The sequence below is a fragment of the Silene latifolia genome, chromosome 9 (genome assembly GCF_048544455.1).
Source record: "Silene latifolia isolate original U9 population chromosome 9, ASM4854445v1, whole genome shotgun sequence".
NCBI classification, from domain to species: Eukaryota; Viridiplantae; Streptophyta; class Magnoliopsida; order Caryophyllales; family Caryophyllaceae; genus Silene; species Silene latifolia.
Genome location: NC_133534.1, coordinates 78,079,471 through 78,151,559, shown reverse-complemented (window position 1 = coordinate 78,151,559; position 72,089 = coordinate 78,079,471). Strand labels below are relative to the sequence as shown.

Sequence of the window (72,089 nt, the reverse complement as noted above, 5' to 3'; positions counted from 1 at the left end):
GCCGCAAGAACAGCAATCTCGGCGTCTCGAACCTCGAGCTCCCTCAACAAGCGAGCTGTCTCCTCCCGAGACTGGGTCAACTCTCGCTCCAGCTCGCGGTCCTCCTGTAAACAACAAAATTGGCTCATGTCAATCATTCCAAGCAATTACAAGAAAAATTGGAAAATCAAAATTCAAAAATAAAACAGGCACAAGGTTCATACCTGACGGCCTCGACCACCGACAAGTGCCTCGACGGCAGTAGCTCGCAGCCGGTTGGCCACCCTCCATAACGCCACGAACCGAGACGGCGCAACCTGCATTTTCATAAAAAGAAGTTCTCAATAATTGGACAAACTCAATCAAATGTGTTCTTACACAAAATTAGAGGTTTACCCTCCGAATCAGATGCTGCCAGTCGTCCGGGCCAGCATCTGTCACAGCCACGTCAAAGTCACGCAGCTCGGAGATCGTCGTCCTCCTGGTCGCGTCAGTATACTCGAGGGTCTCGGGGTACTCTGGGGGCTCGATGCCCGCCGCCTCAACCTCCTGCAAAACCAAATATTTCTCATTAATCGATGATCTTTCACCATAAGTTCTCAAAAAATCAAGTAAAGAAGAAGAGTTGAGATACTCACCACTACCGGCCAGTACGCCAACCTCCCGTAGAGGAACGCCGAGTAGTCCTCGCCAGGAAGAAGGAGGGCGTCACCACTAGCGCCAGCCAAGTCCGCCTCCCTCTCGGCCTCAGAAGGCTCCCTGAACATCGTCCTAGGAGGGTCGATGGGAACCGTCAACACGTCCCGAGAGCACTGACGAGTCAAGCGCTCGCCCAAGTACCATACAGGACCCATCGACGTCCTCAACAGCAGCCGGCTCGAGCTCCTAGGTCGAAGGACCTCAGCCACAAAAGGAGGTGTGTCAGCGTACTCCGCCCAAGGCCTGGGCACCCACTGGGACAAGATAAACAAAGGAATCATTCTTATGATCAAAGCAATATAGAAGCAAATGAATATAAGTGAGATGCTTACGCTGTCTAGCTGAAGAGCGTTCACGTCCCGCCGGTAGACACCGTGAGAATAACGCTTGCTCTTCGTCCTGCACATCACCCAATCCCTCACCACGGGATAGGCTCTCTCCAGCGGCTCCGTCCTCTTGGGCGCGAGGCCCGGGAAGTAGGGGTACACCCACGCCTGTAAAGCAAGATAGTCAACAACGATCTTTCGTGATTGGATAAGGAAAGGAATTGATTTTGGTCTAAATGAAGGCTCATACCTCCAGCAGTAGTCCAGGTCCGACAGCGCCAGGAGAAGTCCCCTTCTCCATCAACTCCGGACGAACCATGGCCCTCATGAAGCGGATGAGGACCGCAAAACCAGCAGTGACCCAGTCCCAATGCCCTAGGGAACTCAGGTCAGAAAGGAAGGGAAGAAGCCGTCGTGACCTCTCTCCCTTATCTCCGAGGTAAATCGAAGACAGAAACCACCAGAGCCACAAACGAACCCTCTGCTCAGCGGTACAGGGAGGAGGAGCCGTCTCCCTCCCGTCAATCGTCACCAGTGTCGGGATCTTTCCCGCAAAGTAGTCTTGAACGTAAGAGCTGGGCACCAAATCCGGCACTGTGACAGCCCTCGGCGACAAGTTCCAGCCGATCAACCTCCTAGCCTCGGCCGAGTCCACCCTCATGGCAGTCTCTGGCCACTCCATAGCCACAGACCCGCACGACAGACCAGAAATCATGCCGTAGTCCTCCAGAGTAACTCCCACCTCACCAAAAGGCATGTGAAAGGTGGAAGTCGTATCCCAGAATCGGTCTTAGAAGGCGCGGACCAGGCTAAGGTTAGCCTGCAGCTTCCTCTTCGCGATATCCATCCAGGCCTGCACCAAAGCACCGAACGCTCCGCGCTCGATCATGGCGCGTTCCTCCGCCGACAGTCGCTCGTAGTACTCCATCGCTGTCGTGTAGCCCGAGAACGACCTGATGTTCCCGGCCTCCTATTATTTTGAAACAAAAGCTATCTTTAGTTTTGGAATAAAAATTGGAAGAGATATGAACAAATGAATGAAAGAAGATGGGTGATGAGTAGTGAATTCCTATTTACCAAGCTCTTCACCGTCCTGTAGGACAGGTGACCCTCTGCGGCCCACAGCAAGTGCCTACTCTCCCAAGTCTCAGCCCACGCGGGTGCCCCTCTCAGCTGACGACCTCCCCGTCCAACGTTGGCCCGTCTCGGGGCCTCCTCCTCCTCAACAGCCTCCTCCTCATGGATCTCGTCCCCAGCAGCCATCACCGCAGCGGTGAAGGCCTGCTCTAAAGCCTCCTCGATAACAGCAGTATCTATCTCCATGGGAACCCTCCCAGAAGTAGAAGCCTCATCACCTGCAACATTAAAGCAAATTTAGGCCGCGTCACGTGACGACGAGCCTTGGTTAAGGGATTTTCGAGCCTTTGGAAGCCCTGAAACCGCTCTTTTCTCGCCATCTTTGGCCATATTCTCACAAACCCGATCACTCATGTGGTAATTTGGGTCAAGTCAAGCCTAATTTGAAGCCTAGTCTTGGGTTCAAGTCGAAATTTCGGCAGCATTTCGTTATAACAGCGATTATGCCCTAGAAAAGTGTCCTGAAAAAGCTGTCACAAACCAAAATTCCGAGATGGTAGGAAGTTTACCCATCAACCAAGGATCCCAAATATAAAGTTTCATCGCAAATGGACAATCCTAAGGCTATTTTCGAAACGATTTACGATTTAGCTGTGAAACCGTCTCAAATTCGCTCAAAGGCTCGAAACTCAACGAAAATTCGAAACAAATACATGGTTATGTTCCTTATACTACCAATTACTCGTTTCTAGTACCAAATTCACAAGGCAAATGCATTTGGGGGAAAAGCCTCAAATTTTCGATCAATTGGGTCATAAACCCTAATTTTTTCGTTCCAAAATTGAACAAATACAGAAGATTAATGCAAGAATGAGACACATACCTCGATTAGTCATAATTAATGCAAGCTTTTGGATCAAACCTTGGCGGAAATGGTTAAAATTTGAGAGAGAAAGAGAGGATTTATGTTTCGAAACAAATGAACACAACCCCTCTGTTTATCGCGTTTTTACGCAGAAAATACGCCTTGGGGAATAGACGCAGCAGGCGCTGCGCCTCTTCCAAGAGACGCAGCTCTTGCTGCGCCTCTTCCTGGTGTTCCCTCCTTACGAGTTTTCAAAAATTCGTTATGAGTTCGTTATTTGTGGGCCCATCTTTGGTGCGCCTCTTCCCCGATGCTATTTTATCCTTTTGGTCCGTTTGACGGTTATCTTTCGTTCCGGCCCGCGTTTCTAAGCCAATAGCAGACTATTGCATATTATTTATTGCTTCCAAGACCCTTTCTTGTCGCAACGAGCATTTATTCCTTCACAGGTGTTTCGACACGCCTTCATTATATTTCCCCAACGAGAGTAAGCGGATATACTTTCCCTCTCGAGACATGGAGATTAATTCCCGATTATGTTCCCCAACGAGAGTAAGCAGATATACTTTCCCTCTCGAGACATGGAGATTAATTCCCGATTATGTTCCCCAACGAGAGTAAGCGGATAGACTTTCCCTCTCGAGACATGAAGATCAACATCAACCCCTATTTCTTCCGAAGTTTGTTCGAAGCTGAACACGAACGGATTTCTCCCGGCAGTTCCCGCCTGTGTGCTGCTACTCCCGATATTTCTTGTTTCCCCTCGAGGTACGACGAAGGTGTCGTTCTCCGTAAGTTCCCAAACCGATGGAGTTCCCGTACTCGAGCCTTAGTTGAACCTATATTCGGGCCTCGTTCCCACCGATGTTTTCTTTTAGGGCCCCATACCCTAGCACAATCCTTATATATCTTTTAGGTCTTAACCTTAGCAACCATGCACCTCCGGAAGAATCTCGAGAAGAAGTCTCAGGTATGGTCTCTTCTTATGGCTGGCGAGCTTCCTTACGTAGTCTAATGGACTTTAAACGACCCTCCCCGATAGTCGACAGATTCTAAAATGTTCCCGACGACAGGTCCTTGGTTCAGACCCCTTGAGCCGCCTCGCGTCGCCATAGTCGTCAGGTTGTAATCTTCGATTGACCTGATGGTTATACTTTGACTTTCGCCTTGTCCAAGCCACAGTCAAAGTGGGGGCTCTGTAGATACCTCATTTCTGCACCTCCCGCAAACCTCCCGGTGATGATTGGGCCGCATGTTTGGTACGCGGAACGATTTATGATAATTCGTAAGTTTATCATCAAGTGATAGCTCAAATACTTGTGTCTACCTCATGGTTGTCATCTAGGTGTCATTACGGTCGTTTTGGCAGTAATTAGAGTACATTTGGAGTCTGGGTCAAAAACCGTCTTCATTTCCTAAAACCGTCAAATCCCGAGTCAAAGGAATGTGCTTGTCTACCTAAGGTTAAGATGTCATAAAATGTTGAGATTATATCTCAATTTGAGTCTTATGTCACTTCATTAGGCTAAACCTTAAGTTTACATTACAAAATGTCCATTTCATTTAGCTAAAATGACAACCCGACCTTTAGGCCCATTTTACGAGGTCATAACCACTTTTTTAGGTCACGCCTATTTCACAGAAAGTTCTAGATCTCTTTCTTAGCTTTCCAACGCCACCGAAATCACCTTAATCCGAGTCTTGTAGAGAACGTTATGCCTAAAATACGACAGGCTGTCAAACGCGGTTTCTTGCGCAGGAGGAACCCGCTGAGGAAAGGACGCAGCAAGTGCTGCGCCTCTTCCAAGGGACGCAGCACCTGCTGCGCCTCTTCCTCAAGACTTTCTTTTTGTCCAAGTTTCCGTGTTTAACCTAAGTCGGTTGTTTGCGGATCTTTCTCTCCTTTCCTAAACCCTAATTCCGTGATTAGTATAAATAGGAGCCTTCGCTCCTCATATTTCTCACGCGAGTGTCCGCCCTTCTCTTCTCCCTTTGCATTCTAGACCTTCGTTCTTACTTTTTGGCGTCTACGTGCTTGAACATTCGACCACGTAAGCTCGGATCCTTCTGAGTACCAGCCTCGTTTGCATGACCGACCAATTTGACCAACTCCACAATCAATCAACATAATTAATCTAATCGTTTTCCTCTTACGAGGGCACTTTCATATTTGCATTATAGTTCGAGTCGAGCATCGCTAATCGATATCTTAGTCCTTCTCGTTTCGTCAAACATGTAAGTTTGAGGGTGTAAATCTCTCTTTTATTATTGTTATTTACCTTTTTGTATCATCATTAATGTAAGGTTTACGTCGAAAATACCTCTTAAAACCGATTTCTAAAACCGTGCTTTAAAACCTCTTTTTTACGGACTTCCAGAAGACAGACTGTCGAGAAAGGACGCAGCAACTGCTGCGCCTCTTCGAAGGAGCGCAGTTCCTGCTGCGCCTCTTCGTGAGGCTACCACAGTTCCTGCTTCCTTTCTTCTTCCTTCGTCCTCTGTAATTCGTTCGTCTTTTATTTGCTTCGTTTGTTTTTTGCTCATTCTTTGACGCAATCACCATAATAATTTCATATGTATATTATTGTTCATCATTAACAAGTTTAATTCATCATTAAATCCGACTTAAATCCCTTATAATCCAATATTTGCGGGTTTTCGTCATTAAATTCAAATCCGGGTTGTAGAAATTCGATTCGTTCGTATTGAGTTTCTGGAATTCGATCTCTGATATATTTTCATCCGTTTATTGTCATATGCATCGCATGCTCGTTGTTAATTTGTCATCAATTCGTCATGTTTAGCCTATTTCATTCACTCATGTCACTAATCAATCATTCTTTTATGTAATTAACTCCGTCTTTAATTCCGTCACATCCATGTTTTATTGCTTTTATGACCATTAATCACATGTAATTAACCTGATAATCACTTCCATCCGAGTAAATATCGTAATAAATCCTTAAATTCACCAATTAACATTAACGATTTGCAGTTCCGGCTTCACAGCCAGAACTCACCCTTGGAACAGACGCAGCTGAAGGAAAAGTAGATCTATATACTTACATATTCATATATGTGGTAATTTAATTTTGTCATAAAATTAAAGAGTGATCTTATGCATGCAAACTAATAAACAATATAAAGAAGAAACCATCATCTTACATTGTGATTTTCGGATATATGGGCACAAGTGAGTTCTCCTACTCACTTGTTCTTGAGCTCTCCAAATGGAAGAACAAGGATTCAAATGTAGAATCCCTCCCAAAAGCATATACCCAAGGAATACTCATAATAACTAATATTATTTAGATCTAGTAACAATATTAGTTTGCTATAAAATGATACAAAATAAATTGTATTTTGAGCTCTTGAATCACTCGGTCAAGAGGGAGTATATGTGAGATTTTATTTCTCTAGAAAAATCACATAATGTAGAGATTTTTATTGCATTTTGTTACACTAGAAAATTACATTGTGAAAGGAATGAATAATAATGTAGAGAGGAAAAATTTCTCTCTTTCTTTTGATATGGCCAAAAAAGAAGAGAGAGGGAGCCTTGGGTAGGTAGCCCAATACCTTTTATTTTTGCTCTTCTCAAAAGCATAGGTGTGCATGGCTACTCCTTTAGGTATAATTATTGTGTTTTCCACTCAAGATAAAAATACAATGTATATCATATACTCCCTCCATTATTTCGGCATATACAACATAAAATGGATAGTCCATTTTATTTTGTCATTTGTCAATTGTAACATATGTGACATGTTACTTGACATATGAAATTGTAATGTATTTTTAACATATTAAAAATCAACATACTCATAAAATATGTCATTTACAAAATCGACTAGTAATTCGTAATTACTCGTACCAAAAGTTTCCAAATTATAAATTACAACATTCTGTATTTATAATAATTTATTCATTTCGTTTCAATTGTTTCTGTAAACAATAATTTCATCTAAGTAATAAAACAATTCGATTACTTAGACCGTGTCTTATTTAATCATATTTACAATAAGATACGTAAATTATACTCACAAAATTATCCGTCAATTTTAAGCAATTTAATTAACTCGTATCGGTATACGATTAATTAAATAATCAATTAAGAGTATTTCCCTATAGGTATGACCTAAGGGGATCAACTGATCACCACCGTCGCACGACACTAATGTCAAACTCTAGTCAGCCAATCATTACCGATATGTGTGGACCAGTTGACTGTAAAATATTACATCCCACATGTATTCTTAAAATGAGATTTAATAATGATATTTAAATCATGTGATCGTACTATTGTTGAGGACACATTTCCCAACAGCAGCAATTGCTGCGCCTCTTCCAAAGGGCGCAGTCCTGCTGCGCCTGTTCCAGGTTGAATTATGTCTCTGAACTCCCGTTGTTGCTTGGCCTAGTTTAATTAGCTTACGTATAATGGACTATTAATCGTATTATCACCTTCTGATTTGTTCGCTAATTCGTTCTTTTATTCGTTTTCTCAAATCATCCGTTTTGAAGGTATTTTTGACATAAATCGCCTAACCCAATGTAATTATTGTAATTTTCTTTATTGTAATTTTCCTTTATTGCATTTATCTTATTTTTTGTATCATTTGTATGTTTTCACATGTAATTGAACATTAACTCATACTTTGACCTAATTGTATGATTAAACTACGTGTTTACCGACGTAGTATTAATTCTCACATGCTAGGATTAAAACTTGGATATTGCATTGCATGCATATAATCGACAATATATCAAGTATAGACAATTTCCCTAATCATTAGTAGAGGCCGCTATCGAGGCGGGCGGGATTAGGTGTTCGATCAAAAGAGCTTCCTAATACGTACCCTCACCCTTACTCCAGATCTCTGTGAACATCCGTGTTCATTGGCATCCACGAGAGTCATTCTAGACATAGAATGCTAAGGGTAACGATTGCTTAGTGTTCATGTCTCTACTTTGTGTTCTTGACATGGCACGAGGTATTCGAACGGTTCCAATTTCCCATAAAAATTGGTGGCGACTCCAACAAAAATGCAAACGCTTGTTCTCTTCCTCCCAAGCGCCCCCGTGGGCCCCCCGCTGTCCACACCCTCACAGTAACCCACGACCACCCAGAAATGACACACAACCCTTCTAATACACAAACACCCAAACAACCACCTCACTCGACAGCCACCGTACCAACCACCACCTGCAACCACCTAGACACCACCACTAGGACCGCCTCCCGCCGACAATACCAACCACCTAAGTCCCAGGTCAAGTTGACAAACACACAAGGTACAAACTCCGTCTTACTTGCCCACGACATCCCCCTTTTAGACGCTCAATCCGCCACCCACGGTGGACAACAGTGGTCAAGTTCGGTCTTACTAGAGTCATGACGGTCAAGGCAATTACTAAGGTCATTGGCACCGTTCGCGGTGGTCCATACGGTGTAGAATTGATAATTTAATAGATTAAGACGATATAAACATAAATTACGACGATCTTTACCTTTTATCGTTAATTGCTCCTTCCGTCTCTTAAATCTCCTTCTTCTATCTTTGTGAATTATTTTTCAGATATCATAGTATTTATAGTCTAGGATTAGAGAGTATATGAGGCCAATTAGAAAATTATTGCCTTATTCTAATTATTATAGAAATTACCATAAATGATTATACTTATTATTATTATTATTATTATTATTATTATACTTATTATTATTATTATTATTATTATTATTATTATTATTATTATTATTATTATTATTATTATTATTATTATTATTATTATTATTATTATTATTATTAAATCCCGCTTTAAATTTCGACCAATACTCATATTATGCCTAATATAATCAACCCACTTATCTAAATCACATGGCACAAGGCCTTATTACTAGCTAGGCCCAATTCCCGACTTGCTTACTTAATTATTATGTAATTAACATCTTATTTTCAATTATTATTAGAAATGCCATTAATTAATTATTTTAATTACATAAATTATTCTCATAAATTATTACTAAATTACGTGGTATTATACGCACTATTGTGGAGGACACCTACTCCAACAGAGAAGACTTACCCCCGTATCACATCGGAATTCTTAAGCTCTCTTAGGATAGACAAACATAGGCAATCGGGGAAGGTTGAGTTTTTACACTTCCGTCTTATGAATAAGGATTACTCCATACCCTCCCCACGTTTTCTGGATATTTTGGGCTTGATTCGGCACCTTCTCAGAAGGCGCCGGAAAATTTTGATCATGGTTTTGTGTGGAAGGCCATTTCCGGCGTTGGTGATGTTAAAGGGGTGAAGAGAGCGGCGAACACTTGTCACATTGCCGTAATTCGAATATGGCATCGGTTCATGGGTTGGACCGCCTTTGGGAGGGAGGAATGCCACAACTTTAGGACGGAGGAGTTGGAAATCCTATGCTCCTACCTTTTCCAAAGACTATCGCCTTTCCAAATTTGCGTTGCACATCACATGACGCTTCACCTTCACAAGTTAAGCAATTCTCCGGGGCAAATGGTACCGGTTTGTGTGGGTGGCATCATAACCCACCTTGCCAAGGGCGTTATTAGGAACTTAAACCTCAACTCTATGAACTATATTATCGGGGAAACACACCTCTCCAAGGACTACATTCAACATTCCCTAAATTGGATTAAGAGGAACTCCGTTGACCGATAAGAGTATTGGCAAATTCAAGTTTAGGGCAAAGACAAGAACTCGGTACCACTCCCCAATGCACCTAAAATGAATATAGTTCTGAATTTCGAGCATTATCTATTGGAACTTGAAGTGGAGGAGGAGAATATTGAACCTCCGCCAACCTAAACCCAACCAATCACTACTACAAATCCAGGCAACTACAACGCCCCTTTAACAACGATTATTCACGAAAATCACAATAGACGTTGTAGAATGTATGGCGCGAATTTTACTAAAATCAATTACAACGGGTATGGTTATAAAAACCGTTGTTATTCGTTTTAACAACGGGTCACACATGAACAACCGTTGTTAATAATTTGGCGCAAAATTGGCGCAAAGTTAGTGAAAAGTAATCACAACGGTTATTTTTGAAACCCGTTGTTAAAACTTATTTAACAACGGGTGTTTTCTACAACCGTTGTTAAAACATATTTCACAACGGTTGTTGTTTAATAACCGTTGTCAATACCTTCCATACTATAAACCACACAAACACAAGTCTGCTGCAGACACAAAACACAAACCTTAATACACAAACACAAACCCAAAGAAAGAGACCAAACACAAACACAAAACACACACTTTCTCATCGTCTCTTTCTCTCTTTCTCATCGTCGCTTTATCTTCTCGCCGTCCTTTGTTGATTTCATCGTCTCTTTACGTACGTTCGTAATTATCAGGTTTGTTTCATCGTCATTATTTTATTGTTCTAATTATTTCATTTCAATGTATGTGTTTTTATCGACCATTAGGTTCCGTTCAAAGATCTGCTAATTATTTCATTTCCATGTATGTGTTTCTAATTATTTCATTTCCATCTTCTTTGGCGTCCTTGAGACGGATCGAGCATGTTTTAGCAAAGTTAGGGTTTGGAGAATATATTGAGATAATGGAAATGCATGTTAGTTGAGATAATGCAATGTATTTATACTAATGTGTGGGTTGAGTTGTTTTTTAATTAATATATATGTTAGGAAGTTGTGCCATATATGTTAGGAAGTTGTGCCATAATCAGATCTTGATGATGACTGATAGATCTATGGAGTTGAAAAAATGGAAGCAAATCAAACAAGCATAACTCAACACTTTCAAAATGATCATTTCATTTAATTTTAAACCAAATACATTACAGCAATTATCGGAAATCAAAAGATGTATAATAAGCCGGAACAACCCCGGTTAAGCGTAAAAAGCGCTTCTCAACCCGCCACCAATCACGCCCACTGGTATACCGCTAACTTCCGGGTCATTGGCTTCATATTTTGCAATAACAGATTGAATATATGCAAGGACACGACTTGCATGTGGAGATAAGGTTGGAAGAGTACAACTCAACATATCTCTGGCTGCAGCCAAGTTGCGAGTAACAGGCCGACGAGGGTATGAAGATGATGATGATGATGATGATGAGGCTTTGTTGACAAGCCGGACTGCTTCACGCCTCTTAATCCAATAATTCCGTTGATGTTCAAGGGATGCTTTGATTAATGGGTGTTGATCGGCGGGAAGCCCGGCGAGAACCTTCCCATCATCTTCAATCGTTTGTGTAAGCCATTCTTCGTTGTTGATAAAATTAGGGTTCATTGCCATGTTTTTTCAATTAATGAATGTTAGTAAAGGATGCTTTAATATGTTGGTAAAGGATGCTTTAATATTTATAGCTAGTAATATTTAATTTAATTTTTTTTTATTTTTTAAGAACAAACAACAACGGTTATTTACAAACAACCCGTTGTCTTTAGTTATAACAACGGTTTTGTATATTAAAACCCGTTGTTATAACTTTCCCCCCAAAATTGAGTCACACTTTCCACAACGGGTTTTTATATTTAAAACCGTTGTTAATAGTTTTAACAACGGTTTCCGTAAGACAACTAACCGTTGTTAAAACCTTCTACAACGGACGCTTTAACAACGTCCGCTTTTTTATATAACAACGGTTTTTGACCGTTGTTATAGCCTGTATCTGTAGTAGTGAATTGTCTATGGGCATGACCGGTCACGGCCCACCAAACGACCATGCATTACAACTTGCCTCCCTCATACTTACCCCAAGGTCCCTTCCAACAACCTCCACCTTGGTTCACCCAACAAGGGGAGGCGTCATCAAGTCAACACCCGCTTAACAATTTCCCTTGCCCGACGCACTCGTAGAGTTCATGAACAATGTCAATTTGAACCTACAAACAGCCGCGAGTGAGCGGCTTGAGATGCAAAAGAAGTTGGACCGGATTTACTATGACCAATCAGTTGGTCAATTCCCCGTATATGACTACTTCATAAGACGGGGATACAAGCATTATATCCATCCGGTATTCACCCCTCCTACTACCTCGCGCCGGATGGGGGATATGCTAGCCAAGATGGATCCTTCATCTAAGGGGACCTAAACCTTCGAAATGATTAAATTAGCAATCACATTTTCCCCACTCCGACCGCATCTCAAGTGGAGGGGAATGATACTCAATGGTATGGAGGTACAACCTCCATTTTTGGTGAGGGTGGTGACTCGATGACGGGAGGTGGATTTATGATGGACGACCAATTTATGCCAATGAGTATGGATGATATAATCCGTGAAGATGAGTTTAGAGGTGGGAATGGCAATGAGGAGTCGGGTTTTGAAACCGACACCGAGGCAACCGAGTGAATGGCTTGCCTTGCTCCATAATCAATCGAAAGCACAACTATGATTTCCCTTAATCCAAATTCTCTCATTCATTTTAGCATAGTTTGCATTTAGTTAATTGTAAAATATGCTCATATATTTGCATTCACTTAGAATTGCATTAGATTTCCATTCTTGTGAAATATGTTAAGATGTAGGTTGCATTCATATAAACTAGATTGCATTGTATTTCAATTCTTGCATTAAGTTAACATCATGCATTGCATCCTTATTTAAAAAACACAAAAAAAAATCGAAAAAATTACAAAAATTACAAAAACATGTATTTTATTTTTGAATTTCCTCCACACATTTGTTTTCATTGGAAATTATGTAAATAAATAAGTGCGGGGAGAAAATTCTATTATTTAAAAATACAAAAACATGTTATTTATTTTCAAAATATTTAAAAACTCCAAAAATATGTTATTTTATTGCAAAAAAATTGTGTCATACCCACACTTAATTCATCTCGGAATGTTGTAAATAGCAAGTATGGGGAGGAGGCTAAAAAAACAAGTTATTTCACTTTAAGAAAAGTAACAAAAACAACTATAGCATGTTATTTAATTTCAAGAAAAATTCAAAAATACAAAAATATGTCTTTCATTGTTCCTAAAAATTGAAATTTTTCAAAAAATCCCAAAATATATGCATTGTATATATATGTTTTGTCGAATAAGTGGCACAGGCACATGGAACATCTGAAGCAAAAGCAGACTTAGAAGACCGCTTGGTATATCTGTTCTTATCTCTTTCTCATTTTCTATTCTTTTCTTCTATATTGTTGTATATATGGAGGAGGATGAGATTTTGCTGCTGAGGATGTTCCCTCGGGGAACTGTTGGTTTTGTGTTGATGTGCTGCAAGGATTTAGACATTCGTTGCATTTTTCCATTCTTGTTGTTTCCGTTTCTCGCATGCATTTGTTTCACATGTATATATGTGTTGTGTTTCCTTCTTGTTGCATTGAGTTTGTATATAAGTTTTTTTAACAAAAGTGGTCTAGGGAGAGAGCATGATACCCATATTATGAGATACGTCCTATTTGTGCCTTCCCCCTCCCCGTGGCTTGCACTCGTGTCCACCTAGTTAGTACATGGGAAAAAGGGCATGTCTGAAGAGTCTTAACCGCCCTGTGAGACCGAAAGGACTATAGGCTAGACCTAGGCTTCGACCTAGCTACATACATGTGAGGTTTAGAGCCTTCTACGGATTGGCACATTTATATCCGACCCCCATTTAGGATTTTGAATAGGTCTCCTCGCGAGACGTGTCATGTGTCATACACATAAACGTGTCGTTCGTGTTGGAATATGTGTCCTCCGACAATAATGCGATCACAACTGTCGATCATGATGATCACATGTTTAAGTCTCATTTTAAGAATACATGTGGGAAGTAATATTTTACAGTCAACTGGTCCACACATATCGGTAATGATTGGCTGACTAGAGTTTGACATTACTGTCGTGCGACAGTGGTGATCAGTTGATCCCCTTAGGTCATACCTAAAGGGTAACACTCTTAATTGAATATTTAATTGATGGTATGACAAAAGGAGTTAATTAAATTACTTAAAAATTGACGGACGATTTTGGAAGTAATATTTACGTGTCTCATTGTAATTTGATTAAATAAGATGCGGTCTAAGTGATCGAATAGTTTTATTACTTAGATGAAATTGTTGTTTACGGAAACAATTGAAACAGAATGAATAGATTATTATAAATACAGAATGTTGTAATTTATGACTCGGGAACCCATTACAGTACAAGTAATTATGAATTACTAGGTTAACTTTATAAGTGACATATTTTATTAATATGTTGATTTTTAATTGTTAAAAATACATTTTATATACATAATGTCATGGAACATGTTACATGTGACAAATTGACAAAATAATGTGTAAAATGGATTTTCCGTTTTACACAATATGTACCGAAATTATGGGTGGGTTGGGGTTTATATTATGTTTTATTATTTATAATATAAACATAATCATTAACCTAAATGCTAGCCATGCATACCTAGTTGATTTTTTGAAGAGCATCTTGGTCATGCATTGACAATTACCACCCCCCCTAGTTTTCCTAGTGAAAAAGGCCAAGGGTTTTTCTCTATAATCTTCCTAACATACACTACAATAGTATAGTGTATTCATTCATTCTATTACACATCTAAAACTTATAGAATTTTAGAGAGAAAATTACTCCCTCTTCCCTCTTCTCTTGACCGAAAAAACAAGAGACCAAAAACAATATTTTGGGTCAATTTTTATTAAGATTAATATTGTTCTAGTATTAATAATATTAGTCTTTAAGAGGTTATCTTGGGTATACATCTTTGGGAGAGATTCTAAGCTTGAATCTTTGTTCTTCCATAAAAGGAAAGCTCAAGAACAAGTAAGAAGGAGATCTTACTTGTGCCCAAAATCCGAAACTTTCATAGTAAGAATGACAATTTCTTTTCTATACTTATTTATGTTTGCATGCATAAGATCACAATTTATTTTATGACTAAATAGATTATCACATATATGAATATGTTGAGTATAATGAGATATAGATTTCTAACAAGCGGTATCATGAGCCTTAGGTTGTTTGCATGCAAATCGGTTATTGTTTTTCCGAGTTATATGATTAACAAACAAAACTTATAAATTTGTGTTTATTATGATATATCACGAAATTAATTATGCATGTTAAAGTTTATGATCCTAAAATGTTTTAAGGATTTTTGGGTTTATTTATGGATTTTATTCTTCATTTTATATAATAATGGCATTAAAATGTGATTTTTATGATAAAAATGTCATTTTTGGACTAAAAATAGCTAAACTTCGATTTTTTCATTGGTTTTTGGATATATTTTCAAATATATTATCTACTTATGGCCTGTAAATTTTCATAATAATATGAGTTGTTATGCTCGAAATATGGATTTTTCAAGATAAAATCGCATTTAAATGAAAAAAATAGGTTGATATGAGTTATATTTCGAATCTGGTCATAGAAATTTAGTATGTTGTCACATGCAATTTTACAAGATGTGTTTAAAATAATTGACTATAATGAAGTCTTTATGCATGATTTATGAATTTTTGATGAAAAATCACATAAATAGTGACTTTAATTAGTAAAAATTGCTAAAACATACTTCATGACCAAAGAAAAACGCAACATGTTGCATTTTATCACAGTTTTCAGATCTAAAAGTGAAAAGTTAATAAAAATCATTTTTCTCATATTTTTATGGTTATAATTGATAAATCCGATAAACCGCACCATTGTTTTTCCTCGATAAATTTTCGAAATTTTTAACCTATGTTTTTGAATATTATGAGTGTCATGCTATTTTTCCATAATGTTCATGAGTATAAATTTCAAATTTTGAAATTATTTGAAATTTTTATAATTTATTTGAAGTTTATGAAAGAATATTATAATTTTGAGTCCATTTATGAACAATTTTAAGAAATATAAGTTAATTATTGTCAATATGTTAGGGGAGACTAATTTTGAGTCTTAAGTTGGTTAGAGTAATTAACGTGTACATAAATTTGAATTTATGTAATTATTGTGATTAAAAAAAAGGTTAAATCACGCAAATCCGTAAAAACCGATTAATATACGATATTGGCTCCTTAAAGGCGATTTAGCATAAAAATTGGGCATGTTCATACATATTATAATGCTGCATTTTATTTATGATTGTCATAATTTTATTTTTATGTAATTTTGAATTATGTAATTTTACTTAGTATGGCCTTAGTTTTAATTGATATTACCCGAAATGTATGGGAATATCGATTCGGTTGTAATTTATTGTGATCTCGTATCACCGTTTTGTAATTTAATAGATTTATTTTATTTTAATTACAAATGTATAATAGAAAATTATGTAATTTGTTATGTAATTTTATTATTCCGGAGTTCCTTGAAGACGGTGCCACTCGAGAAGGCGATCCATTAATAAATTGATGCCTTGAAATGCGTGCCAAGACCGAAGTTCAAGGGACCAAAGGAGTTGGTTTCCGAATTTGTAATAATTTATTAGATTTTCTATTCTAGGAAGGCCATACTAGGATTTTATTTTATGCTTTGCTTTTTATTTTATGTTGCATGCATCGCTAAATCGCCATAACTAAAACATGCATTATCCTTTTTTTATCGAGTTTATCGACCATGTCAATTACAATTATCGTAGTTCACCGATTTAGTTCACTTAAAACGTGATAGATAATAAATTGACATGACCTCTCGCTAAAAATAAACAATTGAGACTTAGCCTTACCAAAAAGTAGAAACCATGAAAACCTATTTCGTGAGGGAGTGCAGTTGGCTTTACCGGGGTACAAACCTTATTACGTAGGGGAAGTGGGTGATAAATGTCTTCCCACCGAATTTATAAAGATGAGGATTGGTTTCGGCTTTACCGATGCCCAAGTTGATGTAAATTTGGATCATGGACACATTTATTCGAAAAGTATTCTCGACGGTTGCCGGATGTGTTTCGGGCTAAAGATAAATTTTAATGTAAATTTATCGACCAAGAGTTCTAAAAGTAGAATCGATAAAAAGTTAATCCACCGAGTTATATTGATAAGGGTTGTTTTCGGCTTTACCGATGCCTAAGTTAATATGAATTTGGGTCTTGGAATCATTTATCAAAGTTGGGTAGAGGTCACTAGATAAATGCTATAAAACTTGTTTAAATTAATTTTTTTACGAGTGTTATTATTATTTTTAAAAAACGACAAATGTTTTATTCCTTCTATTTTCGTTTTGTAGACCACTTTTATTTCTCATAACAATGGCCGCACCAAACACAAACGCCACACCTCTCACTAATGCTTCATGGCTCTGATCCTTCATGGATCGTTGTAAACTTGAAAAGAATGGGTCAAATTTCTCCGATTGGGATGCCCAACTCAAATTAGCCGCCCAAGGTGACGACAAGCTTCGTTACCTCACCGAGGCCTCTCCACCCAAACCTAATGCTAGGTCGAGTGCCGCCACTAGGGAAGCATATGAGGCTTACCACAAAGAGTCCGCCGCAATGAAAAATGTGTTGATTATTGCGATGGAGGCGGATCTCCAAAGGAGAGCCTTTAAAATGGGCACCGCTAATGAAATCTATTCCAAGCTTGTGACAATGTTTTCACAAACTCCGAGGATCGTCCAATATGAGGTGGCCTCGGCATTCTTTGATCTCGATTTTAAGGAGGGCCAAAAGGTTAGCCCTCACGTGCTCAAATTGTTGGAGCTAGTCGAGACTTTGAAGATTCAAAAAGTTGAAATCCCCAAAGAACTCATTGTAGATAGGATTCTACACTCCTTATCCAAAGTCAAAGCGTATGTTCAATTCCGGGTGAATTTTAACATGCAAGACAAGGACGTGTCTCTTGAAGAGTTGCACAAGTTACTTGTGCAAGCCGAAAGAGACATGGGGCTAAATGTTAAACCACCTAAGGATGTGCTTAACATAAGCACCAAGAACAAGGGGAAGTTCAAGAAGAATGGGAAAAAGGGTAAGAGGCAAGCTCTCATGTCCACCAAAGCTAAGACTTTTGAAGCTAGCACTTCCAAGACCAAGAAGGGTCCTCTTGATAAATGTCATTATTGTAATGGTGTTGGACATTGGAAGAGGAATTGTTCCAAATATCTTGGTGACATCAAAGCTGGAAAAGTCACTCCAGTAGGTAAATGACTATCTTTTCTTTTATGTTTCTAATTCAACTATGGTATTTTGATACAAAGTTGTGATAATGTATCCCCTTTTTATTGTAAATAGGGCCTCCTCCAAGCAAAGACAAGGGAAAGGAAAAGCAAGCTTGAGAAATCATCAAGGAGCTAGGAGTAGCTTCCCATAAAGCTTGGCTTTTTATTATTGTCTTATTTTAAGTTATGTTTCGAATTTTTAGAACTATTTTGATTTCCGTGTTCGACATGGAAATGGATTTTGGATCCTTTCTAAACAATGGTTGTATTTTGGATTATGGTGGCTTGGTTTGCAACCCAAGTCACCCTTTTTATCGTATTTCTTTGTTCTAAAAAAATTCGTCTTTATATGCTTGCACATAGAAATATATGATCATCCACTTAAAGTGATCCAATAGACAACTATAATGATGGGATTCATTATATGTTCACAAGCTTAAGGTTTTTGTATAATCAATTATAAAGTGATGTTGAGTTGATGAACTCTCCTAAAGGAATGTAAATTACCAAGTACACTCATCAAATCTAAAACTATTAGTCAATCTATGAGATAGTCCTCCTTATACTTCAAAATCATTATTTGTGTCTCATAAGCTATATTTGAATATCTAATGTATATATTCTAAAGATAGAGTGGGAGAAAATTAAAGACACAAACAATACAAAGATAATTTGTATACTTGAGTAAATGAGATCTACGAAAGGAAGAATGATTTGTATACCTAAATAAAAGAATACACGAATAGATGAGATCTATGGTCTCGAATAGATGAGATCTACATGACAAAGAATAGATGAGATCTACATGACAAAAAAGACCAAGTGAAGTAATCAAAAGAATATGTTCTCAAGATAACTACACGAGGCGACCAAAATAAAGTTTTGGAAGATAATGACTAATGAAAAGTCTTAACAAGAGATTTGGCTAGTTTATGAACAACATTTGACCAAGAGTTTCAATATTAATATTTACTTCAGAGCCTAAATGAAACGAAGTTGCATCCTTGAAAATAAATGAGATTTATGACTAAAAGTTGCAAAAGAAAGATATGCCGATATCTTAAAGAGCTAAGTTAATTGTTAACCACGCTAGTGTCATTACTTAACCTCATTATGAAAATGAAATGGTTAAACCTCCTTCCGGAAAAGGGTATTTTGAGAAGGACGTGTATTAAATGAAATTTACATTTAAATAATGACATTGCTACGCATCATTATAAAATGAATGAGTTGGAGATCAAAATCTCTTTCCATAAGTTTAAGATTGAAATCTTTTCTAAATAGGTATTTTTGAAATGATATGTTGGGAACATATTTGGTTTTATCTTAATAACTTGGCAAAGCAAAATGTATTTCAATTCTTGAAATGTTTCGATTGAGTAGTCAATTTTGAAACATGTGGAATTGAGTGGGAGTTTGAAATTATCATGTGAAGACATGGAGTTTAGTGGGAGCAATCATCTTGTAACATTTACAACTCATTACTCATTGAGAATGACGAGCTGGTACTATATTTCACAAAGAAGTATTTGAGTTTTCAATTCTGGATGAAAATGGACTATGATGAATCCAATCACATCATGAGATGTTGGATAAGTATTGAGATATACACATCAAATCAACGAGAAACATAGTTTATTCATGTCAATGAAAATGGAATTACCATAAGCAGTCATGGTCATTCATTGAACCTAAGAATGGTTGATCACATGATTAAAGATTGCTAATGTTTCCGCCATTAGAATAATCATGCACATGTCCAATAATAAATCATATGCTTAAGAGCATGATGATTCGTTGGTAAGCCATAAAAGAATCGTCATGAATTCTCGAGGAGAACTAATGAGCTATTCTAATGTTTGACAGAACACTCTGTTATGTGGCAAGAAGTTGCACATATTGAAGTTCGAGAAACACGTAAGGATTTATGAAAATCCTAAGCCATTCAAGCTAAAAAGAGAAATAAGAAGTTTCAAAAGATACTTGTTTTAGTAAGAAGTTACTCAAAACTAATATTTTCTAAATATGCTAGGACTTATGAGAAGTGCTAGGCTAATCATCTTGACAATTGTTGCAAGACCCTACAAAACGTATACCTGGTGCGTTACGAGTTGGTAGAACACTTGACCGGTGCAAATTATATCATGCACCAAAATTCGTTGGTTATGTGATAAACAACAAGAAAGTTCTTTCAAGATAAAGAACCTAAACCTAGGTTGGGAACCTATATATATGTACTTGGTAAGGTTCATGCTATGAGAGATAACATGAATATAAAGGAAAATGCAATACAAGAAGTTTGAGCACATGGACACTTGGTATGTTAAACTTCTGTTGCAATCGAATAGTGTCTACACACTTACGTTATACATCACAAGGTTGTAATATGGTATTGACTACCCGAATGTGATGTCGACATTCGTCGTTTGAGTTATTATTAACTCACCTTATACTTTGTTACATCCAAACGGGTTGTAGAGACAATTGAACCCCGTTAAAGTGAACACGGATTAGCATTGTATTCGCCCATAGTCACTTATATGAGGTGAAATCTCGAAGTGATTAGAGTGTGATGCGATTGATGGCAAGTTCAAGTGCCATGGAGTTATGTGTGATGACTAGTCGATCACATAGGTAGACTATTAGGAACACTTTGTCGGGCCTAATGACCGCTTATAGAGTTCTGGAAAATTTATATAGCCTGGTCGTGGCGAGAGCTACTATAATATTCTAATGAGTCAATTCTTTTGACTAAAGACTATTCGCCTAAGATGGTACAGTTACAGATTAACTTTGATTTATGTTACTACGACCTTCGTAAATGGGGTCAAATGGGCATATTTTGGGTTATGATAGCTGTGGCTAGTCGAAGGGAATAAGTGCGATAGGAGTTGTCCACCCCTTGTCAGGGTTATAACAATATCTCAGGGCCACTCGAGGAGTAATGAACTGGAAATGCGTGGCCACGCTCGGAAGGTATCTATGGTAGATAAATCCGGTCAATCAGTTATTCTCCATATCGAGGAAACCACTCTCGATATGATCACTTGCAAGTACGACCCGAAAGACACCTTGCATTGAGTGGGAGATAGTAATAGGACAAGAGAATTGGTGACGCACACTTATCGAGGACAAGTGGGAGATTGTTGGAATATGTTTCCTCCGACAATAATGCGATCACAACTGTCGATCATGATGATCACATGTTTAAGTCTCATTTTAAGAATACATGTGGGAAGTAATATTTTACAGTCAACTGGTCCACACATATCGGTAATGATTGGCTGACTAGAGTTTGACATTACTGTCGTGCGACGGTGGTGATCAGTTGATCCCCTTAGGTCATACCTAAAGGGTAACACTCTTAATTGAATATTTAATTGATCGTATGACGATACGAGTTAATTAAATTACTTAAAAATTGACGGACGATTTTGGAAGTAATATTTACGTGTCTCATTGTAATTTGATTAAATAAGATGCGGTCTAAGTGATCGAATAGTTTTATTACTTAGATGAAATTGTTGTTTACGGAAACAATTGAAACAGAATGAATAGATTATTATAAATACAGAATGTTGTAATTTATGACTCGGGAACCCATTACGGTACAAGTAATTATGAATTACTAGGTTAACTTTATAAGTGATATATTTTATTAATATGTTGATTTTTAATTGTTAAAAATACATTTTATAAACATAATGTCATGGAACATGTTACATGTGACAAATTGACAAAATAATGTGTAAAATGGATTTTCTATTTTACACAATATGTACCGAAATTATGGGTGGGTTGGGGTTTATATTATGTTTTATTATTTATAATAGGAACATAATCATTAACCTAAATGCTAGCCATGCATACCTAGTTGCTTTTGTGAAGAGCATCTTGGTCATGCATTGGCCATTACCACCCCCCCCCCCCCAACCCGGTTTTCTTAGTGAAAAAGGCCAAGGGTTTTTCTCTATAATTTTCCTAACATACACTAAAATAGTATGGTGTATTCATTCATTCTATTACACATATAAAACTTATATAATTTTAGAGAGAAAATTACTCCTTCTTCCCTCTTCTCTTGACCGAAAAAACAAGAGACCAAAAACAATATTTTGGGTCAAGTTTTATTAAGATTAATATTGTTCTAGTATTAATAATATTAATCTTTAAGAGGTTATCTTGGGTATACATCTTTGGGAGAGATTCTAAGCTTTAATCTTTGTTCTTCCATAAAAGGAAAGCTCAAGAACAAGTAAGAAGGAAATCTTACTTGTGCCCAAAATCCGAAACTTTCATAGTAAGAATGACAATTTCTTTTCTATACTTATTTATGTTTGCATGCATAAGATCACAATTTATTTTATGACTAAATAGATTATCACATATATGAATATGTTGAGTATAATGAGATATAGATTTCTAACAGTTCGATCGTTAGACCATGAGGTGTTCATTTTTGTGCACGATTTTGAAACAAACTCGTTGCATGTACTTGTTTTAACCTCACATTGCCAAACTAATCTTTGTTTGGACCCTTTAGATTAGGACCACCTTTTGCTTAACCCCATTGAGCCTTTCCTTTCCGTTTGGAACCTACTATACCAACTACATCCCAAAAACAACCTTACCCGATCAAGAAGTTGTCATGGGTTGAGGTTCGATGTGTCGGGGTATTGAGTCCTAATTTGGTGAATTTGAGCTCCATTCACTTGTGTTGGAGCATTTGTATCTATTTTGGCAAGAAATTGAATAAAGAGGTTTTGAAAAAGAAAAGAAAATAGAAAAGAAGAAAAATATGAAAAGAAAGAAATCTACTTGTTATGCATTTAAATTATGTTTGTTGAGGAAAAAAAGCCGAGCAACACTCCTTATGCATCATTAAAGGAGTAGAAAAAGGCGTTGCAAAATAAAGGGGAAATGATGTTTTTTCAGATTTTTAATTTTTTGTATGATTTAGGCAACTAATATCATGTTATTTTTGATTCATTCACTTCTTGTAATAAGTCGGGATAAAATGGAATTTTGACAATTTCTTGATATGTAACTTCTCATTATCCATAACGGTGCTTGCACCAATCCCGTTTCAAACCGTTCCCCAAGCCCCGTTACAACCCCTTGTTTCAACTTGTGTGCATTCTTCCTTTTTGCATCTCACATGGTCATAGGATAGAATTACACGTTAGATTGCGGGCACGTTTCACGAGTCGTAGTAGGTGAGTGTTTTTGATTACTTTTTGACACATGAAAACACCTGTTCTTCAATGAGTGACGAGTGAAAACCGTGAGGAAGTCGGTCCTCTAGGTCCCCTTAGTCATGGGTCTCTCTTGGTTGAATCTTGAGTCATGTCATGTAATCCTTGGAGGACTAGCCTTGTTTCCCCTTTTCCGCCTTAGAATTTGTATCTTTGGCTTGTGTGGACACATTTGGGTTGCTTGAGCCATCCTTAGGAGGTTGGCACCTCATTGGGATTCTGAGACGGTATCTCCCGACCTAGACCTTTGATTTTGAAAGCAAAACACCCGCTTAGATGAGGAAAGCGGCTTAACTTTTTGTGATGCATCCTATGTGTTATTTCGTGCTTAAATGTTGGATGTATCATTTTTTTCCGCAAGCCCTCACTTGCCTTGCAAGGAAGCACATACCTCATTGTGTTTCGTTGTGAGTTGATGGGACGTAGAAGGCCCGTTAATTGCCTTTCATCGGATATTACTAGCTTAGTTAGGTAGAGGGTGAATAAGGGTCTAAAGTTTTTTGCTCACTTACTCGAGGACGAGTAAGACCTAAGTGTGGGGAATTTTGATATGTAGTTATTTAGTCATATTTCTCCCCTTCTTTTCTATGCGTTTTGATTCGTTATGAGACGGTTTATAAACCTGTTGCTTGCATTTTGTGTCCTAATTCTTCGTTATATGAGTTTGTGTCTCATTTTGTAGGATTTGAGACGGAAATGAGGAAACAGGAGCAAGAAATGTCGTCTTGAAGATAGCAATTGAAAGAAGAGGAGAAAAAGCTTAGAAGGGCTGGGAACCCCTCCCTTTGAGCTAAAGGAAGAAAATGTGAAGAAACTTACAGAAGACTCCCAGCTGGGTAGGCCACCGGCAGCCGGCCCACCATCAGGAGTACCTGATGAAGTGAAAGTTGAAGTTTGAAAGGAAAAATTACAGAGAGTCCTCAATCGGGTAGGCCACCGGCAGCTGGGCCACCGGCTGTGGATATCTGATGACCCAAGATTTGAAGAAAACCTTATAGGAGCCTCCCTGTCGGTCAAGCCACCGGCGGCCGGTCAATCGGCTGGGCCTCCTGGACTGCACTCTTCTCTCCTTTGTAATTTTTGACCTAAATTTTAAAGAAACTATAAATACTCCCTGCGTAATTTCATTTGTACACAATGCCCTAGATCTGAAATATTTCCTATTTTATGTTAAGCTTTCCTTAATCAAACTTTAGTCTTTCCTTAATTAAGTGCTAATTACTCTACAAATTAGTTTAGTTCTTCTTTTGTTGGGTTCTTTGCATGTTAGTATTGGGCTGTAATTGAAGATCTTGAAGGATTTCTTCCATATTCCATCCAAGTTTCAATCTTTCATCTTGTTTGGTCTAATCGTTTTCATTATTTCATATTGTTTTGAATTGTTTACATTTCTATTTCATTTTAACTGTATGTTGTTTGAAGTAGTTTATGTTTATAGCTATGTTGATGTTGCTTTCTTCACTTGATTTTATGTCAACTGTTAGCATGTTTGAGTAGTCCCCTGTAAGACTTAGGGGGATCTTGGATAAGGGTAAGTTGGTGAATATGGGTTGTTAACATATGGCTTGTGGATAAATGTTTGATCTTTGTACATATGTATTTAAAGTATTTGATAATATGTTTGTACGAAAGTTCAAACCTTTTGTTGATATATGCTTAACATCCACTTGATTGAGAATGAAAAGGGGATGTTTGATGTGTGTGTATGAAGAATTGGAAGCAAGGTGAAAACTTTGTGAAAGATTTTGGGATTACTAAGGAATTAGTTGTCAAACCAAGCCAAACCACCACCCATAACTTGTTAAACCTTTAATCTCTTCTACCCTACTTAAGTGAACCCGAAAGTCTTAGCCTTTATAAATTTTCTTAAACTCATCTCATTTATTGCCTTGCTTTATTTCTTGTTATTAGTTTACAATCTAGTAATTAGTTAAACAAACCCTTTCAATTATTTAGGCTAAACTTTGATTTGAACAAGCTAAGTATAATTCCCCGCCATCTTTGCGAACGATCCCTAATTATACTACTTTAATTAGGAGTTTTTACAAATTGTTTTTTGTGTGAGCATGACGACAAAACTCACTATCAAAATGGCACTCGGTTGAGCACCAATGACACTCGACCGAGTACACACTACTCGACCGAGTGTCCCCTAAACTCGGTCGAGTGTCACCAAGTTAGAAGTCTGATTCAAAACACCCGACAACGCACTAGGTCAAGTACAGCCTACTCGACCGAGTATCATGTACTCATAAATGAGTACAATTACACCGTGGGATTGTGAAAGTTAGTATTTAGCATAATAGAGAGCTAAATATTTGAGCGGGAATTTGTTAAATGTGACGGTGCCACGTGTATAGTGGTTTTTGTTTTATAGTTGTATATAGAATATAGATAGATGATATGATATATGATATGATGTGAGAGTTTTGTCCTCATCAATTACTGGGATTGTCTCGTTAAGCTCTCGAGCCCGGAAGAGTTGAGCTAATGTTAGCTAAGCTTATCTCCCTAAGCTCTCGAGCCAAACCCGATCCAAGAGCGCACAAGGTAAACTCGAGTTACTCTTAACTCTTAAATTGTTACGTCTACTTATCACCGGGCTCGCCTGGAATGAACGAAACAATTAGTGGTAATACATTACCCACCCTACCCTCTGGGTTGCTTGGATTGAGGGTAAAAGGGGAGAAATGAATATGGGAGTGATATGTAAGGGGCATTTTTCATGTTTGGTATTAGAGTAATTATTCACCTCCCAAATCTATTACCCTCATGAAGATGTAATACATTACCCACCCTCCCACTTTGGTAATGATTATTGGAGTAAAACTTATCCTCGGTAATCATTACTCTTATATGCCAAACCTATTATCAAGGAACTCATTGCCCAAGTAATTTAACTTCCCTAGTAGTTATCACCCAATTAGAATTTACCCCCTGATTATTCCATGGATTGCAGGCAAGAGAGAAATAATTACCGGGGAATATAGTCCTGGAAGTAATATGTCCCTTATTTGTAAGTTTGGAATGTTCAGAGACTTATTACTGGGGTAATCTATTTTCGGGTTTGGTAAAAGTGTAATTAGTGCATTAGGTATAAAATGAATTCATATTTTTTCAATATAAAGAGTAATGCATTACTCCAGTAATAGTTGCCCATAAGGGAGGGTGGGTAATACATTATCCCTGTATAGGAGTAATGATTGCCTAGATAAATAATCACCCTGATACCAAACTCACTAACATAACCCAAAATTATTACTCCCTTATTTTTTTCACCCTTTCCCCTCAATCCAAGCATTAAAGCCGAGACATGAAACCCCGAAACTCGAAATTCCAGAATATAACGCCAGTGGGCTTGCGATAATATGATCCTTTATGTCCCTATTTATTTAAATTATGTGCTGAAGTTTTGTCGAGTTCAATAAGAAGGGCTGCGGAAATTAGCGCTATAAATGGGATCCGAATTGCTTCTAATGCTCCTGTTGTTTTGCATTTGCTTTTTGCGGACGACAGTATATTTTGTATTCGGGCTAATATGAATGAAGTACATAAGGTAAAGGAAATATTTCATGATTATGAGCTTGCGTCGGGCCAACTAGTTAATTATGATAAAAGTACAGCTTCGTTTAGTCGTGGAGTTCAAGAAGAGGTTAGAAGGGTGGTGGTTGTTTGTCTTAGAGTCCGTATGGTGGCGGACCATGACAAATATTTGGGCCTCCCTACGGTTATAGGGCATTCGAAGAAGGCGTTAACGGGAATCATCAGAGACAAATTAAGCAAGAAGCTTTAGGGATGGAGAGGTATGCTTCTTTCAAAAGCGGGTCAGGAAGTTTTGATAAAGGTTGTTGCCCAATCAATTCCGACTTATGCTATGAGTATATTCAAATTCCCTAACAACTTTTGTGACGATATGTAACACCCCCATCTACCAAGGAGCCTTAACAAGACCTTCCCTAGCAGATAAGGACGTTACCATCTCAGTTGCCCGAGGAACAGTAGTAATCAAATGTCGATAAAAGAACAGTTATATTAAATTACAAGTGATATTAACAAAATAAAAGATACAACTCGTGACTACTATCAACTATGTGAATCTATCTCTGCCATGACTCATGGTGGACTCGTCCCTCCAAGCACCCAGCTATGATCCTGACATCAACCTGCTAAGACCGACTGCTCACCATAGTGGATCACGGCAGACACAACACAAAAGACAACACAACAACACCACACAAGGTTAGTAACTGAAGGAACACACAAAAGCAGACACGATAAGACATAAAAACACATACACACTACCACCTCCAACCACCCACATACCTCTGACTGCCCGAAGGTCCAGTCCTGCCAGATTACCAATCGCAACCAGTAATCCACACCGCTAGTGGGGGACCGCAGTCGTTCCCACCTAAGCCCCGCTCATCTCATTCGAGCGATAACCCATGTTCCTTAATGTGCACATCCCATTTTGTGGCGGGTTCCACAGTCGGCGAATCAAGGGCGTGAAGCCACTCCCGCAAGTGACTCCACTCAGCCGAGGGCGCACCTCGCGAACCAGAGAAAAACAAACAACAATGACCAATCACAACCAATTCTTACTACCAACAATGATACCAAAACCAATTAAACAATACAATCGACACACTAAACAATCAACAGTACTGAGTAGGAAAACCTACCATTAGCAACCGCAGCAATTCCACACACGACCACAAGACAACAAGCAACCACCATAACCACTTATAACAAACAGTATAACAATTTATTACTGCTACCACATTGACAAATGAAACCAAGAAAGACGATGATGATGACAACATACCTATTTATAGCATTCCGGCGACAAGACCGCTACCCGACTCATGCTTCCCATCCCCATGGTGTCTCCACCCTCAAAGGCTCCAAAAGGGTGACTCAAGGTGAAAGAGAAATGATATGACAGCATCTAGGTTTAAGAGAAAGGGAAGATAAATGATTTGGGTTTCACGACATTACGATTTATAATTCCCCGCTGAACTCCCGTTACTCGATCGAGTAAACAATTACTCGATCGAGTGACCTCTACTCGATCGAGTGAGTAAGCTACTCGATCGAGTAGCCTCCGCTAAATCGAGTAACACGAACTCAAAGGCTCGTCTGGATAAGTGTCTAAGGTCAGTCAACGACGGTCATCGGGTCTCTAAAAGGACGGGTATTACAGACTCCCCCCTTAAAAAGAACTTTGTCCTCGAAGTTCAACTCATCCTCCCCCACGGTATAAGGCAGAAAGGAACTAAGGCAACCTACAACCATCCATTTCGACAAGGACAAGTACAACCGTTCATAAATACCACCCCGATATGAATGCTCATCAACCATCATCATCATCTACCTTAGCACACATCATCCATTACGGCTTCCTATCAAGTCGTCAAACATACATTATACCCGAGAACAACCAATATAACCGTTACTTCCACTTATTTCTATCATCACACAAGTATAAACTAACACAACTATCCGTTTACTCCTCCATCAATTATTTCTCAACAACAATTAGTTATTAATCAGCAAAATGCAGTAACTTATCAATCACTTATATCACAAACAAATTAGCATTCCCTTGTCAATTAATTCTACAGCATTTGTATTACTCCCATAAACCATTTATATCACTCAACAACGCAGCAACAATTCAATTACTTAACAACTTTGCGAACAATACTCGAAAACAAAATACCACAACATGATGAATTTGACCAACAATTGCTAACAATTATTCAACACTCACTAACAATTACTCAAAACAACTACTCCAAATACTACAAGATTTGTCATTATTTGTCATTTTCCCATGCGACATTACTCTTCCCCTCTTAAAAGGAACTTCGTCCCCGAAGTTCACCTTCAAAACGAACTATAACTATTACATGAGACGTTAACTTTTATTCCATATTGACATTACGAACAAATTATACTATGCGTTAAGACTCACAACGAACATGGTACTTCATTGACATTACATAGATATGACTTGTGCATATTAAACCATATGAAAAACGGACAACACAATTGCTTAAGTGAACTATTCCGTCATCCAACTATTATACGTAAACACCAAGGAACGCCTTTAGTGAAATAACCAAAACATGTAACAAGAGCTATAATCACCATTTAACATGTTAAATCCAGCAATTCAATTTAGCATCCAATAGTGTGAAGGTGCAGCAACCATACTTATATTGTATAAACCATACTTGGAACATGACGATGCTATTACCAAGAATGATAAGGGAACATATTACCAACGAGGTACACATGCACGAAGATTAAAAACAATTAGAATAAATCAGTCGGTATACAGGGGAACTCGATCGAGCTAAGGAGCTACTCGATCACGTTGACGCTACTCGATCGAGTTCATCAACTACTCGATCGAGTACGTCGAGTCCAGTAGGCATTTCTAACTCACGTCTGCAGTTACTCAATCGAGTGAGGGGCACTCGATCGAGTAGCCACAGGTCAAATTCCCCACAGAAAAATGTTGTCGTGACAAGAAAACATAATCAACGTCGGAGTTTCATCTCCGACACCATCCACCAGCATAAAACGTCCAAAACCTAACAAAATACGGCCTTATGGCCAAATACAAACCAAGGTATCTCAAAAGTACCAACCAAACAAGTATCAACTAACTACAAATCCATGGAAACGAATATAAAACAACAAGGACAACATCACTCCAAAGTCGGCTCCTCCAACTTCTCATCTCCACCTCCTCCTCCGGATGTGCCAGCTCCAGCTGTACACTCCCCTGTGGTAGCTCATGTACCCGCGTCTGCTCCCACTCGCCATGGTGCCAAATAACTGAAGGGGTAACTCCTAGGCTCTCCCCATGTAGTCGGATCCACGCCAATGGAATGGAAGACCCCGCTGTCATACCCGACACCCCTCGACCACACTTGTTGGGCCTCATCAGTACCAATGCCCTGTACATACGCCATCTCGTGCAGGTTCCAGAGCGTCAAAGTGGCAGATACCCTCTTTGTGACCTCACTCACCTGCATCTCAGGACTAAAGAACGAAGGGTAGCTGGGATACTGGTACTGTGGGGGCACGGGCTGCTCTGGCTGGGTCTCAGCAACTCTCTCTCTCTCACCTGTCTCGAACCCTTCCCTACTCTAGGTTGCCGATCCTCAGGTCTAGCCTGATCCCCCTTAGTCGGCTCTTGCATCACCTCCAAAATAGTATCATCAATGAGGTAATACTGTCGAGTAGTAGTCTCCTCATCATCATCGGAGTCCGATGCCACCACCGCCGCCGTCAAAGGCTCGGTCACAGGAAGGTGCTCAGGATCAGGTATCCTCATCCAACTTATACCCCATACTCTCCAAGCCAACCCACCACCCTCCAAAGTTCTCAACCATTTCTGGTCGAGGAAGTAGTCTCGGTCCAAGGTAGGCACAGATGGAGCCATAAGTGTAAGGGCCAAGGAGGCCTCAAAGGTGTCAACCGCTCAGCTAACCATGTGGCAATGGCACCACAACTCAAGTACCGGGTCGCAGAGGTGGTCATCAAAGCTAGGCTAGCACAGACTATGGACGGGGCACTGTAAGAAACTCTCGGGCTCGGGTGGGGTTGACATAGGCAAATAGCAACATCACCTCATGTGAGTTCAACTTACTCACATCCTTCCTATTATAGAGAAGGCAAGTCAAGGCACGAAGAAAGATCTTCAAAGTGATATGATGAACGTCATTTATCAACATGTTACTCGAAGTGGGGGCATTCTTGCCGGTAAAATATGGCATGTAACTACTAGCTCCACACTCAGTCGGGATATCCCTAAGGGATCCCTTCTCCGGTCGAGCAAGGCCAAGGTGTGAAGTAAACTGATCTATAGACAAGAGGAAAGTGGTGTTCATAAGACGAAACTGCACACTCTTAGCTGCCGCATCATAGGTAAAAGAGCTCATGAACTCCAAGGTCAAGAAAGAGTAAGAGTGCTTCCTAAGACGATACAAACCCGTCAAACCCAAGGTTTCAAAGATATGTCTCACATCCATCTCTACCTTAAGGTCCTCGAGGATGGTGGTGTCGATACATCTAGTTGGCTTCATGCGGCGTTTCTATAACTCAACAAAAGCATCTCTTTGCTTAAAGTCAGCAAAGATAACGGTAGGGTACTCGGGCACGGGTGGAACAGTGGGTCCCTGACTCCCCTCCCCAACTTCGGGCTCAGAAGCCCTTCCCCTCTAACTCTGACGGGTGGCAGCTGCAGGTCTCGGCATCTGTTTCAACATATATTTAGGCACACAAACGGACACTTACTTGAACAAAAGAGCTTTTCAAAGTATACTCATGGATAAAAGGACACCAATTCAAAATAGTTTTTCACAAAACAACCAACAATCCCCAAAACATATTACTCCCTCATCTCATAAAAGACGGTCTTATGGCTTCCAAAATACAAAATTGCAGCAATAATTAGCAAATTGGGGTATTAATCCCCTCAAAATAGCTTCACAAAAAGGTAATTATCATAAGGATTTGGGGCGAATTTCAGTTTGGGGCACTTCTAAGATGGAGTTTTAAGGCAAAATTTTAGGTAAAACTAGTCAAAATCAACACCAAATATGATATCCACAACATACATTACTCAATTTTCCATTTTTCATACTCAAAAGACAAACGAAAATTCAATTTGTAACCCAAACCCTAGAAATTTCGGTCCATATATACCCCATATTGGTTCGATTTTTCTACTTCTAGCATCAATAATCAACAAACTAGAGTAATTTTACCAAAATTACAACAATTATAACCAAAAATCCATGAGTATAAATCGAATTTTTCAGAAAATCTAACACTTTTATATGTTTCTAATCAATTTAAAACAGAGAAAAAGGGTAGCATCCTTACCTTGAATGATTTGCAAATGAGTAGAACGAATTAATCAAGGATAAAACAAGGAGATTAAGCACACACTTCACTAAGGTTGTTGAGAGAAAAGAGGATTTGAGAGAAAAGAAGAATGAAATTGGGAAAGTATAAGAATCCCGATAAAACACGGGTATAGCAGCACTTACTCGATCGACTAAGTTGGGTACTCGATCGAGTGGCCTCTACTCGATCGAGTTGGAGCTACTCGATCGAGTTTCCGCTGGCAGTCCCAACGTTTTCGATCTAATAACCCCACAACTAGATCGAGTAAGGTCTACTTGATCGTGTAGGCACTCGTACTTGGTTGAGTAAGGTTAGGAACGAGGTCAAAAGTTACGAGTTCGGTCAACGGTTCCTGCAAAACAACAACTCGTATCGATTCCAACGTATATTTGGATCTCATCACTGACTATTTTATCTAATTACGATACATTAACACTAACTCAAATGTAACACAACTATTTCATCCGAACATTACACATATTTTCCCATCCTATATCAAACCTTATGCAAGACAATTCAACTATGATATCAATTTGTACATATATACAATTAACATATTATTCTACGTTTACTTACGCATATGTAAATTCAGTCATTCGACATGTGATTACACTACACCAAGCATCCATTTAGCAATATAGTTACCACTTACTACTCAAGTTTGCTCAAAGTTTCAAACATGTCATAACAATTCATCAACCAAATATCTAACATAACTATGCCATGTCACAAGAGTACGCAACAACATTCATCCATTGCATTCCACATTATTACTTGACAATTTACACTAACTAGAACGCATATAAAGATCCACAACTCGTTATCACCATCACATTAACAAGTTCTCATATGCCACTATTAGCACATTCACCATCTTTATCACATTCACACAAACACACACACACACACACACACACACACACACACACACACACACACACACACACACACACACACACACACACACACACACACACACATACACACACACACTTCCAACGATTCTCAACCCTTCACGATTCATCATTACTATATGCACGCACTAGACGTTACCATAGACTCCATCACAGCTATATCTAACCTATTTACCAAACACACCTACGCACACAATTCCCGACTCGATATCCCCATACTCGATGGCTGGCTTAAGCATATTGGGGGCATGATTTTGAAATGAGGGTGCCTTCTCTCCCAAAATCAAGCATCATCCGGGGCTCCCAATACACATACACCAGGTTCATTTTATTGGACTCACTACGTTCATTAAGCTCATTAGTTACAGGTTCCAAAATCGTCGCTCTGATACCACTTTGTAACACCCCCATCTACCAAGGAGCCTTAACAAGACCTTCCCTAGCATATAAGGACGTTACCATCTCGGTTGCCCGAGGAACAGTAGTAATCAAATGTCGATAAAAGAACAGTTATATTAGATTACAAGTGATATTAACAAAATAAAAGATACAACTCGTGACTACTATCAACTATGTGAATCTATCTCTGCCATGACTCATGGTGGACTCGTCCCTCCAAGCACCCAGCTATGATCCTGACATCAATCTGCTAAGACCGACTGCTCACCATAGTGGATCACGGCAGACACAACACAACACCACACAAGGTCAGTAACTGAAGGAACACACAAAAGCAGACACAATAAGAGATAACAACACACACACCACCACCACCTCCAACCACCCACACACCTTTAACTGCCCGAAGGTCCAGTCCTGCCAGATTACCAATCGCAACCAGTAATCCACACCGCCAGTAGGGGACCGCAGCCGTTCCCACCTAAGCCCCGCTCATCTCATCCGAGCGATAACCCATGTTCCTAATGTGCATATCCCCTTCTATGGCGGGTTCTACTGAGGGTGAATCAAGGGGGTGAAGCCACTCCCGTAAGTGACTCCACTCAGCCGAGGGCGCACCTCGCGAACCAGAGACAAACAAACAACAATGACCAATCACAACCAATTCATACTACCAACAATGATACCAAAACCAATTAAACAATACAATCGACACACTAAGCAACCAACAGTACTGAGTAGGAAAACCTACCTTTAGCAACCGCAGCAATTCCGCACAAGACAACAAGCAACTACCATAACCACCTATAATAATTAGTTTAACCATCTATTACTACTACCACATTCACACACGAAACCAAGGAAGACGATGATGATGACAACATACCTATTCATAGCATTTCGGCGACAAGACCGCTACCCGACTCATGCTTCCCATCCCCATAGTGTCTCCACCCTCAAAGGCTCCAAAAGGGTGACTCAAGGTGAAAGAGAAATGATATGACGGCATCTAGGTTTAGGAGAAAGGGAAGAGAAATGATTTGGGTTTAACGACATTACGATTTATAATTCCCCGCTGAACTCCCGTTACTCTATCGAGTAAACAACTTACTCGATCGAGTGACCTCTACTCGATCGAGTGACTAAGCTACTCGATCGAGTAGCCTCCACTATATCGAGTAACACGAACTCAAAGGTTCACAACGTCCCAAGGTTAACTCGTAAGGTTTCTGAAGGTCTGGATAGGTGTCTAAGGTCAGTCAACAACGGTTAACGGGTCTCTAAAAGGACGGGTATTACATGATATCGCGCTATGGTTTCTCACTTTTGGTGGGGGCCGAAGGATGGAAAGAGGAAGATATCGTGGGTGGCTTAGCAGCGCTTGTGTGCACCAAAATGCAAGGGTGGGCTAGGTTTTTGTGAAATGCATAAATTTAATTCGGCGCTTCTAAGCAAATAGTATTGGAGATTATTAACAGACCGTCAATCTCTTATGGTACGAGTTATTGGAGGGAAATGTTTCTGCAGTGTAAATTATGGACCTTTGGTAGAAATAAGACAATCCTGACAAAGCCACAACACGGACAAACTTAAGATGCAATATACTTCAAAGCTTTAGTAAAAATAGCAAATGACCTTAACAAATCATGAAAATTGTAGACAATTTAGTTAATATAATGAAATGAAACTGAACCAAAAATCACGATTTTTCAAACACCCTAAGTATTTTTGAGAATTTTCACAACAGACTAGTGCAGAGAGAAATGCAAACAATTATTCAGAAATAATTGTGTGACTGTTTTTATGATATTTTCTTAAACGAAAGGGATATAATTATCAAACTAATAACACAGCAAGTACAGGAGATTAGTTTAACCATTTAAGCCAAAAATTTGACACAATCACAGCAAGCACAAAAAGCATCAAACTTAAGACAACAATGAGGTTCAGACAACCCACAGCAAGCACAGGATTGAAAAAAACTCACCCACAGGTACTTAATCAACACCAGAAATGTTATTAAGCCTGACTTAACTCTAGGACTCAGCAAGAATTAAGATTTTCAAAGACTTGAGAGAAATCTCAGGTTTTTTTGTTCATTAATCAAAGTCTCAATATTACAAACTGCTGGAAGGTCCTAATATAGGCCTTTTTTCAAGTTCAGTACAATAAATCCTAAGAAATCTCATCCAAGGGCCAGAATTTGTTGCTTACATAATATATAAAAACAAGTGATCTATTTTACAATGGATGCATAAGGTGAAAGTAAATTAGCTAGGATAAAACAGGCTGGGGATAAAAGGTTGCAGCTGAATGACAATGACATGTTCTTTCTGATGGCTTCTCTTGGCTGCTTCTGGGTTGGTTGTCTTTGGTCAGAATAAGGTCTTATCCTACTTAGCTAGTATCTTCATTTTGGCAAGACATGACAAAAGAATTCACAGCTCTAATTCTCAAATGTTTAGCTAGAAATGGCAAGTTATTTTTTCCACTTTTTCCTGAATTGTCTTCTTTTGCAACTTGGTTTTCTTAGCCTGTTTTTGTGAGATTTTAGTAGAAAATAATCCTGGCTCCTTAGGATTTAATTATGCTTAGTTAAACGTAGGACCATCTGGCCCTGGTGGCCATTGGTGGCTGGACTTAGAACTCTCATAATTTAACTTAAAAGAGGACCTTACACTGGCTGAATTAAGAGCATGGCTTCGACTGTTTGAGCTTATGCTGTTTGGACCTTGAACCTGGTTGCCCTGGCTTTGAGCTCCTGCTTCAACCTCCCCTAGTTGAAAAGGGCTTGCCCTCAAGCCTAGTGTCTCCTCCTCCTCAGAATCATAGTAGGGATTTAAATCCCCCATATTAAAGGTACCATGGACACCATACTCTCCTGGCAGATCAATCTTGTATGCATTGCATTGGGACCAATTTTTTCAACAACTTCAAAGGGGTCATCAGCTCTAGGCATCAATTTGTTCCTTCTTAGCAGAGAACCTCTCTTTTCTCAGATTAACCCAGACTAAATCACCTGGCATGAAATCCTTTTTTTCTTCTTGGGACCTTAGACTGTTGCTTGTACCTATCATTAGCTTTCTGAATTTCTTTCCTGACTGACTCATGGAGCTTTAGAATTTGTTCTGCTCTTGTTTTGGCCTCAAAGTTCACCTCCTCTCTGGGTATATTGGACAGTTCTAAGGGAATCAGAGGGTTTACACCATAAACCACCTCAATGGACTGTGACCTGTTGTAACAGATGGAGCCCTGTTGAAAGAAAACTCAGCCTAAGCCAGCTTCAGATCCCAGTATCTCATAGAATTACTCACTATACACCTCATAATCCTTCCCAAAGTTTTGTTTGTAACCTCAGTTTGGCCATCTATCTGTGGGTGGTGAGCTGTGCTGAACAAGAACTTCGTTTTGAGCAGACTACATAGAGTTTTCCAGAAGTAGCTCATAAACTTGGTGTCTCTGTCGGATACAATGGTCTTAGGAATCCCATGGAGCCTCACAATTTCCTTTAAATAAAGTTCCGCTACACTGGCTGCATCTTCAGTCTTCTTGCAAGCTATGAAATGAGCCATTTTCCTGAACCTGTCCGCCACAACCATTATAGAGTCCTTTCCCCTTGTTGTCCTTGGAAGAGCCACTATGAAGTCCATCCTTACATCTTCCCAAGGTCTTTCTGGAATTGGTAGAGGAGTATAAGGTCCTGCTTGGAATGAGCTCTTGGCTCTTTGACATACTAAACACCTTCTCAGAACCACCTGGACATCACCCATCATCCTTGGCCAATAAAACTGGTCTTGTAGAATGTCTAAGGTTTTCTGGACCCCAAAGTGTCCTCCCAACCCTCCTGAATGTATTTCCTTTATCAGCAGATCCCTGTAGGACCCTCTAGACACACACAACTTGTTCCCATGGAACAGGAAGCCCTCCTGCAGCAAATACTTGTTTCCCTGAGTTGGACCTCCCTCAGAAAGGTTAATACATTCCTCAGAAAAGACAGGATCTTCCCTGTATAGCTCATTCATAAACTCAAACCCTAACACTCTTTGCTCAATGACTGTCAGCAGAGAATGTCTTCTTGATAGTGCATCAACAATAACATTAAGTTTTCCTTCCTTATACTTGCTTGAAAATGTGAATGACTGCAAGAATTCAACCCATTTGGCATGCCTATGACTCAACTTGTGCTGACTGTTGATAAATCTCAAAGCTTCATGATCTGAATGTAATCAACACAAATGGCTTTGGTTTCAGATGATGGCTCCAGTGCATGACTGATCTAATAATTGCATAGAATTCTTTGTCATATGTAGAGTACTTCAGTTTAGCACCATTCAATTTTTCACTGAAATATGCCACACGTCTCTGGCACTGGATTAGGACTGCTCCATTCCCCACTGCACTGGCATCACACTCAACTTCAAATAATTGATCAAAATTTAGTAGCTTCAGGATTGGGGTTTCACACATAATTTTCTTTATCTTTTCAAAGGATTGCTAAGCAACCTCAGTCCACTGAAACTCTCCCTTCTGCACTCAGTGATGGGTGCAACAACTACACTGAAATTCCTGATGAATCTTCTATAAAAAGAAGTCAATCCATGGAACCCTCTCACCTCAGTCATTGTTTTAGGAGTTGGCCATGATTGTATTGCTGCTACCTTCTTCTGATCAACAGAGATACCCCTCCTAAATACAATGTATCCTAGGAAGGCCACTTCCTTAACCATAAAAGTGCACTTCTCTAGCTTGTCAAAGAGTTTCTGTTGTTTGAGGATTCTGAACACAACTTCTAGATGCTTGGGATGTTCAGAAGAGCTGCTGCTGTATATTAGTATGTCATCAAAGTAGACTACAGCAAATTTGCCCAAGCATGGTCTCAGCACCTATGTCATCAACCTCATGAATGTACTAGGGGAATTAAAGAGCCCAAATGGCATAACCAGCCACTCATAGAGACCATATTTAGTCTTGAGTGCAGGTTTCCATTCATCTCCTTCCCTGATTCTAACTTGATGGTAACCCTGTCTAAGATCTATCTTTGAAAAGACAGTGGCTCCACTGAGTTCATCCAGCATATCATCCAATCTTGGGATTGGAAATCTATACTTGATAGTGATATTATTGATTGCTCTACTGTCAGTAGACATCCTCCAAGTCTCATCCTTCTTTGGTACCAGCAAGGCAGGCACTGCACATGGACTCAGTGACTCCCTCACAAAGCCCTTGGTCATCAGTTCTTCAATTTGGTGTTGCAGTTCTTTGGTTGCAGTGGGATCACATCCGTAAGCTGGTTTATTTTGAAGCACAGAACCAGGTACTAGGTCAATGTGATGCTCAATCCCTCTCAATGGGGGTAACCCACTAGGCAACTCAGCTGGAAAAACTTCCTTGTACTCTTGAATTAATGGTTTAACCACTGCAGGCATGTCATTGCTCTCTTCTTTCTGAATTTCCTTTAACAGTAGAACCAAGATAGGTTTTTCTTGCTTGATCTCTTTTATCATAGCTGCTTCTGATAGAAACAGCACACCATTCAGTTCTTCAGGCATGTTAGGACTTCCATAGCTTCTTTGGTTTGGTGGCAAGGGAGTCAAGGTGATTTTCTTGCCATTGTGCTTGAAACTGTAAGTATTATCCATGCCCTGATGAGTAGTGTTTCTGTCAAATTCCCATGGTCTTCATAATAAGAGATGGCAGGCATCTATGGGTACTACATCACATAGCACCTCATCTTTGTACACTTTTCCAATGGAGAATGACACAACACGTTGCTTGTCAACCTTCACCTCTGATCCTTTGTTCAACCATCTCAGCTTGTATGGATTTCGATGGTGTTGGGTAGGTAAGCTCAGCTTGCTAATCAGAGTAGTGGAGGCAACATTGGTGCAGCTTCCCCCATCAATTATCATATTACAAACCCTTCCCTGGACAGTGCACCTGCTCCTGAAGATTAGGGACCGTTGGTCAGCTTCCAAGGGAGCCTGTTGGGAGTGCATAACTCTTCACAAGACCAAGCTGTGTCATGTGTTAGGAGGAGCAACAAATTGTCCCTGGTTTGACCCCTCTTCTGTCTCCACCTCTTCTAAGACTAGAGTTTCATCCTCCTCATACTCAATAAGACCCTCTCTTTCCCATTCTTCAATTTCCATCAGGGTATGAGTCCTGTTGAAAGGACAGTCCTTTATAAAGTGACCACATCCTTGGCACTGGAAACACCATATCTTGTCTCTTGACACAGCAGGATTAACTTTTGAGTTTATAGGTGCCTTCCCCTTATCTGTGGTGCTCTGAGTGATAGGCTTGGGTGTCTCTCCAATCCTCACACCTGTGTAGGGTTTGAAAGGTGTTCTAGGAGGCAACTTAGACACCACAGGCTTCAACTTTCCCAATTTCTCAACCCTCAAAGCCAAGTTGACAACGTCATAAAATGACCAAACTTGTTGTATTCTAAATTTTTAATCCTGCTAGCTATTTTAGGTTCTAGACCTTCCACAAACCTAGCAATCTCTTGCTCGGGTTTCTCAGTAATCTCACATTGTAAGGTTAACTGCTCAAAGTTCCTAAGGTAAGACTCAACAGTTTGTTGGTCTTGTTTCAGCTGGGTCAGTTTAATGAACATGTCTTGGGTGTAGTCTGTGGCTATGAATTTTTCTTTCAGTTTCTTTTTCAATTTAGCCCAAAGCCTGATTGGTTCCTTCCCATTCCTGATCCTCTGATGTTTCATCCTCTCATACCACATAGAAGCATACCCTTTAAATTTGAGAATGGCAACCTTAAAGGATTTCTTATCATTGTATTCTTTAAATTCAAAAATTCTTTCAATAGATCTAAGCCAATCTAATAAATCTTCAGGGTTTAAACAACCATGGAATTCAGGAATATCTACCTTTACATCTTTGTCTCTAGCATTGTAGATTCCTTCCTCCATTCCTGAGTTATCTGACTCAAAGTTGGCTTCCTCATATGGATCAGGTTGTGGTTGTCTCCTTCCTGCTCCCATTGCAAGCTCTCTCCCCCTTCCTCTTCCTCTGAAAGGTGGTGGTTGTCTTCTTGGGTCAGGATTTGGAAACCTTTCCATGACAGTATGGATAACATTGAGTAAAGTGTCCACATTTCCTGCCAGATTTTCTATTCTTGTTTCAATACCAGCAAGCCTCTCTTCACTCATTGGGTTGTTTTTTGTGTTTTTGTTGTAGTTGGGGTAAATGGACTAACTTTCTCTCACTCAGGACTAACACAAGATGGAATTGTATTATAACCTAGCTCTGGTTATCAATTTGCAGTGTAAATTATAGACCTTTGGCAGAAATGGGACAATCCTGACAAAGCCATAACACAGACAAACTTAAGATGCAATATACATCAGAGCTTTAGTAAAAATAGCAAATGACCTTAACAAATCATGAAAATTGGAGACAATTTAGTTAAGATAATGAACTGAAACTGAACCAAAAATCAGGATTTTTCAAACGCCCTGAGTATTTTTGATAATTTTTTCACAACAGACTGGTGGAGACAGAAATGCAAACAATTATTCAGGAATAATTGTGTGACTGTTTTTATGATATTTTTTGAAATAAAAGGATATAATTATCAAACTAATAACCACAGCAAGCACAGGAGATTAGTTTAACAATTTAAGACAAAAAATTGACACCATCACAGCAAGCACAGAAAGCATCAAACTTAAGACAACAATGAGGTTCAGACAACACATAGCAAGCACAGGATTGAAAGAAAGTCACCCACAGGTAGTTAATCAACACTAGAAATGTTATTAAGCCTGACTTAACTCTAGGACTAAGCAAGAATTAAGATTTGCAAATACTTGGGAGAAATCTCATGTTTTTTTGTTCATTAATCAAAGTCTAAATACGGTCTATACCGCTGGAAGGTCCTTATATAGGCCTTTGTTCAAGTTCACTACAATAAACCCTAAGAAATATCATCCAAGGGCCAGGATTTGTTGCTTATAAGTGATCTATTTTACAACGGATGTATAAGGTGAAAGTAAATTAGCTAGGATAAAACAGGCTGGGTACAAAAGGTTGCAGCTGAATGACAGTGAAAGGTTCTTTCTAATGGCTTCTCTTGGCTGCTTCTGGGGTTGGTTGTCTTTGGTCAGAACAAGGTCTTATCCTGCTTAGGTAGTATCTTCATTTTGGCAAGACATGGCAAAAGAATCCACAGCTCCAATTCCCAAATGTTTGTTGGAGTATGTGTCCTCGACAATAATGCGATCACATGTTTAAATCTCATATTAAGAATATATAAGGGAATGTAACATTTTATTGTCAACTGATCCACATTAATCGGTAATGATTGGCTGACTAGAGTTTGACATTACTGTCGTGTGATGGTGGTGATCAGTTGATCCCTTAAGGTCATACCTCTAGGGAAACATTCTTAATAGATAATTAATTAATTGTATACTGATACAAGTTAATTAATTCCTTAAATTCAACAAGTGATTTTGTAAGTTAGATTACGTATCTTATTATAATTCGATTAAATTAGATTCGGTCTAAGTAATTTAAATTGTTTTATTACTTAGATTTATTTATTGTTTATGAAACAATTATAATAAAGAATGAATTGTTTATTATAAATACAAGTAGTTGTGATTTATAATTCTATAACCCATTTTAAGAAATTGTAATTGTGAATTACTAGTTAATTTTTGTATGTGATTAATTTTGTTTATGTAATGATTTTTAATAAGTTAAAAATACATTATTTAAACTACATGTCTAGTAACATGTCCAATTGTCACACAATATAAATTAAACATTGACAAACTTAAAATGGACCCTTCTCCATACTCTTTAAAAATCCTAAGGCGTGGTTACTGTTCCCAGAACAGTAACTTTGTGTTTTTTGGACCATTTTGCCCCTGACTCTTCTATCTTTTGATTTCATGTTGCTTTCCCTCATTTCTTCGACATTTTCTCCCTCTTTCTCTTTCATGCGATTTCATCCAGCGTTTTTTCGATTTCCTTCCTTTTACTGATTTTCCATACAACAATTCTTGCATAGGGTATCAAATCTAAGCAATTTGGATGTATCATTTTCCAGGTTTAATTTCCATTTTTTTCTTCCCATTTTTCCCATTTTGCTCTGCTTACCATTAGTATTTGGGTTTTTTTCGCCGATTTGCTCTATTGTCTCTATTGTCTCTATTTCTCTTATCTCATCTCTCTATCTTTTTGTTCTTCTGACAGTGAAATTTTTCGACTGCTATTTTTGTTCTTCTTTCTTTTCGTATGTGTATCTAATCTAATCTAATTCCACCATAGATTCATCCATTCTTCATCGCTGTTCCAGAACTTCCACCGTTTTCGTCTTCCTGCAGTTTCTGCCTTTTCATTGAGGGATGTTTTTTCATCGATGGCCACACTTCAGGTCAGTCTTTTTTCTTTTTCCATATATTGTTTATTTTTTGGTTTTAAATTGATTTCATGCAATCATTTGGGACTTTTTAAAGGTTTATTAATTAAATTGATTGCATGCATTAATTTGGGCGATTTGAAGTTCTTCTGGGATATTTGCGTGATTCGCTTTAATCATTTCGAATTTGGCATGAGCAGGATTATTGAATGGGAGTTAATAATTTAGGGTGTAATTTTTGGATTAAGATTGATTGCATGCAGTGATTTGGGCATTTTTATAGGTTTAGATTGTTATCTATTGTCGTGAATGAAGTGAGACGGATTCTGTGTGACTTTTTTTTACCGCTTTTCTCTTTTATTTGTTTTGGTTAATCATGAGATGTTTAGCATTTAAGCATTAATATTGTTATCAATGGTCCTAGTTATGAACCATTGATACGTGTCGTTAAGCGTATACAAATTAATAATTTATAATCCTATCTTAACCTCAAAAATAACAACGTAGTAAAGGATAAGTAGGGTCGATCCCAACGGAGAGACTGGAAAAACTAATTAACTATTGAGTACTTTTATTCACTAACTTACATATATACCATTTATTTACATATTTACGGCTATTAACATTATTTACGATTAGGGGGGAGTTTGTTTGTAGTTTTGAACTAAACTTAAAGGACTAAATACTAAAGCTAGACGCGAAGTTAAATACCCCATTAAGCTCATATTCTTATGGTAATTTTAGCTTGTCAACCGATTATTGTTTACGTCAAATCTTAAGTATATTTATAGATTAATTGCGAAATCCAAGATAACAAGAACTCCCTATCTTCTCTTAGATTACAACCGATCTGAACTAAGCCTAGACCGATTCTTAACTAACCGACCGATGTAAGTTTGTCGCGCCTTACTAAAGACCGAATTAGCAGCATTATTGAACCAAGAAAATATCATTAACCCAATTAACCCGTTTAAGTGTAGTCAATACCCGAACGATTAACTGACCAAATTTTACTTCTAGCTTAAACTAAACCCCAATTTGCAGAGATTTACCTAAACTAGCTACTACTCGGATTATGCGACTCGAACTAAGCCAGAATCACACAATTAGCAGAAGTATACAATTCCAATCATAATAAGATAACAAATTATAAACTGAAGATTGTAACTTACGATTAAAACGAGTAAAACTTCGGATACAAATAACTGAAAGATTAACAATAAACAACCAACGGTTTCCAATACTAGAATTAATCAACGAAAATGAACCATAAATTGAATACAAGAGAGGTAGAGAGATCTTAATTACTGCTCGGAACTTGTAGTCGGATCATTGGATGTCGCACCTCAGAAACCGCCTCAAATTCGCCCTTACTCGACCGTGTGCTAAGACTCCGCCTGAGTACGGTCTCCTACTGCTCTCACGACCCAATTAGGTCACAAATCGTCACTCAGTTTCGCTCAATCATCTCTAAAATATTTGGGTATTTCCTTCTGCCTCCTTCTCTTCACGGATGAATTGGGTATTTATACTTGACAAAGTCGGTATCTGGATCAAATTTTGTGAGATATAAGAAGGATTTTATGATTAAAATATGAAAAGAGATCGAATTTGAAATGGAATTTCCATCTCGTTCGTCGTTGGTTGTGTTTCCAGTGGTTTCTTTGTTTCTTGCATCTTTGTTTAATTTCCAAACTCTCGCCCAATTTCTAAAGTCATGGGCTGCCTAACTCCGCGAATTAATTAATTATTACGTATGTGCCTGCTTGTGTGCTTCTTTATTTCCTATGCTCCGTTCTTATTCTGTTCCCTAGGTCCGTTTTACACATACTCGTGTCATACTTTTGATCCATTAAGCGCGTCATTCAGCCCATTCTCTTCCGTCTTGTAATCTGCTATACCAAAACACACTAAATAAGCTCATTTGCATTTAAAATAATAATAACAGTAATTAAATCTCGAAACTAACGAATATATAATAATTTAGCTCAAATAATGCGAAAGAAGACACTAACAATATATGGATATGGGATAAAAACATATATAATTATGGGCTTATCAACCGTTGATAAGTAGTAATAGAGTTCAAGGTACTTAATTGATAATGCTTTTCTAGCTGTCTTTAAGAGATACCAATTTCATGATTGCTTGCAAAGTTCACTGTGATTGATTGCCAAGGTAGCAAACCATGCATGTTCGTCCTTATTTTACAACTTCATGGCTTAAAATGGCTCATTGATATCGAGAAGTCCATGATGGGCTTAACTCTTCTTTTGCTTTTTTTTTGTTCCCCTGTAGAGTGGTTCTTCAGGGATCAAAACCACACAGGAGTTTTATGTGAATGTTCTTCAGGTTAGCTCCCTTCTGATTGTGCTCTCCAATTAACTGTTTTATCTAGGACTTAAATTGTGCTCTCGATACAAAGCACTTGGATCTTGTTTGGTTGGAGAGTTTGAAGGGAATGGGATAAACACAATATCCATAGAGAGCTACAACTGCATCTTTTGGAGCTTGCTGACATTCTTGTGGAGAGACCTTCACAATATGCAAGGAGAGTTGAGGAGACATCGCTCATATTTAAGAATCTACATCACCTACTCAACTAATTGCGGTCAAATTAGGTACTCTATAGATGAGTTTCTTTTCCCATTCTGTGTTTCCTGTTCCTGTACTTGAGTAGTTGTTGACTTGTGCAATGAAATTTTTTCACTTCTAATTGTAGGCCAGAGCCACACTTATTCGCATTATAGAGCTCAAACTACAACTGAGAAAAGAAGCTATTGAGAATATTTAAAGGTGTGTTTTGTGTCTGTGATCATCTAATTCATTATATGCACAATTATTAAGAGAAAATGATGAAACATCCTCTTCTTTCTTATTTTTTTATGCAAAAAGGCCGTGTTTGTTGAGATCCCTTTGCATGGCTAACCACTAAGATATTATGCCTAAATAAAATGTATTAAATGAGCTGCTACTCCAGAAGCATGTATTTTGGAAATTGTTCAGCATTTCAGAATGTTGAGACCATATGGAGGTAATGTATCACATGGCGGGGCTGCCCGAAAGTCCGGTTATATTAGGTGGACTGCAAAATCTAGGAATGTGGAGTTAGACAACAAAATTAGTCCTGTGTTGTTAGCACGATGCATTGCGCACACTATTGTATTTGACCTAGCTTACGTCTAGCCATTAACCAAATGCTTAGATGACTCCCGGTAATTTAGGCAACTGCATGCCCTATTTCAAACAATCATAAGTATTAATCTTTATGCAGGTTCCCGAAATTGCATGGTGTAAGCAAATAGCGAGTATCTCGATGAGCTTACCACCTCCAGCAGAAGCTACAAAATCCTATTTACAGACGATTAAGGCGATTTACGTACTGGTAAGCAGACTCTCTATGTTATTTTTTCATATGATTGCATCAGATTTGACTATGTTCTTTCATGCCGGTGCTAAGGTTCTGTTAGATATATTAATCAATAGAAATGGTTTGGTGGCTGTTATTTCACACATTATTTAATTGATTCTCCCTACGTCCCAATCATTTGTTTACCTTTGGTTAAAATATACGTCACAAAAATATCGGTATTTTAACCAAAGTTAAACAAATGATTGGGACGGAGGGAGTGTAACTTTCTTAAGAAAATATGAAATTAGCTTTTTCCATAGAAAAAACTACCTTTTGATTCCTGCTTTGTTAATCATTCTGTATTAGATGTAAATTTCCGGCTGTGTTTCTTTGGACTGACTGCAGGATGAACTGGAAAACTCCTATAGCAAAAAGCTTCAGCAGAACAAGGATTCACTCAATTGGTGAAGGTATCTCTTTGGACCGAGTGTTTTCCGCATTTTCGTTTATCTGTTCTTTAGTCAATTATGACTGACAATAAAACATAATTTGTGCGAGCAATTTAAATGTTTTGATTTGTTGAAATTCCACTAACCCACCTTTCCTGTCACTCTTCTGAGTTGTTTAATTTTCTTCATTGAAGTTATTTCAAATTTTTACACACTAATATAAATGTTTATAAAAATCGTACTCTCTCTGCTGAGTTTTAAAGAAGACTGAGATTCATAATCTTTGAATATGATGGTTACGGCTTTACACTTACCATCAGTCATTCACTTTCTCGGTTCGTAGCGAGGGCTGATTTGATCTCTTGTGTTTGTTTTGGCAAATTTTATCAATTATGCCAAATTTTCTCATGCTGAAAGTTAGAATGCTGGTCATTTTTGAACTCCCGCCAGTTCCCTGTGAACTGTTCAGTAGCATCGAGCAATTAATTATTGCTATATATTTGCTTAAGAAATGATTAAGAGTATAATTAACTTGGTTTCGGTCAAATTCAGAGTGAGTGTAAGAGGGAAAGGGATAGTGGAGAGTGGAGTGGCGTAGGGTAGAAGCGGGAGAGATCAATTGTTGGTTGGGGGTGGGGGAGGAGCGTTTTTATGAGGTGTGAATAAAACAGACATGGTGTAACTGAATCAGTTGTAAAAATGTAAGTATAAATACTGTCATTAGCTAATTTATCCATAACCGGATCTCCCTCCTCCGTTCTCCCTAATCTCCCTGAATTCTCCCTAAGATCTCCCTGGCAACTTTCAGATGTCCATGTAAATCAATGGAAACCTGACTGGGCAATTTGTTCTTCTCAGCGCCAACAATTGTCTTCTTCCTTATATACAATTCAATGTCATGGCGCAAATTTTATTTCAATATACTTCCCATGGCTGTCAACAAAACTACAGATACAGACTTAAAAAGGACTTGAGAAGGTTATACTTTTTTTCCTGATTGGCTAGATACCTAAATTAGACATTACTTCTTACAAAGATATTCACTTTTCGGATAACCCAGAAATTCTTCCTTTATTTGCCCCCTTTCTCATCTCAGATTAACCATTTAACCCTCCCCCAAATCTGTCACCAAATTTTCACTATTAATCTGTTATCACTATTTAAATTTCTGGGTTTTGTGGATGTAATATTATACCCTGCTGAATCCTGAATTTGCAAGTTGTAGTCGTTTGATTCTGGTGCTGCTAAAGAGTATGGGATGTGCCCAGCTTCTGGGTTTTGGATTCATAGTCTCGCACTCTCACTCTCTCGCTCTCGCTTAGTATGTATCTGTCTATTCTCCCTTTTAGTTTTGTCTTTTAATTGATTGCATGCAGCTTCTTACTTGGATTTATGGGCTCGTTTTTGTGTGTATTGTTTATCCTCTCTGTACTTATTGTAAATTAAATAAGTTAGGGTTTTGTTTATGGGTTTAAATTGATAGCCGTATGATATAATCATCCCCAAGTACTATGGTTTACGAATAATATCTTTTAATTACGTTAGAGTTTTCTGTTCAATCTTTTAGAGTTTCAACTTTTAGATTCGTCATGGTTTTTAAAATTTGTGAGCGCAAATTTGAAAAGTGTTAAAAGTTTGGCAAATAAAAGGAGTACTGCATACTGTCAGTGTGACGTAGAATTCCTTTGAATAAGGGGGTAGCCGGGTAGGCAATTGATTCTGGCGTGGGTTGTGAGATCATACTGTACTGGTGTTCTTGTAAAATATTTTAGAGGTGAAGGCACTTCAGCAAGCAACTCTTTTTAACAATTGTAGGAGTGTAAGGTGTAAGAGGTGTTTTGACTTCCAAGTGTCTGATATGTTCTTCATCCACTTCAGCAAGCAGGTCTTATGTTCAATGCAACGAAACAATTTCGCCACACACTTGACTTAAAGAAGGATGAAGAGCGAGAACGAAGAAGGAGGATGATAAGAGATCATGCACGAGTTGTCAGAGTAAGTACTGGGATGAACCAGCTGGTGATGCGTTCATAATATCATTATATTTGGGATGTGCATGATCCGACTGTTGTTTATTTTGGTAATTGTAGGCAGTAATGCTTTTCAAGTTGCCTGGGGAACAAGATATTGGCATTTGTTTGATATTGTGATTTACGCTTAATAGTACTTCCTTCATTCCTAATTGATTGTCCTCAATGACTCTTTGCAAAGACATACTCACGTGACACAACGTAAATGAAAGGTTGCTAAAAATGAGAAGTAAATAACATATTATGTTCCATATTTTGGGTTTTTCTTAACGTAAAGGCACATAGTCTTTCTGACACCAAATAGACTCTTTGTACTACAAATTACATATTATGTTGCCTCTTTCTTTTTCTTGGTTAATGCTTTCTTAGAGGATGACTTTCCGTACTGCCATTGTCCACTACTCCTTTTGCGCTAAGTTTCCTGTAGTAAGAGAGTGGTGGTTGCGATGGAGGTGAGTCAGTGGTGGTTGCGATGGAGGTGAGTCAGTTGTGAAGAGGAGTGGGTACCTTGGGTTCATCATAATCCAAGCACAAATAATAGTTATCTCGAATAATAGTGTAACTTTGTTTTAATAATAATATAAGCTTACCTAAATTTACCTTCAGAGGGTCCTTTTTCTCACTGTTATCTCGAATTTGATGCAAGGTTCTCGGTTTGCTTCAATGGCGTTAAATTTTTGCAAATCAGGCTTTCCATTTCTGCAATTTCCCACACAGATATTAGGACTATGTCTGGTAGATGAGCGGGAAGGTTAAACAAAGTTTTCAAGGGGTTTGTTTTAATATTTTTCAATTATCATCTAGGTTTATTGTAGAGATAGTTGTGATGCAATCACTAAAGTGCCGGTGACTGCCTTGCTTACGAAGAGTTTTCGTCGATTTTGAGAAATGGACTAGCAGCGAGTTGAAACAGGTAACCGGGCCGAACATATGAAAATGTTTGAAAATGCATTTTCCAAGCCTATGAGAAATTAATAATTGATTTTGAAGTTATTCTTCATTGTTTTAACAGGTGTCCAACCTCATATATGTCGACTTGCTAGGCAGAATTGGATTCAGCTACACTTCTGATGACAGTGATCTTCACCGTGGTGAAAACGGCGTTAGCAATGACTTGTATGACTTCTTGCAGGTAATTTGATTTTGTTATCACATTATAACAAAAATAATACTCGCTACTTCATTCTCAGGAAAACTATGATTGTAACAACGAATACTGGTAATTGGCAGCCATCCTTCAAAGCACATTCTGAATACGCAAAGAATGATTTCTTCATAACCAGTGAATTGTATGCAGGACATTACATCCCTGCATTTGCCTATAGAGTACACCAAGGAAACAAGGGTAAAGAAGGAGCTCCCATTAATCTCAAGGTATAATAATCTTTTACTACTCTATCGAGTTCCTCTTCTCTATACCTCCTTGGTGAATTTCCGAGTGGAGTTTTCGTATGTGATCAAGGTTTCGCAATTGGTAATAAATGCACCCTGAAATTAAATATCAAGCATACACAGTGATACGTGCATTTTGTATAGTCTTTTTAGCCTATTTTAGCACGTATTTTCGTGTACTTTTGTACTGTTTATATCGCATTATGCCCCGAATTGGCTACTTTGGTTCGTTTTGTCCGTTTTGTAGAAATGAACGTGAAAGTAGTGGAATCGTACCATTTTCGTCCCTTTTTGCATGCATTTTGAGGAGACGGGATTTTTTAGAGCGAGATCTTGCATTGGGATGCGTAAAGGAACGGTCTACGGAGCAGTCGGTCACGAGTTTGAGCTATTTTGGAGGAAGAATACTCGTTCGAGCTGTTTTATTGCTCGATCGAGTGGTTTCTATGGCTGGAAATGGTCGATCGAGTAGTATATTACTCGATCAAAAAGTGCTGGAATTAGGAGTTACTCGATCGAGCAATAATTCTACTCGATCGAGTAGATTACTTGGAGAAGTACTCGATCGAGCTGTTTCAGACTGCTCGATCGAGTGGTTTTGTCTTTCATGGGCTTTAATTAGTTAGTGAACTTGTTTTTAGCTTATGGACTTAGTATTTTTTCTATTTAAACGCATAATAACTAGGTCATTAGTATTCAGTTTTGATCTTATCATTCATCTTTCACTGTAAACACTACGTTGCTTTCTCTCTTTCACTGTAACTTTTGCTTTCGGATTTTCTCGCTCGGATTTAGTTGTTCTTTACGCCGCATTCTTGCGATTGTAATCCCTTACTCTCTTTTAATCTTAATTCTGCATTTATTTACTTTAATTACTTGTTTTGTTCCTTATTAATTTCTGCCCTAATCTCTATTTATGCAATTTCACTATTATTTCATTATGTTTAATGTTGGTTTATTCTTTGTTATTAGTTTTGACAATATTAATAGCATGAGTAGCTAATCTGTTTCATGTTAGGATTAGGGGATCTACGGTAGGAATGTGAGGATGTAGTAAATAGGTTAGATGAATTAATTGTGAGACTCTGTCCCCATAGCAATATAACTGTATTTACCGACTTAGTTGAGTGCATGCTTCTGAGTCACCCTTTTAATCTGGTTAAATTTAATCCTGGATCGGAAGATTGGACTAAATAGGCCTGCTATGAACAGTAGACTACCCTGACAAGGACGGAACTTAAGTTAGTGGGAATCTAGGGTAGAAAGTGGACCGGAAGGACCTTTCCATATCCGTCTCGCAGTAATTTATCTAAGTTGTTTACAGTTGAGTCACTAGACTACCGTAGTGAACCGAAATCCTGACATGTCCCCTCTCTATTGATAGTTTATTCTCATTTTCTGTCTTTATTGCTCTTCTCTTGCTTCTCTTCCTTTAAATCTTTTAGTTTAGAAAACCAATTACAACCCCCCCCCCCCCCTTTGTGACCAAATAGACGGACTCTTACAGATATCTTGCCTCCCTGAGGAGATCGACCTGACTTCCCTAGCTATATAATTAGTTTAGTTAGTTATTTTTTATAGGTATAAGACAGCCCTGTCAAATTTTGGCGCCGTTGCCGGGGAGGCAATTGCCCTATCTGTTTTTGTTTCGTTTATTTTATCCGTCTCAGGGAATTTTTATTCCTTGAGACAGTTCATATTCATTTTGTTTCAGTGTTGTGTATGCCCAGGTCAAACAGGTTAGAGTTAGTTTCAGCTGATTCTGAGCCAGAGAGACTGTTCAGGCATAGACTCCGTCTGCAAAGAGAATCACGAAAGGAAGCCTTGAGTACTTTCGAACCAGAACTTCATCATTTCCTATTCACAGAAAATTCGTCTTTTGAAGAAGATACTTTCAGTTCTGTAAACCAACCAGTAAAGATGCCGAATATTGCAAGTCATTCGGAGCCTAAAGCATCATCTATTCCAAAAGGTTTCAATCTCCAGACTGAGGATGGGAATACTTTTGACATCCGTCCGTCCTATATCAATCTGGTGGAGAGAAATCTCTTTAGAGGTGTGGCAGGTGAAGACCCGAGGAAGCATATGGAGGTCTTTACGGACTACTGTTCTACTATCCCCGCCACAAAGGGGGTAACTCAAGACAATATTAAGGCGGTGTTGTTTCCTTTTTCTTTGACTGACTCAGCCAGGGAGTGGCTGACTGATTTGGACCGCACGGCCGCAGGGGTCACAGACTGGGAGACCCTTGCTCTTGCTTTTTATAAGAGATATTTCCCTCCGTAGCGCACTAATCAGCTGAGGGAAAAAATCACTAGTTTCAAGCAGGCACCTGATGAAACTTTCTATGAAGCTTGGTGCCGTTTCAAGAGGTTGGTGAGGTCTCTTCCTCACCATGGTTTTGATCCGTGGTTTCTGTCCAATCAGTTCTATAATGGGTTGTATGATGATCACAGAGCCATTCTTGATGCATCATCCAACGGAAGATTCCAAAAGAACACTGACGATGATAAGGGATGGGCCTTTATTGAAGATATGGCAACCCACTGTGCTGAGTATGGGAACCTGAGGGATGGTATTAGAACAGTTCATGCAGTCGATAAGCAAGTTGTGGCTCAGCTGGAAGCCATGAATGCTAGGTTTGATAAGTTGGAGTTGCATTCTGCTGGGGAGCCTCAGACGGTCCATTTGCTTACTAGAGGGGAGACTGTCACATATGAGAGGTGTGGGAGCAACGACGGTCACCGCTTTGTTGGTCATCTTACGAGAGAAAGAACAGGTCCTTACTTTTCAACAATACAGGCAAGGAGGGGGTTCCTATTATAATAACCAAGGGGCAGTCCATCCCAATTTGAGGTGGACAAGTCAAAATGTGCTCAATCCTACCCCTCCTCCTCCGCAGCAGCAGCCATATGTCCCTCCTCATAAGGCTCAACAAGGCTTTCAGAAGCCTCCTTCCTTTCCTACACCTAATCAAGGTGCATCATCTTCTGGTGGGGTAAGTGAGATAGGTGAGTTGAAGACGATGTTGCAGTCTTTGACAAAGCAGTGGCAACTGAGTGACCAGCAAAAAGATGCATCCATCAAGTCACTTGAAACTCAAGTTGCCCAGTTAGCCGCGAACCAGTCCACAAGGAAACCGGGTCATTTACCGTCACAAGCTGATAAGAATCCACATGAAATGGTAACTTTAATTAATTTGAGGAGCGGTCGTTCATATGAAGGACCGGAATTGTTGAAATCAGACCCGAGGAAGGTAATTACTGCTGATGAACAGTGTTCTGTTGAAGAAAAAGAGCTGACGACAAAGAAAGTACTCGATCGACTAATTTCTGGGGGTCGATCGAGTAAAAATGCTGAAGAAAGAACTCGATCGAGTGGAATTTCTGCTCGATCGAGTGAACAGGAAAAAGAAGAGCTCGATCGAGTAAATAAAACTGCTCGATTGAATGATTATGTTGAAGATTCTACTCGATCGAGTGATATTTTTTCTCGATCGAGTGCTGCTGACAAAGAAGACCTTGATCGAGAGCCTGCTAGTGCTTGATCAAGTGAAACATCGCCTGAAAGACCTCGTTCGAGAGGAAAGAAGTCTCGATCGAAGGATTTAGAGCTTGATCCGGCTGATACATTGAAAGAGAGGAACAAAGGGCTCGAGATACCCATCACGGTGCCTTTCCCGAGGCATTTGCAGAATACTAAGGCTAATCAACAATTCGGCAAATTTGCCGAACTCCTGAAAAGCTTGCAAGTCACGGTGCCATTCGCCGAATTGCTGACACAGGTACCCTCTTACCTTAAATTTATGGAAGAAATTTTATCACGTAAGAGGCACATTAACGATCATGAGACGGTAGCTTTGATCGAGGTAGGGACGGCCCTAGTTCAGAATAAGTTACCTCCCAAACAGTCAGACCCGGGTAGTTTTTCGATTCCGTGTCACATTGGTACCCACTTAATTGATAACGCGTTATGCGATCTTGGCGCTAGCGTGAGTGTCTTACCGCTGTCTCTGGCTAAGAGACTTGGTTTGACCAAGTTTAATTGCACAAATATGACTGTTCAGATGGCCGACCTTAGTATATCACGACCACTAGGTGTCATAGAAGACATACCTGTTAAGATCGGGAGGTTCTTTATTCCCGTTGAATTCATTATATTTGACATCCCCGAAGATACCCATACCCCTGTTATATTAGGGAGACCATTTTTATTTACTGCTCGTGCAGTGATAGACGTCGGGGGTAAGACATTGACTTTCCAGGTTGGGGACGAGGAATTGATATTCCATCAGTCTAAGTCCCGAAGGGCTCCCATGCAAGCTCAGCCTTGCAATGCCCTCTCTTCTACTTACCCTATTATTGACACTCCAAATGAAGATTTGGAACATTATGCTGCTATCGTGACCCCTCCGCCTCAGATTGAGAGCAAAAAGGAGGAGAGTTCGTCTGTTTTCCTTGCTGCAGGTACAGATGAAAAGGAGTAAGGACGCGAAAAGTTCGCGCGTATTTGGACGTCAACTATTCTCCTCCTAACGATTCAAGTTCAAGCTCATGGAAATTGAAGAGGACGATTAATGTTGCTGAGGTGACGACCTCTAGTCAGAAGCCCTCCGAGGGGCTATTGAATTGCTTTGAGAAGTGAGCGGGAAAATGCCCCGTGTAACAAATTGTAAAAATAATTTTTAATTTCCATCGGATTTGTTTATTGCTTTTAATTAGGACAATTCGAGTTTAGACATTTTTAGCATAGATTAGAAGACTATAGACTGTTACTTTTCATATTTGGTATTTTGGGATATTGTTGCGAATATTTTTATGCAGGTTTTGGGAGTTATACGCAAATTCAAAGGCTTATACGAGGAAAAGAGCTCGATCGAGTACTTTTTGTACTCTTTCGAGTGAATTTTGTTCGATCGAATGTTTTCTTATTGCTCGATCGACAAAAGCAAAAAAAGGGAGTACTCGATCGAGTACCTTTTTATTCGATCGAGTGGATGCATACAAGAAGTTCCCGATCGAGTAGTTTTAAACCACTCGATCGAGTGATTTTGAAAAGGACACGCAGGGAGTCTCTTTAACTTCCTTCTTTTTCTTATTACTTCATTTCTTCTTTCATTATTTCGTCCTACCCCCATTATTTGCGATCAAAAAAACCCCCAAATCCTCCATTTTTCTTGCCCATTTACCAAATCCACCACCTACATTTTGTTCCTTGCTAATTAATCGTCATTTGCCCTCTATTTCCCTTTTGATTCTCGTTGTTTTACACAGTCAATTAGAGGTTTTAGGGTTTCGCGGTTTTTCGGTCAAAAATCGCCCAATTTGCTTGTTGATTGTCGATTAATTGCTATTTGTAGGTTCCTCATCATCAAGTAAGTAATTCCAATACTTCTTTGCATTTTAATTTCATTAATTTTGTTTTTTATGAAGTGAATTAGGAATTAGGGTTTCGAAATTCCTTATTGGGTCGAATTTTTCGACTATAATTGTAATTCTTTGCCCAATTTGTCTTACTTGATGATTAATTCCCGCACCTCATTGATATTTACAAGTTTAATTCGAATTTTTGTGATAAATTTGTGACTAGGGCTCCTGTTAGTCGAATTTTTCGACCAAAATGTGGGTCTTTCATGACTGTTTTGCTGCCATTGATGCCTGTTACCCGCACCCTATCACTGTTTACTTCTCTTATTCGAATTATTTAGGGAGAATTGAGGGAATTAGGGCTGCCAGTCGAAAATTTTGACTGTTTAGGGAGATTTTCATGCTGTTTTCACGCTGTTTTCATGCTGTTTTCTTATCAATTTCCCCTGCCCTATTTGTTTAGGATGTATTCTAGCTCTGTGCCTTCCACTAGCTTGACTGTCAGTCCTTCCTTGCCTGAGACGGTGGTCCCTGTTGTCACCACCGCCTCCGTACCTGCTAGTACCGCAGCCAGTGGTTCTGTTTTCCTTGTTTCTGCTGCCGGTACTGTTTTTACACCTGCTAGCACTGTAGCTGGCTCCGTTTCAGCCACAGCTGCTAGCACTGCTGCTAGCCTTTCTTTCTTAGTGGCAGTCTCTGCTGCATCTACTGTTGCAGCTACAGCTTCTACCTTAGCCACAGTGAGCACCCATGTGGCGGACTCACCTGCAGTCACAGTTGCCTTCAGAGCGGGCCTAGTTCCTCGTACCGTCACTGGACGGTCTTCTACCTCAGGTTCTAGAGGCCGTGGTCGTGGTCGTGCTACACCTGCTGCTGGTCATGTTACGATTCGAGTGGACGACACCCTCGACTCCCACCCTGAGTACCCGCATGTAATTTTTGTTAATGGTGTACATCGTACTAGATTTTATAACTTAGTTGACTGTGACTTTCTCCCTACGCGCTTTCTTTGCCGTACGTCACTTCAGAGGCTCGGCTTCTATGACCCAGTCTGTGAGCTTCTACAGGGCACGGGGATGACCGGACTTATTACCATGAGTGGCCACACTTTTAGGGAGCTGAGCCTTGAGTTCTTCAGCTCCTTTACCTTCTCCTCCGGGGCACACGATGTTGTCCCCACTAGTATTTCTGTGTCCTTTCGGTTGTGTAACCGGATATTTTCTATGACACTTGAGGAGTTTGGTACCCGACTCGGCCTTTCCTTTACGGGCGCCACTGTTTCCCCTAGGAAGGTCATTATTCTGCTTTGGCGGGCTTTAGCACAGACTCCTTTTCACGAGCTAAAGCTCGCCCAGGTCCACCTTCCCCCCGCCCGTTACTTCCTCAAACTGATGGGAAGTACTATTTTTGGCCGAAAGGAGCCAAACAACATCAGGAACAACCGGAAGGCACCATGCCCTTCAGGTACCTGGGAGTGCCTATTAAAGCAGGTAGGCTCACCAAGCAGGAATGTTCTGCCTTAACTGATAAGATAGTGGCTAGGATTAGAGGCCTGGGAGCCAAGAAACTTTCCTATGCTGGCAGGGTGACTCTCATCAATGTTGTTCTCAACACTCTGCATAATTATTGGGCTCAAATGTTCATTATCCCTAAAAGCATCATTAACCATATTATGGCCATTTGCAGGAACTTTCTATGGGATGGCTCCCCTGATTATCACAGAGTCCCTCTTGTAGCCTGGGACAAGGTTACCTTGCCTAAAAAGGAGGGAGGTTTGGGGATTAAGAAAGTTGATGTCTGGAATATTGCCACTGTGGGTAAGCTAGTTAATTGGATCTACTGCAAAGCTGATAGGCTTTGGATTAAGTGGGTAAATGATGTGTATATTAAAAATCAAGACTGGCATAGCTATTCTCCCCTTACTGATGCAACCTGGGTTTGGAAAAATATCTGTAAAGTAAAACAAAAGCTCAAAGATGGATTTCATGACAGCAACTGGACCATGAGCCCTAAAGGTTACTCTATCAAGGGTGGGTATGCTTGGCTTGCTCCTGATCAACCTACCCTGAACTGGACTGCTATTGTGTGGAATAATTGGAACATCCCTAAACACTCTTTGACTACCTGGCTTAGAATGCATGAAGGAATGAATGTGAAGAGTAAATTGTTCAGGTTTGGCTGCTGTGCAGATGATTGGTGTGTACTGTGCCAGAGACAACCTGAAATAGTGGAGCATCTGTTTACAAGCTTTGTGTATTCTATCAGAGTTCAGAGCTGTCTGTTACACTGGTTTGGAGGCACATTTCCAACTGTAAACAGTTTGAGTGAAGATAACAGGAATTCTATGCAGTGGAAGATTAAGGTTGCCATGTTCAATGCTTACCATTATTTCATCTGATTTCAAAGAAACAATGCCAGGATCAATGACTGGCTGCTAAGACCTGAAGTTGTTGCTGTTCGTATGGAGGATGATATTAAGAGGAGGGTTAAAGAGAAATGTAAGGCTGTTGTTGATCAGTCTGATCTCCTTTGGCTGCAAAATGTGGTTTTGGTTTGAAATGCTTGTAAAAGGACTCGATCCTAAAACCTCATGTAATTATCGTTTTTGATATGATATATAATATACTCACATTACACCAAAAAAAAACATCAATAACAACGAGCTTTCTATCTTAGGCGGTTACCTGAACATCGACGGCGAGGGTCCCTTTACCCTCAACATCGCTTATTTGACCGCCTCAGGGAGAGAAGCTCATGGGCACTATCGTCTGCGGTGGCATAGCCACCTTTCTTGCCCGTTCTCTCCTCCCCGTCTTGCCTCGTGACTTACCTTATATAGACGGTGATAGGTGTGGACAGCGGGCCGCCCACGGGGGCGCTTGGTGAGGAGCGAAGACAAGCGTTTGCATTTTGTATGGAGTCGCCACCAATTTTTATGGGAAATTGGAACCGTTCGAGTACCTCGTGTCATGTCAAGACACAAAGTAGAGACATGAACACTAAGCGATCGTTACCCTTAGCATTCTATGTCTAGAATGACTCTCGTGGATGCCAATGAACACGGGTGTTCACAGATATCTGGAGTAAGGGGTGAGGGTACGTATTAGGAAGCTCTTTTGATCGAACACCTAATCCCGCCCGCCTCGATAGCGGCCTCTACTAATGATTAGGGAAGTTATTTATACTCGATATATCGTCGGCTATATGCATGCAATGCAACATCCAATAGATTAATCCTAGCATGTGAGAATTAATACTAAGTCGGTTGACAATTAATTTAGCAAACAATTGGGTCGAAATAGGATTTAATATTGATTTACATGTGAAAACATACAAACGATAAAAAAAACACAATAATTATAAATTACAATAATGAAAATTACAATAATTACAACGGAATAGGCGATTTATGTCGAAAATACCTTTAAAACAGATAATTTGAGAAAAATAATAAAAGAAGGAATTACGAACAGAACAGAAGTGATAATACGGATAATAGTTAGTTAATACGTAAGCTAATTAAACTAGGTCAAGGCAGAAACGGAGTTAAGGGACAGAAATCATCCTGGAACAGGCGCAGCAGGACTGCGCCCTCTGGAAGAGGCGCAGCAGTCGCTGCGTCTGTTCCAAGGGTGAGTTCTGGCTGTGAAGCCGGAACTGCAAATCGTTAATCTGAATTGATGAATTTAATGATGGATTCAATTATTTACTCGGATGGAAGTGATTTAATGTACTATTTACATATGAAGGTGTCATAAAAGCAGTAAAACATGGATGAGACGGATGCAAGCGAATTAATTTATATGAATGAACGATTGGTGAGAGACATTAATGAGTCCTCTGTTGAAATAAATCAATTAGGCTAAATACGACGGATATACAACGAATATACAAACAAACAGATGAAAATTATATCAATGGCGAATTCCAGAAACTCAATATTGACGAATTGAACCTCTAAAATCCGGGTTTGAATTTAATGACGAAAAACCCGCAAATATTGATTACTTGGGATTTAAGTCGAATTTATGATGAATTATATGAATTAAACATATTAATGAATGATGAATTATATATACATGTGAATTATATGCTATGATGACGAATTAACAAACAAACATATGAAAACAAATAAGAAAGACGGAATACAGAGGACGAAGAAGAAGAAAAGAAGCGAGCTGCGCGGCCCTCACGAAGAGGCGCGGCAGAAGCTGCGCTCCTTCGAAGAGAGGCGCAGCGATTCTTTGCGTCTTTTCTCGACGTCTCATCTCTCGGAAATCCGCAAAAACAGAGTTTAAAGCACGGTTTTAGAAATCAGTTTTAATGGTGTTTTCGACATAAATCTTACAATGGTGATACGATAAATAAAATACAATAAATAAATAAGGAATTAACACCCTCAGACTTACATGTTGACGAAACGAGATGAACTAAGATATCGACTAGTGAATGCTCGACGCGAATGCAAAGAGAGTGCCTTCGTAAGAGGAAAACGATTGATTGATTAATTAGATTGATTATTGGTGTAGTTGGTCAAATTGGTCGGTCATGCAACGGAGAGGCTGGTACCCGGAAGGATCCGAGCTTACGTGGTCGAAAGTTCAAGCACGTAGGCGCCAATTAGTAAGAACAAAGTCTAGAATGCAAAGGGAGAAGAGAAGGGCGGACACTCGCGTGAGAAATATGAGGAGCGAAGGCTCCTATTTATACTAATCACGTGAAGGAATAGGGTTTCGGAGACTCTTTGAAAGTGAATCTCGGAAAGATATGAAAAAATACGTGGAACATGCGAGAGAAGGGCACTGGGAAGAGGCGCGCGCAGCCCACTGCGTCTCTTGGAAGAGGCGCAAAGACTGCTTTGCGTCTATTCCCAGGAGGTTTCCTCTCTATTTGAAGAAAGATTTCCGCGTTTGAGTTATGGTAGGACGGAAATAATTCGATTATCTTATGAATATTACGGGATATTATTTGCCAAAAGATAAAATTTGTAAAATATGGAATAGAAATATCCGGAACATTCCAGAACATTCCGACTCGGGATTTAACGATTATCGAGAAAATGGAGACGGTTTTTGACCCGGACTCGAATGTACTCTAATTATCGCCAAAACGACCGTATCGGGACGTAGATGACAACTATGAGGTCGACATTAATATTTGAGCAATCACTTGACGATAATCTTACGAACTGTCACAAATCGTTCCGCGAATCAAACATGCGGCCCAATCATCACCGGGTGGTTTGCGGGAGGTGCAGAAATGAGGTATCTACAGAGCCCCCACTTTGACTGAGGCTTGGACAAGGCGAAAGTCAAAGTATAGCCATCAGGTCAATCGAAGATTACAACCTGACGACTATGGCGACGCGAGGCGGCTCAAAGGGGTCGAACCAAGGACTGTCGTCGGGAACATTTTAGAGTCCGTCGACGACTATCGGGAGGGTCGTTTAAAGTCCATTAGACTACGTAAGGAAGCTCGCCAGCCATAAGAAGAGACCATACCTGAGACTTCTTCTCGAGAACGGCACCCTTGTCGATCTCCGCGGGGAAACAAGAAATATTGAAAGGCAGCAGGACGTCGGTAGAAACTGCTGGGGAATCCGCTTGCGTTAGTCTCAAGCGAACTCGGCAAAACTTGAGGTTGAATCTGCTTGCGTCGGTCTCAAACAAACTCTTTGTGGGAATATTTTGACGACTAGGAACATCTAGATCGCCATGGAGAAGTCTTGAGTGAGCAATACTACAAAATACTGCTGCGCTGGATAAAAGGATTTGAGCAATACTGCAAAATACTGCCGCGCTAGATAAAAGGATTTGAGCAATACTGCAAAATACTGCTGCGCTAGATAAAACGCGGGCCGGAACTAAAGAGAATCGTCGAAACGGACCAAAAGAATATAACATCGTCAAGGAAGAGGCGCACCAAAGATGGGCCCACAAATAACGAACTTATAACGAATTTTTGAAAATCCGTATGGAGGGAACACAAGGAAGAGGCACAGCAAGAGCTGCGTCTCTTGGAAGAGGCGCAGCGCCTGCTGCGTCTTTTCCCCAATTTGGCTTTTCTGCGTAAAAACGCGAAATCAGACGGATTGTATTTCATTATTTCGAAACACAATTCTTGCGATTTCTCTCTCAAATCTTCACCATTTCCGTCGAGGTTTGATCCAAAAGCTTGCCTTAAACATGACTAATCGAGGTATGTGTTCCAATCTTGCATTAATCATCTATATTTGTTGAATTTTGAGCCGCGAAATTTAGGGTTTTCGACCCTTTTGATCGAAAATTTTGGGCTTTTCCCCCAAATGGATTTGCCTTGCCAAATTGATGCTAGAAATGGATAGTAGGTGATGTTAGGAACATAACCATGTATTTGTTTCGAATTTTCATCGAGTTTTGAGCCTTTGAATGAATTTTGAGACGGTTTTACAGCTAAACCGTAAATTGCTTCGAAAATAGCCTTAAGATTGCCCATTGGCGATGAAACTTGATATTTGGGATCCTTGGATGATGGGTAAACTTTCTACCATCTCGGATTTTCGGTTTGTGACAACTTTTTCAGGACACCTTTCTAGGGCATAATCGCCGTTATGGCGGAATGCTGCCGAATTTTTGACTCGAACCTGGAACTAGGCTTCGACTTGGACTTGACTTGACCCAATTTATCACATGAGTGATTGGGTTGGCGGGAATATGGCCAAAGATGGCATGGAAAGGGCGTTTTCAGGGCTTTGAAGGATTGAAAACTCCTTAACAAAGGCTTGTCGTCATGTGACGCGGCCTGAATTTACTTTAACGTTGCAGGTGATGATGCTTCCACTTCTGGGAGGACTCCCATGGAGATAGACGCTACTACTGTTGAGGAGGCTTTAGAGCAGGCCTTCACCATTGCGATGATGGCGATGAGGTTCACGAGGAGGAGGTGTCGAAGAGGAGGAGATCCCGAGACGAGCCAACGTTGGGCGAGGAGGTCGTCACCGAGGGGAGCTCTGCGTGGGCCGAGACACGGGAGAGTAGGCACCTCGTGTGGGCTGCAGAGGGTCACCTGTCCTACAGGACGGTGAAGAGTCTGGTAAATAGGAATTCACTACTCACTACCTGTCCTCTTTCATTCTTTTAGTTCAAATTTCTTTCAAATTTCAGCCAAAACTAAAGATAGCTTTGTTTCAAACCATTATAGGAGGCCGGGAACATTAGGTCGTTCTCGGGTTACACGACAGCGATGGAGCACTACGAGCGGCTGTCGGCGGAGGAGAGGTCCATGATCGAGCGTGGAGCGTTCGGTCCTTTGGTTCAGGTCTGGAGGGATATCGTGAAGAGGAAGTTGCGGGCTAACCTTAGCCTGGTCCGCGCTTTCTTGGATCGATTCTGGGATACGACTTCCACGTTTCACCTACCTTTTGGTGAGGTGGGAGTCACTTTGGAGGATTACGGCATGATTTACAGTCCCGTGTGTGGGACCGAGGAGGTGGTGTGGCGGAGAGGCGCTATGAGGGTGGACTCGGCCGAGGCGAGGAGATTGATCGGGTGGAACTTGTCGCCGAAGGCTGTTGCGATCTTGCGGGTTTGGTACCAGTACTTACGTTCGAGACTACTTTGCGGGGAAGACCCGTGGCTGGTGACGATCGATGGGAGGGAGACACTCCTCCTCCTTGTCTGGTGAGCAGAGGGCTCGTACGTGGCTTTGGTGGTTTTGTCTTCGATATATCTCGGAGACAAGGGCGAGAGGCTGTCGACGAAGCTTCTTCCCTTTCTTTCGACCGAGTTCCTTAGGGCGCGGCTGGACCGGGTTTCCTTTGGTTTTGCGGTCCTCATCCGCTTCATGAGGGCCATGGTTCGTCCAGAGCTGATGGAGAAGGGGACTTCTCCAGGTGCTGTTGGACCTCGACTACTGTTGGAGGTATGAACCTCATTTGATTTTTGATTTTGATTTTTTTTTTATTTCCAATTTTGCTTGAACCGATTGACATGAGCCAATTTGTTCCTGTTCACAGGGTGACCGCGAGCTGGAGTGAGAGTTGACCCAGTCTCGGGAGGAGACGGCTCGCTTGTTGAGGGAGCTCGAGGTTCGGGACGCCGAGATCGCCGTTCTGGTGGCGAGAGTTGCCGAGTTGGAGGGCGCCCAGCAGTAGCCTTGTGTAGTTTTGTAGACTTGTACATTTTGGACATTTGATTTTGAAACATTTTTGGACTTTGTTTGGGCGCAAGCCCCCAGTTTGCTTGGACATTTATATATACGATGACCTGAGTGCCTTTGCTGTTGGGGTTGTGTTGCTTGTACCTGCAGGTTAGTTCTTGAACAGGTTTGGTAGACAACGGTTTACGCCGTCGCAAAACACACATTTTATACATATGGCCTTAATTAGCGCAAAAAGACTCAAAAGAACAAAAAAAGCAAAAATTTTGCCGCGAAATGACCGGACGGTAGGGAGGGTTACCCCCTTAAAAAAGAAAAAGGAGAAATTTATAAGTGTAGAAATGAAATGTTGAAAACAAAAGAGAATTATTTCCCAAAAAGAAGATGAAATTTATTTCCTAAAAAGAAAAGGGATTAAGTGTGACGAAATGGCGAAGGTGTCGATGTCGCCTCGAAATGCGTGCCCGCGAATTTAGGAAACTCGAAACATGGCAATCTTCCCGTATTTACCAAAATAAAACCTCGCAGGAATAGGAAATCATGCGTTATAGAATTAGGAAAGATCCAACGCGGAAATCACAGAAGTGAGACTGGGGAAGAGGCGCAGCATGAGCTGCGTCCCTTTGAAGAGGCGCAGCAGGTGCTGCGCCTGTTCCCAAGCTGGTTCGTTCTGGCGGATTTTTGGAAACAGCAATTATTATAAATAGAAGCGTCGATGGAGTTTTAATTCACATAAATCTTCCGTCTTTTCTTCGTCTATTCACAAAAAATTCCCAAAATAATATTTCAAAAGAAAATTATCATCATGAATACTTTGGAGATCCGCTTGAAGGAATGGACTAATGAATTTTCGAATATGGAGAAGCATGACATGGGTGCTTATAACCTTGGGTCTTTGTTAAGTTTGAAACTCATTAAGGTTGTAAAACCATTCTTGGATGCTTGCCTTGACTATTGGGACCCGAATTATCATGTTTTCGCGTTCCCAGGAGGTGACATTGCCCATTTCCTGAAGAAATAGCTGCTATTGGTGGATGGGATCCTGAACATTTATCTGCCATTCCTTCTACTTCACAAGGGTATAAGAGCAAATTCAGAGACTTGCTTGGACTGACCAGACTTGAGGTGGATCGTCTAGTTACCCCGAAAGGCGTGAGAATGTTGGACTTTATTGATCGGTTCATCAACAGGGCTGACCCTACTGTCTCTCATGTTGCTAGGAGGAGAGCATTTGGCTTTTGTTTGTTGCATGTGTATGTCTTCCAAGGGCATGTTGATGAAGACTTGAGAGGTGATCCTCGTCTCTTGTGCCTTATCGAGCAAATGAAGCTGCGCAGGATCCCAGCTTGCTTATGCTTAGGAGAGATTATTTTGGGTTTGGATAATAGGAAATCCAACCGCGATCTACCGTTTTTGGGGAGTCCCGTCATTCTACAGGTAAAAGACACCTTTTTGTCTTTTTTTTTTTTTTTTTTTTTTTTTTTTTTTTTTTTTTTTGGTGTCTAATACCTGCTTTTGGTAGGTTTGGCTTATGGAACGGCTCCGATTGATCGAGCCCCCAGTTCATGCACTTTCCTATCATTCCCGTATGATTGCGATGAGGACGCGGTTGTACATGGTGGACTTCACCCGGGTCTGCGATTATTGGAAGAACAAGCTGAAAAGTGATGATGGTCCGTTGATTAGGTGGATCGTACCGTGGTGGCACCTCAAGTCATCCTTTGGAGTGTCTTCTTTGGATCCTACTAGGTCCGTGCGCATTCCGGGATTGGAGTTCATGGTATGCATCTTTCCGGAAAGGTTGATGAGGCAAGTTGGGTGAAGCGAGACGATCCAGGAGGCTTGACACCGTCCCCAGACTGCTATGGCGCTTACTACCGAGAGCCGAAGAGAGTGGGCTATTAAATGGGCCCAAAGAAACATGTGGTTCTTGAACTTCTCCGCTAATGCTTTATGGGTGTCGGATTCCTATCTGAGGTGGAGAAAGGCTGCGACTTCGGAAGAGCGCGAGAGATTAAGGAAACGCGAACCTGTTGACTACAAGGTGCGCGAGGGAGAGAAAGAGAAGGAGAAGCATCTGACATAGGGAGAAGAAGAAGTCGGGCTTCAGGTTATTCGTCCTTCAAAGAAATCAAAGACTACTCCTGTCGCAGATATGGTGGTTGGCAAGAATGGAAGAGTCAGGCCTCGAGAAAGACCGTTGGTGATTAGGTCTGAAGTGGTGCACGAGCGCCCAGCTCGAGGTCGTGACAAGAAGTATGACAAGAATGACAAGGGCAAAGGGAAGATGGAAGAATAGCCCGAGTCCTTATTTACTATTTGATTATTATTATTATTGTCGTTGTAATAAAAAGGGGGGATTTTTAGAATCCTAGCCTATTCTATTTTTATTATTTAACGTACTATTATTATGAGAAGGCGAATGGAATAAAAAAGGTTAAATGGTTATGAAACCGTTGTGATTTTCTTTTATTATTCTTGTCGAATTTCAAATGCAATGCAAATGTCCTTCTATTTACATTTTAGGTATAATGGGTTGAATCCTGTGAAGGATTGCCTACGTATTCACTTAAAAAAAGCGAAATCAAACCCTTGCGCGTAGTTCGAGTAAATGTAAAAGAATAATTGTTCTAAGCAAGAGCTTGTAATGAACATAGAAAATAAGCATGAGCTTTTGCTTGTTCTCAAGGTGCGAATTTAGTTTATTTGATGATATGAGGATGACAAATTTGTCAAAATACAAGAGCACAGTGACACTTAGCTTATTTCAGCTTGGCCAGGGGCCGTTTATTTAGTGCCACAAGAGCGACACATGGGTTTACGCGAGGCGCGTGTGTGGTCCTATTCTAGGCATAGTATCGTTTCAGTTGGTCAAGGTTTGTGGGGTTTGAAAACTCATTCCCATCTAGGTCTGTGATTCTAACCGCACCCCCTGGGAGTATGGATTTGACTAGATATGGTCCGGCCCAATTAGGTTTGAATTTTCCCCTTGGGTCGACAGGTAAAAGAGCTCTAACCGATTTGAGTACTAAGTCTCCTTCTTTGATGTTTCTTGGCCTAACCCTTTTGTTGAAAGCTCGTTTGATACGTGTTTGATATGTTTGGACATTATGCAAGGCGCGTAGCCGACGTTCATCCAGGAGGATGAGTTCTTCATATCTATCCCTCTTCCAATCGGCTTCAGGGATTTGGCTTTCGAGTAGAATACGCAAGGATGGTATTTCTAGTTCGACTGGTTGTACGGCTTCCATGCCGTAGGTCAAATAGAAAGGAGTAGCCCCAGTAGGCGTCCTAACTGATGTACGATACCCCCATAAAGCAAAGGGTATCTTGCTTGGCCAATCTCTATAGTTATCAGTCATTTTCTTGAGGATTGTGACAACATTCTTGTTTGCTGCCTCTACCGCGCCGTTAGTCTGCGGTCTATAGGGCGAAGAGTGGTGATGCTTAATCTTTTATTTGGCTAGCAATTGCTCGGTTTCAGCTTGGAAGTGTGACCCATTATCGCTAATGATCTCATGTGGGCAACCATATCGATAGATGATGTTGTTTTGTATGAACTTTGCCACATTTTTAGCTGTAAGACCAGTGTAGGAAGCCGCTTCTACCCATTTGGTGAAATAGTCAATTGCCACTAGAATGAAACAGTGACCTCCTGTTCCGGCTGGGGTTATTTTCCCGATTATGTTAATTCCCCATGCGGAAAATGGCCAAGGAGACGTCATCGTGTATAGCAACGAAGGAGGGACATGTTGTACATTCCCGAAGATTTGGCAATTGTGGCAATGTCTCACGTATTTGATGCAATCGGACTCCATGGTGGTCCAATAATATCCCAAACGTGTGATTTTCTTTGCCATCATAGGCCCACTCATGTGGGGACCGCATTCTCCATCATGGACTTCTTCCATCACCTTTCGTGCCTGTGAATGATCAAGGCAACGTAGGACTACACCAAGAGGTGTTCGTTTGTATAATTCTCCTTGCATCAGAATGTATTGGGAAGCTAGTAGGCATATAGCGCGTTGTCCCCTCTTGTCCATATCTGGTGGGTAGGTACCATTGAGCTTAAAATTCAAAATTGCTTGGAACCAGGGTTCCTGCGCGATTTCCTCTTCATCGGTGATTTGGTGGACATAAGCCGGTTCTGACCGTCGTTCGATGCATAAGGGCATTTCCACCATGTGATCTGGCATATTTATTAGAGATGCAAGTTTCGCAAGAGCGTCTGCAAATTGATTTTCCTCCCGAGGTAGGTGTAGGTATGTTACATGATCAAAGAATTGAGCGACTTGGTCTATCCTAGCCTGATAGGGCGCAAGGCTTTCACTTCGGATTTTCCAAGATCCTGTAACTTGGTTGATGATCAGTGATGAATCCCCATGTACTCGGAGGTTTTTGATGCCTAAGCTTACTGCCGCTTGTAGTCCAATGAGACAAGCTTCATATTCTGCAGCGTTGTTTGTCACCTCGAAGTCGAGTTTGACAGCAATCGGTGTATGCTCACCTTCAGGAGAAATGAGCAACACTCCTATTCCGAATCCTCTTAAGTTTGATGCTCCGTCAAAGTATAGATCCCAGGAGTCTACATCTGTTTGAAGTATATCCTCGTCGGGAAATGACCAAGTATCTATGGTTTGTGCGTCGTTGATAGGATTTTCTGCAAAGAATTCGGCGACGGCGCGACCTTTTATGACTTTCAGTGGTACGTATTTAAGGTCGAATTCTGAGAGCATCATGGTCCATCTTGCCAGACGTCCGTTGAGGACGGGTTTCTCGAAGAGGTATTTGACTGGATCCATTTTGGAGTATATCTTGACGGAATAGCTAAGCATGTAGTGACGTAGCTTCTTCGTTGCCCACACAAGAGCGAGGCATGTCTTTTCGAGTTGTGAGTATTTGCACTCATATTCCAAGAACTTCTTATTTAGATAGTAAATAGCTATTTCTTCACTTCCTACAGTTTGAGCCAGCATAGCACCCATGGCAGTTTCGGTTACTGTGAGATATAAACCAAGAGGTTGATCTCGTTGTGGCGGCATGAGCACTGGTGGTTTAGCCAATATCTCCTTGATTCGGTCAAACGCCTTTTGGCAGTCATCATCCCACATGGTGTGGTCTGTTTTCTTGAGTTTCTTGAAGATAGGCTCACAAATCATTGTAAGTTTCGATATGAATCGACTTATGTATTGTACCTTTCCTAGGAATCCTCTGACTTCTTTTTCTGTTTGGGGTTGTGGCATTTCGATTAGAGCTTTGATTTTAGAAGGATCTATTTCTATTCCTCTTTGACTAACCACGTATCCCAGGAGTTTGCCAGATGTTACCCCAAATGTGCATTTCTGAGGATTGAGCCTCATGTTGTACTTTCGTAGCCTTGCGAAGAATTTGCGAAGGTTCGCAATATGTCCCTCTCTTTCTTTGGATTTGACGATCATGTCATCTACGTATACCTCAACTTCTTTGTGCATCATGTCATGTAAGAGTGTAGTTGCGGTGCGTTGGTATGTAGCTCCGGCGTTAATTAATCCAAACGGCATTACTGTATAGCAATAGGTTCCCCATTGGGTGACGAATGCGGTCTTATGCATATCTTCCATGGCCATCTTGATTTGGTTATAACCCGCATATCCATCCATGAAGGATAGTAATGCGTGGTCTGCAGTATTGTCCACTAATATGTCGATGTGAGGTAGAGGAAAGTCGTCTTTTGGACTCGCTTTGTTCAAATCCCTAAAGTCAACACAAACACGGATTCTCCCATCCTTTTTGGGTACGGGTACTATGTTAGCTACCCAGTCAGAATACTCGGAAACTTTGATGAACCCGGCTTTGAATTGCTTGTCAACTTCTGCCTTAATCTTTAGAGCCCGTTCTGTTCTCATTCGTCGAAGCTTCTGTTTCACAGGTTTGAAACCTGGCTTAATCGGAATCCTATGTTCGGCAATATCCTTGTCGATCCCTGGCATGTCTTTGTAGGACCAAGCGAAAACGTCTTTGAATTCATTTAGGAGGTCTATGAAATCGGCCCTTTCGGTAGAGCTCAAGGTAGTCCCTATCCTAAGTTCTTGGGGTTCTAGTTCGGTTCCTACGTTGATGGGTTCGGTATCTTCTATTACTGGTCCCCCTTCCCCTTCCTGTAATATTTCCTTGGCTACGTAGGGAGGTATTTCGGTTAAGTCTGGGTCTTGGTCATCCTCAGTATCATCATAAACAGAATTGCACTCGAAAGAACACAGAGAGTAAGCAGAATCTGATTTATTCATATTAAAATTTGAGTAAAGTTGAAACAAAGAAGCCAACTGATCCATGGTCAGTGGCGGCAAAGGGACAGTGGTCGGGGCATTTCCCGAACTACTGTGACTACTCGAGGCTAAGCTAGGAGAAACGAAGGGAGTGGGGATGACAACAGGAGTAGACTCTCTAATGACTTCTCTAGACTCCGACTCTGACTCCGACTCCGACTCGAACTCATCGTCTTCTGGTTCTCCTTTGAACATCTCTCCTTCTCCAGTAGTGAGCTTGAAGAGTCTTCCTTGGTTGTTGGTCCATTTGATTGACTTTCTCCATCCTTTCTGCTGCTTTGTGTCGATTTCTGTGATCAACGCGGTGGGGTTGAAGCGATCGTCCTGAAGTATCATAGTAATGATCTTATCCTGCGCGACCCTAATGAATCGATCTTCTCCAAACAATAGGCTAACAGCTTGTTCGTCAAAGCAAGGTGCTTGACGGGTTTTGACGGTAGGAACCGCTTCGAGAGAAATGAAGTAGCAATCGTGAAAGATCTCGATTCCGGCTAGCTTCCTCTCAAGGTAATGCCAAGGTTCGGGAAATCCGTGAAAGAGTTCTGAACTTCCTTCTTGAACGAAGTACCCATTTAGAGTGGGGAGATATGGCCTCATTTGGACTCCCACATGCTTGCGATTTTGGACTTGGGCGAGCATTTCGAGAACTTCTTCTTTTGTGGGTTTGTACCCTAGTCCAAGTGGTATCCTTGTCGAGTTGCCTTCCTTGTATGGTGCGAAGGTGTTCTTCCGAATTGGGTTTAAAGGCATTCCAGGGAAGTATCCCTGAGATTTGAGTATGTGGTTGACCACCAAGTTGGAGTAGGGATTATAGTATAGAGGTGCCAACTCACTTTCTATGACATTTACACTTTGGAAGCCCTCAAATTCGTATACGGGATCCGCAAGGACTTTATTGTTTGATTGCTTCTCGATTATTGCCTTGATGGGTGACGAAGTGATCGTCACAACTTTGCCATTTAGTGGGATCTTGATCTTTTGATGAAGGGTGGATGTTACCGCTTTGGAAGCGTGAATCCAAGGCCTCCCTAGAAGTATGTTGAATGAAGCTTCGATGTCCACTATTTGGAAGTTAACCTTTCGTTCAATCGGCCCCGTGGCTATGGTTAGGTTAACAAGTCCTACCACTTTTCGTCGCGTACCGTCATATGCACGAACACCTTGATTTGTAGGAGTCCAATCCGACTCCTTCATGCCTAGTTTGTATGCCGTTTTGAGGGGTATGACGTTGACCGCGGAGCCATCATCTACCAAGGTCATTGGCACATTTTTCTTTAGATAAATGACAGTGATGTATAGAGCAAGGTTGTGACTAGCGCCAAAAGGTGGCAAGTCTTCATCCGAGAAAGTAATAGGATTACTTAGCTTAGGTGATTCTTGGAAGACCAAATTGACTACATCTTCAGGAGTGGAGTTATGTGCCACATTCAATTTGGCCAAAGCTTGCAGTAAAGCTTAGCGATGCGGAAATGAGCTTGCCACTAGTTGCCAGACTGAAAGATCAGCCTTGGTCTTTTGTAATTGCTTGAGCAAATGATCAGTGGGGTCATCTTCGTTGTCATTTGGTGTAATGACGTTGGTTGGACCGTTTTGAGTAGTGCTTTGATATGGGCGACCTGAACGAGTTTGGTGATCCACATCTTGGTCTTCACCATTTTGGACTATTTCCTTGACTAAGGAGTTTTCAATGAGATATTCGTCTTCATCATCATCGGCCCAAACCCCATTGACTGCAGCTAGTTCCTTCATTCTCATGATATCACTTTCTAGTCGTATGATTTGATCGACTAGTTTATCGACCACGGTGACTACTTCTTGCATAGTGGCATTTTGAGAGAAGATCAATGGTATGCGTTCTTTAGGTATTGCATTGGGATTGCGCAAGGCCATTACCATGTTTTCTAGTTCCCTCACTTGTCTATCTACATTCCTTGCCCATGTGATGAAGTCGGAAATGGTAGGGGAGATAGTGGAGTAGAGCCTTTCTTTCTCAATTGTATGAATTTCATTTTCGGTGGGAGAAATGAGGTGTGAGCAATCTAAGGTAGATTCGTCACTTGTAATCACTAGAACTCCAAGAGGATTCTGAGTGTTGTTGGGCTTACCTCCTGGTG

General features: G+C 40.1%; 1 protein-coding gene and 1 non-coding gene across 13 annotated transcripts; one reads left to right on the top strand and one right to left on the bottom strand.

Annotated features, from left to right (window-relative positions):
* The first annotated feature begins 42,454 nt into the window (after positions 1–42,454).
* LOC141599937 (putative serine carboxypeptidase-like 54) lies at positions 42,455–51,043 on the top strand. Of its 12 annotated transcripts, XR_012524040.1 has the most exons (13): positions 42,458–42,633; positions 42,883–42,960; positions 45,244–45,297; positions 45,371–45,566; positions 45,668–45,741; positions 46,220–46,330; positions 46,703–46,767; positions 47,972–48,067; positions 48,625–48,741; positions 49,581–49,689; positions 49,789–49,892; positions 49,967–49,995; positions 50,074–51,043. XR_012524040.1 is itself a non-coding variant. In XM_074420075.1 (12 exons), the coding sequence occupies exons 7-12, from the start codon at positions 48,005–48,007 to the stop codon at positions 50,419–50,421; spliced, it is 396 nt and encodes a 131-aa protein (XP_074276176.1). In that variant the 5' UTR covers positions 42,459–42,633; positions 42,855–42,960; positions 45,244–45,566; positions 45,668–45,741; positions 46,220–46,330; positions 46,703–46,767; positions 47,972–48,004; the 3' UTR covers positions 50,422–51,043. The 12 variants fall into 12 exon arrangements, 4 of the variants coding, with proteins under 4 accessions (XP_074276175.1, XP_074276173.1, XP_074276174.1 ...); XM_074420075.1 differs by lacking the exon at positions 49,581–49,689 and having other exon boundaries at positions 42,459–42,633; positions 42,855–42,960; positions 45,244–45,566; positions 50,074–50,150; positions 50,416–51,043; XR_012524047.1 differs by lacking the exon at positions 45,244–45,297 and having other exon boundaries at positions 42,471–42,633; positions 45,344–45,566.
* A 1,421-nt stretch (positions 51,044–52,464) lies between these two features.
* LOC141603437 (small nucleolar RNA R71) lies at positions 52,465–52,570 on the bottom strand. Its single transcript, XR_012525315.1, has one exon. It is a non-coding gene; the product is annotated as a small nucleolar RNA R71 (small nucleolar RNA).
* Positions 52,571–72,089: the final 19,519 nt, after the last annotated feature.

Coding starts and splice junctions, on each gene's coding strand:
- LOC141599937 (XM_074420072.1), top strand. CDS start 48,005: ATGTGCCCAGCTTCTGGGTTTTGGATTCATAGTCTCGCACTCTCACTC. Junction 48,742..49,788: donor ATCATGCACGAGTTGTCAGA/GTAAGTACTGGG, acceptor TTGTTTTAACAG/GTGTCCAACCTCATATATGT. Junction 49,893..49,966: donor AACGGCGTTAGCAATGACTT/GTATGACTTCTT, acceptor CTTCATTCTCAG/GAAAACTATGATTGTAACAA.